This window comes from Haliotis rubra, unplaced genomic scaffold (genome assembly GCF_003918875.1).
Source record: "Haliotis rubra isolate DU_JTF1 unplaced genomic scaffold, ASM391887v1 Scf79, whole genome shotgun sequence".
NCBI classification, from domain to species: Eukaryota; Metazoa; Mollusca; class Gastropoda; order Lepetellida; family Haliotidae; genus Haliotis; species Haliotis rubra.
Window position 1 is genome coordinate 71,681 of NW_025767512.1, and position 63,320 is coordinate 135,000.

At 39.2% G+C, this 63,320-nt stretch overlaps 4 protein-coding genes across 4 annotated transcripts in view; 2 read left to right on the forward strand and 2 right to left on the reverse strand.

Moving 5' to 3' along the window:
* Positions 1 to 6,393, forward strand: part of LOC124261117 (charged multivesicular body protein 3-like) — a 10,055-nt gene extending 3,662 nt beyond the window's left edge. Inside the window, exons 3-6 of the mRNA XM_046695438.1 lie at positions 2,945 to 3,124; positions 4,869 to 4,990; positions 5,366 to 5,477; positions 5,882 to 6,393. Coding sequence (XP_046551394.1) covers positions 2,945 to 3,124; positions 4,869 to 4,990; positions 5,366 to 5,477; positions 5,882 to 6,039 — 572 coding nt within the window. The 3' untranslated portion in view covers positions 6,040 to 6,393. The remainder of the gene's footprint in view (positions 1 to 2,944; positions 3,125 to 4,868; positions 4,991 to 5,365; positions 5,478 to 5,881) is intronic.
* A 3,883-nt stretch (positions 6,394 to 10,276) lies between these two features.
* LOC124261130 lies at positions 10,277 to 11,186 on the reverse strand. The gene is made up of 4 exons (XM_046695457.1): positions 10,997 to 11,186; positions 10,780 to 10,829; positions 10,657 to 10,716; positions 10,277 to 10,616 (listed from the first exon to the last, which is right to left on the reverse strand). The coding sequence occupies exons 1-4, from the start codon at positions 11,183 to 11,185 to the stop codon at positions 10,277 to 10,279; spliced, it is 639 nt and encodes a 212-aa protein (XP_046551413.1). The 5' UTR covers position 11,186.
* Positions 11,187 to 25,811: 14,625 nt separating this feature from the next.
* Positions 25,812 to 33,635, reverse strand: LOC124261113 (serine/threonine-protein phosphatase 6 regulatory ankyrin repeat subunit B-like). Its single transcript, XM_046695430.1, has 5 exons — positions 33,377 to 33,635; positions 32,104 to 32,250; positions 29,204 to 29,431; positions 27,929 to 28,141; positions 25,812 to 26,923 (listed from the first exon to the last, which is right to left on the reverse strand). The coding sequence occupies exons 1-5, from the start codon at positions 33,627 to 33,629 to the stop codon at positions 26,454 to 26,456; spliced, it is 1,311 nt and encodes a 436-aa protein (XP_046551386.1). The 5' UTR covers positions 33,630 to 33,635; the 3' UTR covers positions 25,812 to 26,453.
* Positions 33,636 to 37,049: 3,414 nt separating this feature from the next.
* On the forward strand, positions 37,050 to 54,222 carry LOC124261131. Its single transcript, XM_046695458.1, is given in 13 exon segments — positions 37,050 to 37,079; positions 38,537 to 38,695; positions 42,578 to 42,726; positions 43,129 to 43,217; positions 44,666 to 44,794; positions 45,894 to 46,107; positions 46,246 to 46,345; positions 46,803 to 46,859; positions 47,792 to 47,924; positions 49,398 to 49,504; positions 49,507 to 49,608; positions 50,254 to 50,363; positions 52,363 to 54,222. Coding segments are annotated over 13 exon segments (3,060 nt in total). The 3' UTR covers positions 54,044 to 54,222.
* Positions 54,223 to 63,320: the final 9,098 nt, after the last annotated feature.

A 63,320-nucleotide genomic window follows, 5' to 3' on the forward strand; every position in this document is an offset into this window, starting at 1 on the left:
CGAGATATACAGACCGACAGACTGTAATGCAAATGAGTTAAGCAACACAGCAAAATGCTTCGCGCGCATGAGGGAAGACTGGTCATTTTGCTCTGTTGCGCAACTCAATTGCATTACAGTTTGTCTATTATACATTACAGAGTACAGACAAATACAGGGCCGTGAATAATTCATTAACTGTAATTAAAAGTTTATCCTTATAGAAGATTATTAAAAGTCGCATTAAAATACTTTTGTTTGAATGTAGCGACAAAGAAATGTATCTAAATGATATATTTTTTACGTTTAGATAAACCAAAACAGCACAAAACTATAGTTATTTAAATATTCTAAATTTGTATATCAGTAAACATTACGTGTGTGCATTGGAATAACTGTATGCTGATATTATATGTTAAATTATGAAAGGTATAGTAACTGAATGGTATTATGTGTGATCTAAGTGAGCTGTGCTTCTATATATTTCTGATTATCTTTCTTCTTATTGTCATGATAATCAGTCGAACATTGAATTTACAAATCAGAATGTGCCATTTCAATAAAAATTCGTTTTATTATGTTAATTCATTAGTTTTAACTGATATTCCCAACACCTACAATCATTTAATTACATTCTCTTTTATGGTGAATGTATTCAGCTTTGACGCAGAAGTAAAATATGTCTCATGAAATTGAAATGAAATACGAACCAAAGACAACATTCAATGTAGTCTTAACAGCTTTTTATGAACTAACTTAATAAGCAACTAGAGTTACACAATGAAATGAACGTTGTGTTTTAGAGCAAGATGTTTGTGGATTAAACTTGTACTGCTTCTGCAATAAATAGCATCGTACACACAGTCGCCATTTGGTTCTGCCATTTGCATCAAGTTCAAAATGAGCCCAAACTCTCAACTTAGCACTTTTGCTCTAGGTTAGAGTTACATGCCCTTGACATTACAGAGTTTTCTCCCTTTCCGGCATTACTTAGCCCTAATGCATAGCGTTCACTAACATGAGCGTTCATGTTAGTGAACGCTGTGTATCTTAGCTATAAATAATCGAGTCTGGACCAGACAATACAGTGATCAACAGCATGAGCATCGATCTGCGCATTTGGGAACCGATGACATGTGTCAACCAAGTCAGCGAGCCTGACCACCGGATCCCGTTAGTGGCCTCTTACGACAAGCATGGGTTATTGAAGTTCAGTATTCTAACCCGGTCCTTCATTGGTATTTTTCCAACCAAGTGTAAACATGGAGAAAAAAACTCGAGCAAAATATTAGGGTAGTGAGCACCTTGGTTTCAGGTGCAAGTGCGTGTGAATGCTGGGTATCAGGCATAATATAATAATAATAAATGCATATTTATAGTGCCTATTCCACATCCTGGGGCATGCTCAAAGCGCTATGTACAGATAATTTACACGAGAGTATTTACAGCCGAGATTATAAGTAATATACTGAGAACAGTTTTTAAGTCTGAACTTTAATAATGTCAGTTGTGTCAGAGCTTTTAATATGTGCCTGAACCTTGTCAATCAGAATAAACAAGCCGTGAGGAGGCTATAACGTATGTAGAATCTGTCAGTGGTCTTGAATAACACGCGGACTGCCTTTAGAATCCCCCATCAAATATGCGCAGTGAAATCAAACATATTTGTATCTTTTTGCTTCAGCACATTGTTCAGTTCACAGCTGTCCCTATTCTTAACCATGACGTTGCAATATTGTTGTACAAATGTGTTACACCGACTCGCTCGTTGTGTTCCCATGACGACAGTGGTCAGACTGGCCTGACATTTGTAAGGCTTCAGTGCAGTGTTTGTTTACATCACAGAAATGTACAAATTCATTTCATGGGGGATTTTAGGGGACGCTCACGGTGAAATGCTCGCTCTTATTTTTCACATAGAAAAGGAAAGCCACCATTTTGGTTTCTCTACGATTGATTTTAGCTATCCTAAGTTGGTCATGAGCAACTTAGACTTTTAATCTTAACTTTACGATTGACTTGGGTAAGATTGGTTAGTGGAACGGTATGCTGATCGTAACGTCAGATTGGGATTTTAGGGGTTTATGATTGGCATAGGGCTAAGATCGGTTAGTGGAACGGCACCCAGGTATAGTTAGTGACATTCTCTTGTGTATTGCTACATTAACCATTATGTACATGGCAAGTATGCAACAGACCATTTATTCCACTGAAGCATTTTAGTCCACAAAACAATCTGATTCAGAGATGCTGTAGATCTTTCACTTGTCATAATTTTACATTTCTTGGACAAGCAGCCATGTTGTTGATTCTAAACAATGCATATGGTCTGGACTAATACCCACACAGATTTGATCAGCTGTGTTCACCAACCAACCTTAGATCTTGCAGAAAGGCATTGTATTTGAGTAATTAGATTGGACACTTGTGTCTCGCCAGAGAACAGCTCATGACTTGGACCCAAAAACATTTTTAGTGAGAGTTCTTTAGGCGCAAAAATAGAGGGACATGTAAATCCATGCATAGTCAGAGTCACACCATTGTTGTTTTAGGCCTAACTGTGCATTAACTCTGTTGCTGCCTCCCTGGTTTCAGCCTCCGTGGTGTAGTGGTTAGAGCGTCCGCCCGGAGAGCGGAAGGTCGCGGGTTCGTTCCCCGACCGCGTCATACCAAAAGACATTAAAATATGGTACTTGTTGGTCCCTGCCTAGCACCGGCATTAATGGGTACAACAAGGACTGGTAGGCTCGGGAGTCAGTATAATGTGTCTGAGTGGGATATTCATGCTTCACCGCGGCATGGTATCTCAGTGGGATAGCACTATAAAACCATCTTAAGTCTGGGCTAGTACAAGCAGCCGCACATACACATACACACGCATGCACGTCGTCATATGAGCGAAATATTCTCAAGCATGACGTTAAACCCAATTTCACCTCACCTTACCTCACCTCCCTGGTTTCAGCTATACAGAGGGAAGAGGAGAAGACGAAGAAGCTGCTGAAGGCATCGGCTAAACGAGGGGAAACAGAATCCTGCAGGATCCTGGCCAAGGAGATCATGAAGGCACGGAAGGTTGTCAACAAACTATATACGTCCAAAGCTCACATCAACTCTGTCCAGATGAGCATGAAGAACCAGCTGGGTGAGGACAGAGAGCTAGAAGTGTTTAGGCATATGATTGAAACCTTTGTCTGGCTCATTATATAACATATTAACAAGTATACACCAGCAGGGCTCGATTTAAGAGACGTTAACATTCTTGCACCAGGTACAACCTAAGATAACATCAGCCAAAATCCAATTGCACTGCTTGTATTGCAATATGTAATGAAAGAAATATGCTATTGAATTATTCAAAGTTTAGAAGAAAAATGAGCTGACATAATTATGCTTGTAATGTTAGATTTATTGTTGATATATTTCTCAAAAAATGGACTTACACTTGGTGTAAGTTAGACAAATAACTAGGTTGCACTCTGTAATATTGGGTTGCACCAGTGCAAGTAACAAACCACTAAATCGAGCCCTGACCAGTATTTTGGGTACTCCGGCTTACAGGTATTGCCTTACTTAATTTATCCCAGTATTTAAATTATGTTTTGAATTCATGTTTTACAGAGTTATGGCCCTCGCACCATGCTTTATGAAAAAGTGTAGTCCATGTCTGTGTGAAATGACAATGCCTATCCACTCGTTTACAGGGCTCCAGATAATGTCCGTATCGGCATATGTACGGATATAACATAAGCACAATACGGTAGGAAACAATTTTAAAAACGTAGCAGATACGGACCACAGCAATGGTGTACGGTTTCAGAATCATTTACAGACGTATTTATCTGAAAAAGTATTGTTTTATTGTTTACTGACCTGTTTACACAAGAGTAGCAATGTTGTGGTGCATATATGAAACGAAACACAAGATTACTGATACGCCATTAAATTCCATGCACTACTCTAAATGTACTCTTATTGTTTTCCAGTACTCCTATATTTAAAAAATAAGGAGTACGTACTCCTGATCATGAAAAATTATCTGGAGCCCTGCGTTTATGATTTCAGTCCAAATAAAAAGTCTGCAATGTCTTAGTTTTCTCAAAAACTACTTCAGTTACACGAGTGAAACTTTCGAAGTTTATCAAAGAGATTCATTTCAAGATTTAGTTTGAACATTTGTGTCATAAGTTATATTTTCAACCGCTTTGTTCATGTATGTAGTGATTCTATCCTTAAAATAGGCAAGTCTAGGTAAGCCTTCATTATGAACACCAGTCTTTTTAAAAGACAACTTGATCTTAGTATTTACATAATGTAGTCATTATGATTTAAACTGATAATTATTGCCTTAGAGACTTGTGCAAGTCTCGGTAATGTTCGAATTTTATGTTTCTCTAATCTGAAAGCTATTGAGCATGGTGTACATGTAACAGATTTTAATAGTTGACAATATGGTCGATGGTAAAACTGATATTTGCCTTTCATTTTCAGAGGCCCTGAATAAGACCACAAATTTTGGTGTTTTAATTTTGGTGTTTAATGCCACATTCTGTAATATTCCAAACATATTGTGCGGTCTGTAAATAATCGAGTCTGGACCAGATAATCCAGTGATCAACAGCACGAACATCGATCTACACAACTGGGATATGATAACGTGTGTCAACCAAGTCAGCGAGAGTGTGCACCCAATCCCGTTAGTCGCCTTTTAATTGATGCATATGGTTGAGAGGATGTTTAATGGTAATGTTGGTATTAGCTTGTGTTACAAACCTCTCTGTGACTTTCAGGTACCCTGCCCATGCTGGATAAGAACATAATTGTTGATGTACCTAGATGGTTGACAATATGTTGACAACTTGGTTGATGGTAGATGCTTTTGTCTCCAGCCTCACTGCGACTGGCAGGAGCACTGGAGAAGAGCACCCAGGTGATGAACTCCATGCAGGCGCTGGTGAAGGTGCCAGAGATCCAGGCAACCATGAGAGACCTGTCCAAGGAAATGATGAAGGTAATGATGCTACAATCATACCACATGCTGGGGAGAAGACCAGCCCAGACCTAGAATAGAAACTAAAGGTTTTACATGAAGTGTAATTCCTGCATGTTTGACTGAGCAATCATATTTCATGCTGTGGGAGAAGACAAACCCAGAACTAGAATACATGGTTTTACATGAAGTGTAAGAAAGAAGCAATTTTGTAAACTACTCCCAAAGTATTTTCTTACGAGTCATAGCTGAGACAATATTTTATCAAATAAGTGTCCCTAGAATCCAAATAAATCCACTATACACATAACCATGGACTGCATCAGATCACTTTCAACAGAGGACAATATCACAAACTAGACTTCCATCTCACTGATGCCAGTGGTCCTGTTGTAGGCTGGCATCATGGAGGAAATGATGGAAGATGCAATGGAGATGGGCGATGATGAGGAGCTTGATGAGGAGGCTGATGAGGAGGTCGATAAGGTCCTGTTTGAGATCACCGCAGGTAAGCTGAGATCTGAGCAAACATAGATTCAGGAATTCATTTTATAGTTATGAGACAAGTTGTACAAAGATCTTTGTGATGCTGGAAAGAGCAGGGCCTAGATTTTCGAGGCTCTCTTAGCACTAAGACAGTTTTAAGTTAATGTTAATGTATGGCACTTACGACTATCTTAGCGATAAGAGAGCTTCGAAAACCTAGGCCCAGGTTTTCAGCTCACTAACCTTATTGATGGATACATGGAGATGAGGCCTCCACAATGGATACTGTGTATGGACTCTGAGACCAAGGGTTGTATCGGCATTGACTGATTTTTTCAGCTCACCTTCCTGCTTAAGGCATCTTCACCACATCTTCAACTGACCATGTGTAACTCACCATTAACTCACCACCCTATTCTTTCCTAGGTGTGATCGGGAAGGCACCAGCAGCAGTCAACGACTCGCTGCCAACAGGAGAGTTGGAGGGGGCAACAGGCGTGACACCATCTGCATCACATGATGATGAGGAGGACGAAGAGGAAATGGATGAAATGAAAGCAAGACTGGAGGCACTTCGGAGTTAGAACTTACAGAATCATGATCCATTGTGTATTAGGACTGCAATGACTCACTGAAGTGTCCATTAATTGTTACAGGATTTCGTACTATACCAAGTCCTCAGATAACCTGTTTATGTCATGACAACAAAAGGGAATGATTGATAGGAAAACTAAGACAATAGAGAGGAATGTTTTGAGGAGGAAAATCTGGAATTATTTTGAAAAATCAATATCAGTACAATATAAATACTAACTTATGCCTTTTAGAAACTGTAAAATAATATTTCAGTTCAGGTAAGTGAAAAAGAGGAATTTTGGAAATGTTCAGTCACACATCATCAGTTATTAACAATTTGCATTTTTTAAGAAAATGAGAAACAAGAATCACTTTAAAATCTTCCATGGAAATTGTTTGTATTTTCGAGGTTTCATGTGTTTGTACACACCATGTTCCTAAATGACCTGAAACATACAGGCTAATGGCAGTGTAATAGTGGTATGTATCAGGTCGGATGAAGTAATTCCAAGTGTAAAGTAAGTCTTCTGTGCATAAACTGAATGCAAATCCTACCATTCATGCCTGATATTGAAGTAGTGTGTAGAAAGAGGCTATAAGGCTCTGACACAAGCTCCTGGAGAAATATAGTCCAACACAATTGTCTCGAACTCTGATGTGTAGACGGTCGTCTCAAAGGAATATTCCTTTGTTAGTCATCATTTGTGGCTATATAGATCCTCAAATAACACAAAGTATTTACTTATGTCCCATCAACTTGAACACAACATGTTTAGGCTCTATTACGTATGTAATCTGAACGCTGACTAGTGTTGGGAATTGGTTGAAATCTCACAATTGATGATTGCTTCATTACCAACGAACAATCATCAAAAAATATTGGTTAGCGTCATTTTTCAGATTTTCCTATCCAGGTTGTTACTGCAGAAAAGTATAACATGTTGCTACATTAAAGTGATGACTAATATATCATGAACATAAACTTCCTGGAGTCTTAGAGAAATATTTAGTCATGACTTTTCAGTTAGTGGAGTGAGTTTTCTAAGAAATTAACATGTTTTCAAGCCCTGATAACTTCTAAGATATGTTCCATTGTCAAGTATTTCAAAGACTAAAACAGTTGTTCCAAAATCGTTTATGTTCCATTATGAGAAAATGTGATCGATTGCTTGGTCGTTTGGTCACTGCGACCAATCTTCGATTATTTCAATTAATCGGACCACCACTAACGCTGACTGGGCAATACATTCCTTGGTATCACGCTTGCAGGAACCAGGATGATTGGTTGGTTTTGCAAATACACTGCAAAAGAGGCTTATCTATCACAGACTGTTTACAAACCCATGAACAAGTGACAATAGCAGGACATTTTGTTATTAAACATCACTTAAGGATAAGTATTACACCATGATAGAGTGTGTCAGTCAGTGGACAACTGTATATGTCTATACTGTAGGGGCAGATAAGACCTTGTACAATTTCTGTGTCGTTGCATGAAGTTGAATTTTATGTTGTAAAATTTGACTCCATCTTTTTCACTGTACATACATTGTTGTGTGCACGACCTTGAAATATATTGTTACAACCCAATTTGTTAGCTTTTGTATCGCCAGGAACATGTTTGTTTAAGGAATCTCTGAACTTCTGATATTGAATTCAAATGAAATATTGTTTCATTTTGAAGCCAAGTGAACATATGCTATTGTTGATGAGTTTGTGGTATAGTTTTAAGGAGAGTCTCTGTTTTATATGGTCCTGTTACTAAATGATGTATTACAGCAGCATCACATGAGAAGAAAGATCAACAAACCTTAGAGTTTATTATTCTTGTAAAGTTATCATCCTGCACAAAATGAAGGAAACAGTCAACATTTTCAAATTTCTCTATCATACTGATTATTAAATTTAAACTCATATTATCTTGCTATCCATTTAATTGTTATCAAAATACAAGCAGTTGTTAACCAAACATTTCCTCCAAGTTATTATTACAGCCCAGTATTCATGTAAGGATTGGACATATGAAATGATCCCATAACATTGGGTGTGACTTTAAATTTAAACTCACTCACACGTAACATCAGGAAGCATATACTGAAGGAGAAATCACAAATATATACATGTCTGGGTCACAAGTCACACTAGTTGGTGATCAGAGCATCTTACATGTTTGAAAAAAAAAAATTAAACATAATTTGCAATTTTTATCCATCAACTGTTACTTGCGGCTGCCATCTTGGATGATCTAACATAAGGACTATACACGTTTGTCATGTGAAGAGTGGTAGTGTTTGCCTCCTGTATTAACAGCAAGCATAGATTGATTACCATAGGCTACCAATAACAGCTGGTGGTATACTAAATACCATAGGTTTTGTGGGTATCCATGACGTAAACTGGCCACTGACCAAGGGGAGGTAACTTCTTGGATATAATTATCTCCCCTTCAAATCTTGGTTAGCTGTCCTGAAAATCGTATTGAGGGTTTGTTGGTGAAATGAGGCGGATAAGGGATGGTCAAAACGTTAAGTTGTTAAAAAAAACTGGAATCAAGAATTCTAATGCTTGTATAGTATTCTCTAAATTGTGGATATCCAGTGAATTTGTATTTAATTTGTACAGTTTTCTACATGAGATATTTCACCATACTTAATTGTACAGATGTCTGTTGTCTTTCATCAGTCTCATTGTCTGTGATTCTGGTTAGAAATGTTTGTGCCATCATATGTTGGAATTAAGGGTTATATATAGAACTCGGTCCATACCAGCTGGGCTTTATTTCACATGGAATTGTGTTGTTTTGAAAGGTTCATTTTCATTCTGTTTTATACTAGGCACGCACACATTTCAGTTCATGTTATTCATTAACTATGATTATTTTTCACACTTTCCATATATCTAGATGCACCAATAAGTAATTGCCTGTACAAACGTGCATTATGTAAGGACTAAAGATGACAACATGATGGGATTGGCAATTAAATATTCACCAAATAAATACTACTTACAGAAAGAAACAAGAAACGTAGGTCCTCAGATTGTTCTGTTGCAGAAAAACAATACAGAAATTTATTTTGGGGGTTGACCATATGTGACATTCTATATATTCCAGTGTAAAATATTTCCATTCTGTTACCCTTGACTTGTACACTTACAGCTTCGTTTGAAAGTAATGTCACCATCTCCAGCTCTTAACAGCAACTTCCAGTATAATGTCTCCCTTTTGTGAGTTGAATTTGATTGAATACTAGTAACTGGTTTACAGCTTTGTAGTTTTTTTATTTAGACTTAAAGAAATTGTAAGAAATAGGGCCAGGGTATTTACTATCTAATTAGTTAGAATAATGATTGAAAACATTTGTCTTGTATTGTTTTTCTTCTTGCATTTGGAGTCGTTACAAATATGCAGTGGCACTATATAGCTGGTAAATACTTTTGTGTTATTTTCTTAAACTCTTCTACAGCAACTAATGGCCTCGTTTTAACATTCTAATTTGTATGTTTAATACAATTTTAAAAATAAACTTTGGAAAGGTATCCAAGTCTTAAAATGAAGATCCATCTCTGAACCAGCCAGAACAAAATATTGACATGATAGCTTTTTTAGGATGAAAGGCAGAGGATTGTTTATCCAAGTTTGACTAAAGTAATTTCAATGCCCAATTTGACAGCTACAAAATTTACGATGCTCATCAGTCATGTGGTTAATGATACCTTAATTACAAAGAGACTGTCAGTTTCACAAGGCACTAGCCATAAACTCTTGATTGGGGGATTTGCACCAGACATAGGGACACAGTCCCCCAATAAAAAATGGTATCAGCGATACAGTTTTCATTTCACCTAGAAAGGTGAGTGAGCACTGTATTCTTTTTGTTTCTATGTAAAGTTATCATTTTTCTTAAATTGAATCATTTGTTTATTTTGATGACAAAACACTTTTGTTTATTTACACTGTGAAATACTTGTATTGAAATATGGAAACAATTATCAAAAACATGTTTTTTAACTGATCTATGACAATAATTTTTTACTACTTTTCAATTGTGTATACTCAACACAACCTTCTTATACTTTCTGGAAGAACATGGTGTTCTTATACCATCTGGGGGAACATAGTGTTCTTGTACCATCTGGAGGAACATAGTGTTCTTGTACCATCTGCAGGAACAGCATGTACTTGCACCATTTGGAGGAACATCATGTTCTTGTTCCCTGTAGAGCTACATAGCGTTCTTGTACCATCTAGAGGAACATCATGTTCTTGTACCATTTGAAGGAACATGTTCTTTTACCATCTGGGCTAACATGTTCTTGTACCATCTGGAGGAACATGTTCTTGTACCATCTCAAGGAACATGTTCTTGTACAATCTGGGGGAACATGTTCTTGTACCATCTGAAGGAACATGTTCTTGTACAATCTGGGGGAACATGTTCTTGTACCATCTGGGGGAACATGTTCTTGTACCATCTGGAGGAACATGTTCTTGTACCATCTGGAGGAACATGTTCTTGTACCATCTGGAGGAACATGTTCTTGTACCATCTGGAGGAACATGTTCTTGTACCATCTGAAGGAACATGTTCTTGTACAATCTGGGGAACATGTTCTGGAAGGAACATGTTCTTGTAACATCTGGAGGAACATGTTCTTGTACCATCTGAAGGAACATGTTCTTGTACCTGGGGAACATTGGAGGAACATGTTCTTGTACCATCTGGGGTTCTTGTAACATGTTCTTGTACAATCTGGGGGAACATGTTCTTGTACAATCTGGGGGAACATGTTCTTGTACCATATCTGAAGGAACATGTTCTTGTACAATCTGGAGGAACATGTTCTTGTACAAGGAACATCTGTACAATCTGGAGGAACATGTTCTTGTACCATCTGAAGGAACATGTTCTTGCACCATCTGGAGGAACATGTTCTTGTACAATCTGGAGGAACATGTTCTTGTACCATCTGAAGGAACATGTTCTTGTACAATCTGGGGGAACATGTTCTTGTACCATCTGGAGGAACATGTTCTTGTACCATCTGGAGGAACATGTTCTTGTACCATCTGGGGAACATGTTCTTGTACCATCTGAAGGAACATGTTCTTGTACCATCTGAAGGAACATGTTCTTGTACCATGTGAAGGAACATGTTAATTTTACCATCTGGATGAACATGTTCTTGCACCATCTAGAGGAACATCATGTTCTTGTACCCCCTAAAGCTACATAGTGTTCTTGTACCATCTAGATGAACATGATGTTTAACCATCTGGACTAACACTGTGATCTTCCACCATCTGCAAAGAAGGAATTGGTCTTATGAAGGACAATTATAAGATGGTCAGTGTCATATGTTGATATTTGCAAAATGACATGAAAGTTTAGAATATGTAAAGGAGATGATGCGAAACTTTTCCAGGTGTAGTTTGATTCTACAAATCAATGATTCATTGCTACAGATATTTTAGGCCAGTCCATTTTTCCATTAGAATGCATTTGTTTCTCAATCCACCTGTGATAATATTACAAGGTGTGACAGGGTCCTGTCATGATTTTTAAGCATCAGTTATACTAGTGAAGTGTTGTTTCATGCATGCAAGGTAGGTATTTACAGGTGTTACATCAGTGTTTGTTTTTGATTTTCATTGTTGTCATTTTTCTTTTTGTTATTTTTTTAGAACAAGCATGTTAATCATGGCTCTTATGTTCATCAATATCCAGTTTTTGTCCTTTTCATACTTAAACCACAAGGTTAACGCTTTTTGGCCATTTAATTTCACATGCTGTGTATGAGCTGTAACATTCTTGAGCACATACATTACTAGTTGCACTTTGTTCACCTGTTTTGTGTATTTATTATGGCATCATTGTTTATATATAATGTTTCCTGAAAATAAAATAAACTTGTATGGCATCATTGCAAAGACTTTCTTTTCATTCCATCCTGTTCCTCTGGTACAGTCAGGCTGCGTTAGTCCGGACCCCGATAATCCGATTCCCGTGATATCAAAATGGTAGCTAGCTGTAATCAATTTTGTTTACTATGTAAGCTCATTAACTGTTGATTCATTAATCCAGTGCTTCACTCTCCGGATCTGGACATTAATTAGCGGTAACGGATTAGCTAATTTCCCTTGGTTTCGCTTCATTAATCCGGCGGTACATCAAAGAGGTTCAGATAATCCCCTTACCTCGTGAGCACCATTGATTAGCGCTGATCTTCATCGGTAAACTTCAATGGTAATTGATAAGTGAGGGACACTTCTGAGTTGAACATGTCATTAGTTTGTGATTTTAATCAATTAATAGGTCTCACTTGTGCAAACGCAACTGGCACCATCAAAATTAGCCGTTTGTCATCGCCAAATCCAGATGTCCTAGATGTTTTGGAAGAGACTTTAACCCAGAAATGTATGTTCGCTATCGCTTCAACAACCGTGGATGACATCAGACATGTTCTGAGATTGGCTGAGATCTTTTGACAGGCAGATGCGATCACCTGCAGAGATGCCAACCACTCCGATTTTCAAATACAAAATCCACACTCCAATTTGTCTATAAAAAACTCCGATTTTTTAGAAAATACAAATATGTTTATAAATTTAGAATGTTTGAAAGAATTTTAGTAAATATGTTCGTTTGAGTTAAGAATTATCTGGTTAAGTATGCCCAGAAGTTGCATAGGTCCAGGCTAAATCTAAAGATTTTCATAGGGAAGGCCCCACAGACCCCCACCGTCAAAAGGGGCCCGAGCCCCTTCTCATGCTCATCCCCAACTCGCACCTTCAGGGCTTGGGAATTGCTTTTAGCAAGACATGACTCCGCTTTCATTTGATTCAGGGTTGTCATCTCTGCACGTGGTCGACAAGTGATCTTACTGACTCAGTAGTCCGTATGTTTCACTATCCGAACGTTTTTGATGAAAAACAGAAGTGTTCGGATTAACGCGGCCTGACTGTACCTCCAAAATCTCTTCACAGGAGTTACATTTTAAACATGGCTGCTACAGCATCCATATTGGCATATTGATATCAATTACTGGTCAGTCTTATCCACTGACATTATCATATAGTTCAAAATACTCTTCACTGCATATGCTTTAAAGACCAACCCATGAAGATCTGGGTAAGAATTTATCTTCAGCAACCCATGCTTGTCCTAAGAGGCGACTAACGGGATCGGGTGGTCAGGCTCGCTCAACGTATCCAAATTGTGTATATCGATGCTCATGCTGTTGATCACTGGATTGTCTAGTTCAGACTCAAGTATTTACAGACCGCCGCCATATAGCTGGAATATTGTTCGTGCGGCATAAAAATAATCTCACTCACTTTAAAGACCAGCCCTTGTTTTGACTTCCTGAAATACCTTGAATGATTCTGTTGCTAGGTTGCAAGCATAACAAAACTGACATATTTCTTCAGCATTTAATGATTACATTATTACATCTGCTCTGTATGACAAAACAAATACAGAATATACCATGTAGATAACATTGTATGCTATGATAATGATCGTATGTTCAGTATGTACATTTTACTACAATGTTCTAATGTACACAGAAGGCATATTTACAAGACAATGGTGTCACAATTGAGCATATTCTTTGACAGAATGAATTTAGTATTGCCAGATAGGTCCAGGTATGAGTCAAGATTTCTTTCACATAACATGTACTCTAGTCCAGGGCATTTGCAAAAGTTGCAAAAGCTGTACTTGGCTTGATTCACAACGAACACCTAACCGGCTTAGTAGCAGTTAATCCAGTTACAGGGGAGTGAGTACAGTTAACAGAACAGCCAGGCGAGGGGCTAGAGGTACTAATTAGTGGCTTGTAACAACAGGGGACAGTGGTCTAGAGGAATGATGCCCTTTGTCCGAAATATATGACATTTTTTTCTGCAGAAATGAGTGTCCCTCGTGATAGTCTCCTGCATGATATAGCAAATCAATTATCAAAATCAGATTCTCCAGACAGGGTGCCACTGTAACATGTTGGAGACTAATATTATACAAGTCGGCACTGCAATTGAAAAATAAATAAAATTAAATATTAACACTATTATCTAACAATTGAACAAAATATGTCAGAATTGAGAGAAACCTACAATCTCAAGTTCAGACACCCTACGAGTCAAATGAACCCGTCAACATGTTGAGATAATTTAAGAACTGAACATACCAAATTTCATCCCTTTTTAGACGGAAGTGGCAGAAATACATGTCAGTATGGTTGTCAAAATTTACAATATTGTGTTCAGCCAATTATTAAGCACACATATACAAGTTATATTACATTTTGAAAAGAAATGGCTGTAGAAGTTTAAGCTTGCAGTGTGGTCTTGTGCAATTGTAAAATCAAGGTCACGTTTATAATATTGTAAGGGACTGTTCATAATTTATGGATGGGGGGTGAGGTGATGATGATGATTGGGGGTCATCGATTTTGAAAACATGTATGGGGGAGGTGTTCAGCAATTTTGTACACAGAAATATTTTTAAAAAGTTCTGCTTAAAACTAGGGGTGTGTCATTGATTTTGTACATGACCTGTTCAAGGGTCGCTTACTTTGTACATGCTTTTGGGGCTGGGTGGGTTTGGGGTCATTGACATTGTACGTCCTTCTCCATGAAAATCGTCATCACCCCCAAGCCATAAATTATGAATGGTCGCTAATTGAATGGTACATATTGTGCCCAACTGCCAACTACATATGTACCAAATAGTATTCCATTAATTTTGGGAAAGCTAATAATAATAAATTGGAAGCTTTTTCAGTAAAGCTGCCATGACAGTCATGTTTAAATATGATTTGAACCTATTGAGTGAGCGAGAGAAGGTGGTTTTACGCCGCTTTCAGCAATATTCCAGCAATATCATGGCTGGGGACACCAGAAATGGGCTTCACACAATGTACCCATGTTAGGAATCGAACAGGTCTTCGGCGTGACGAGCAAATTCTTTAACCACCAGGCTACCCCACCACCTGTTGAACCTATTGAAGTGGGAGTGTCATCACTGGGGCATACAAACGAGTAGTTTGAGCTTCAGAGTCCATATTTTTATGAGAACATGTTCTGACCAGATGCTGGAAAAACAGCCGACAACATAACATATGCTTACCCAATTTTCAGTCAGATGAGCTATTTTAAATGGCATCATCATCATCATCATCATCATCATCATCATCATCATCATCATCATCATCACACTTTGCCAGCAAAGATTTACAGTTATCTGTCACAGTGTGTAATGTAACAAGACTGATCTCAACCCTACCCTACATGATGCCTGTATATCACCACAGGCTTGTAGCAAGATTCAAAATTCTACAAAATAAATTAACTTGATCATTTACTGTCCATCGTTTAATCATTCATCATACAGATGACATAATTTTAGTAGCTCAACCTTTGACGATCCGTAGTAAAAAAAGTATACACAGTAAGAAGCTGATGATATGATAAAATCAACAGTATGGAACAAGTTATTTACACAGAAGTGTGATATTCCTCTCTGTTCGTTATAAAAGACCAGAGGAATGGACACAGGAACTGGCAGATTGTGAATTTATCGGTCCAAGACATATTTACTGGGGCCAGTTCCACAAAGCTATCATTACACTGTGCTTTTGGAAGTGTGTCAAAGTATGGAAAAACTTGTCATGTTAGTGAAGTCCCTAATGTCCCAAGTCCCATGGTGGGACTTGGAACCATGGGCCTTCTCATCCAAAGTCAATGCTGTTACCAACATTCCACCCCTACCATCCACAGTACAGCCAATGCTGTTACCAATATTCCACCCCTACCATCCACAGTACAGCCAATGTTGTTACCAACATTCCAACCCTTGCATCCATAGTACAGCCAATGCTGTTACCAATATTCCACCCCTTGCATCCATAGTACAGCCAATGCTGTTACCAATATTCCACCCCTACCATCCACAGTACAGCCAATGCTGTTACCAACATTCTAACCCTACCATCCACAGTACAGCAATGATATTATTCACCCCTACCATCCACAGTACAGCCAATGCTGTTACCGATATTCTACCCCTACCATCCACAGTACAGCAATGCTGATACCGATATTCTACCCCTACCATCCACAGTACAGCAATGCTGATACCAATATTCTACCCCTACCATCCACAGTACAGCAATGCTGATACCGATATTCTACCCAATAAATTACAGCTCCCAAAGCAATCATTACACACCATGAATACTAAATACCCAGATATGACAACTAATGGCAAGATATTGTGTCGTAATACTTCTGTCTAAATACTGAAATGTTTACATCCTGATGTTTGAAGAAGATGTGTGAAATGAACCCCATAACCATACCACTGGACCTGCCTCCGTCTGACTTCTACTTCCCAGGACACTAAAACTTGAGACATCAAGATAACTAGATGACAGGACAGAGTAAGAGAGTCTGAGACATTTCAGAGACTGAGACTTTAAAAACTGAGGGAGTCCGGGTGGAAGTTTCTGTTTATTTTGAGCTTTATCTGCCTATGTTGCAGGGGTGGAAATAACCCCTTGCCCGACGCCCGAGTCCAGTGTATTTTTCTGTCGGGCAAGCAAATTTGTATATCACGCTGTACCGGTGTCTAGTTGACTTTCCAATGTTAATTTTGTTGTTTATTTAAAAAATCAACAAGAAAATTGGTCGGTATAGTGGAAAAATTATCAGGGCAAGTGATTTACATGTGCCACTGTACCGGAGCACACTAGCAATTTTAAAGTTATTTCCACCACCATCGGAGTGCATGAAACCAAGGGCACTGGTCAGAGGGCACAGTGAACTTGTAAAGGTGTCAAAAAAAAGGCATGGGGCACATCCCCCGCACTCCCCCTCTGGATCTGCCAATGCAGAAGCATCATCCATGTTGTAAAATTCTGATTCTCATGACACTAGTTAAGCGACTCTCTTACTGTCCACAATATATGATTTGATGAGGTTTTACATTCAATGTAGACTATGGCATGTTCAGTCAGTAGCATGGTTATGCAAATCAATCTTCTATGAATAAATATGAGCATTTAAATTGTATGAATATACATGACCACTAAAGTGATAAGAGTCCCTGAGATTTAAATAGATGCTCAGCCAATCAGAAGACTCTTGTGGAGGTTACGTGTAAGCCAATCAAATGATGTGCATAAAATATTGCATGCATATTGAACATGCAATGATTGGATAGTTACCTCAGCAGCACACAAACAACAAGCTAATAACTGCTTCATGATGAATATTGCATTTCACATGAATATACTCATGGAAACAAATAAGGGAACACATATAGAGCCAAAGAGCAGCATGTTATAACAAGGGGAGGGACGAGTGCTGTCATTCACAATCAACAATTTTACTGTTGTTCCCTTACTTCTTTCCATGAGTATATAAGCAATCTGAGATTCAAATCACTATATGTACACACAATGTCATATAAAGTGATATATTATATGTACAGTGTAGTAATGTACAATATGAACATCCTCCAAATGACTATGGAAAATCTACACAAAGCTTCAACTTTTTGAAGCCAATGATTATTTTGGTACATTTTCATATAACAAATGTGTATATCCATTGCCTTTTTCCGATCTATTTCAACCAATTTACGGGGGCAGGGGTAGCCTAGTGGTTAAAGCGTTGGCTCATCACGTGGAATCCCCACATGGGTACAGTGTGTGAAGCCCATTTTTGGTGTCCCCTGCTGTGATGTTGCTGGAATATTGCTAAAAGCAGCGTAAAACCAAACTCAGTCAGTCAGGCAGTCAACCAATTTACAGCCAAATCAACCATACTATTCAACTCTAGCTAAGCACATTGCGAAATAATACATCTTTCTTTACCCACTGTCACTCACGGTCATCAACAAATTCAAATGTAAACATTGTCTGACTGTTTTCTGCCCTGGCAGGCAGGAATATTGCCATGATGTAAATACTTCACAAGCTTCACGTACACTATGATCCTCCATCATCTGTGAACACCTATGGCCTCTACAAGACAGTTTAACCAATGGATCAATGGCAGGCCTGGTTCCAGTAAGTGAGTGAGTTTTGGTTTTTCACCGCTTTTAGCACTATTCCAGCAATATCACGGCGGGGGACACCAGAAATGGGCTTCACACATGTGACATTGTACCCATGTGGGGAATCGAACCCAGGGCTTCAGCGAGACAAGCGAACACTTTGACCATCAGGCTACCCCACTGCCCCGGTTCCAGCGAGACGGCAGCCAAAAATGGCCCTGTTTCTTGGATGAAGAGCACAACACAGACCAAGGCAGGTCCTTCCATGTCAGGCAATGATGGTAGTGGTAGAGTACATTATAAACAACACCAGTTCATTAGATTACAACGGGTATACTAGTAACATTGACAAACATGGTGTAAACAAAATCAAGAAACACGAGGAAGTGTTATCTTATAGTTGTAACAACTCCATAACAAATGTTGTAGCCTGAACCGGGCATTGTATTACTGGATGAAATTGATCATCCTGTGTTGCTGACAAGCCCTGGTATTTTCACTTGGTAATACCATGCGATCCTTATCAAAGGCTGGATAGAATTAAAACTTAGATTTGTCATTTTCCATAAAACAAATAATTTTTTAAATATCAGCCTATAAAATGAAAGCACTGCGATACTGACAAAATCAACACAGAAATGTGTAACCACTACATGATCAAAGCAACAATATATAATAATAATAATAATAATAATGATAGCAATGTCAAAATATACATACCATGGACATCCAGCTGATAATCATTAGTATACATCTGTGTGTACACTATATGAACCAATATTGTGACATTGACAGATCAACAACCCTCTTGAAAACAAAAGAACTAGTTTATCTATATCAGTTATCAATGCACTGTCAATATCAAATATGTATCAGTTCATGAACTGAAAAGCTGTATCAATCCTGTATGTTTGAAACAATACTTACGCCAACCACTTTGAAATTTTTGAAATTTAAATATTCCAAAACCCCAAAAGCATATGACTAGTAACATGCATGTTTTATACTGACTGAGTTTTGGTTTTATACGCCGCTTTTAGCAATATTCGGGCCACATCATGGGGATGTTCATAATGTATGGCTAGCAGGGGGTGATTTTGTTATGGGCAGATGTGTGTGTGTGTGTGTGTGTGTGTGTGTGTGTGTGTGTGTGTGTGTGTGTGTTTCAAATATTTTGTAGAATTTTGAGATACAGAGAAAATCATCAGCATCCTCTCTGGCCATAAATTATGAACATACCCATAGCACTACACTTTGCCCATACCATAATCTTTGAAAATGAAAAGTGGGTCAGTTCACATCAGCACTGCTTTGAACAGCATCCCAGTTACATCCAAGTGTTCAGTGTGGGAGTAAAGCCAATCTGATACAGATGTAAGATGTATACAACAAACACAGGTTAGGTGCTGACAAACCAGGGGTCATTACATGGGTGAATGTTCCACATTACCATCTGGACTGGGCACTAATATCACAAGGACACTGGATACATAACACCCCGGGATGTCCTACAACAATTCTGATAAGGCCAGACCAATTTTATTTCTTGTTTTACGGATCCCCGGTCATATTTTTTCAAGAATAAGAAAAAAAATAAAAGTTAATTTTCTCTGCTCAAATAATAAAATCCTTATGTATGTTTTTATTGGCCAAAATGTAAACTTACAAGAAAAATTGTTTTTTTATTCTTTTTTTGTCCTATATACACTGCATAAATTGTTGTTTGATTTTTTTTCCTCCTGCCTTTAGGTTTTTTGAGGACCAAAATTCGTAAAACAAGAAATAAAATTGGTCTGGCCTAAACATACACTTTAACAACATATATGATGGAAAAACATCTCTTCATCCACCAGACAAGTGGAACTTTCTTGAGACTTTATTCAAGATGTTAACCTTTTCCATCAACAATTACAATAAATAAACAGCACTAATAACACAAAGAAGTAAGTCCAAGTCATGAAATGATAATTTAACCTAACAGACAATGTCTATGTCAAAAATAAAGCAATATTGTAGAGACAAAACTTATTGTCCATGTCAAGATAGAAAAATAAAAGGTTGACTTTTAACAAGTATGTAGAAACAAATTGATTTAATCTTTTTCATGACAAAATGCATGCCTCGCATAAACTGGTAAGAAAAGTACATGGCTCTGGTTGGCTACTGCTTTGAATACTATTTGAGTAATATCAAGGTTTTAGCTGAATGTCAGGGCAATGATGTAATCTGCAGATGTTTACTGCATGGGTGTCACCCATAACTATGCCTTAGATGCTTTTAGACAGTGTTATTATCAGGTTCAACCAGCAAATCCTGATGTGTAAGGGAGATAACTCTCATAGACTGTTCTGGGAACTGGGTGACCACTTCACACTTTTAGCATATTTCTTAGTCAACATGCACTTGAACTCTTATGACATGAATTGATCAACACTGATGTCACACCTTTGCAACAAAGAGCACTAACAATACGACGTTCTCATGATCAAAAAGCTTACCGAATTTCAGCATTATTTGAATATTTAAATTTGTGTCACTTTCTGGAATAGAAATCAGGTTTTGTATGAAGGCCAATCTTAGGAGTGTATGTTCACATTTACATAAGAATAGGTTCATTGTTTCTCATATAACAATAATATATAACATTTTTAAAGCTGTTAGTACTAAAATAGCAGTGGTCAAATTCTGAAAATGAAACCTCGAAAAATATTTAGTTTTGTCACATCACAACCTTCTTCCAGGCTCCCAAAATTATCACACAATGATATTTTCAAAAACCTACCAAAGTATGATTCCAGTCAATCCCAGAGGTCTTCACTCAAAGAGAGAACCTCTATCACAAAATCCTTATCAATAATTTATCAGAGCTTCCCCTTCAACAAAACAGGTCATGACAAACTTGGCAGAAAATATAGAATTATCCTACTGACCACAAATAAAAATTTTAATTCATATTATTGCCGAACGACAGACATGAGCAGCTGTAATAATCTGTATTACAATTAGCGCTGGTTGTCGCTAACAATTTGCAGATTGATAATCAAAGGTCAATAATCCATCAATAATGAACTGTAATCATAAACCACACCACAGAACTTATGTGGGCTTCAACAGGACACAATCACAACATTGTGAAACGAAACAGGCATGGATTAATACTACAATGAAGATGATCAAAGATACTTCCTCTTGATGGATGAGTGAGTTTAGTTTTACGCAGCACTCAGCAATATTTCAGGCATATGGCGGCAGTCTGTAAATAATCGAGCCTGGACCAGACAATCCAGTGATCAACATGAGCATTGATCTACGCAATTGGGATACGATCACATGTGTCAACTAAGTCAGCGAGCTTGACCATCCGATCCCGTTAGTCGCCTCTTACGACAAGCATGGGTTACTAAACATCAATCTAACGCGGATCTTCACGGGTACTTCCTGTTGTGAAAAGCATGTGAGTTGCAATGTTATGAGTCAGGACACTGCATTTGTTGTTTTTGTCTTGATATAACAAACATAACAATGAAAAACATACTTCCTAAAGTTTCATTTGATGATTAATTTTTTAGGAACACTGATTAGTCTCCAGAGCCCATTGATAATCACTGACACAAGCAAGATCGATCGATTGACAGATTATTCGATCAGTCGCTCCAACACTAATTACAACACATTTCAAAACTGTGGAACAGAGAGGTTTCATATATTTTCCAGAGTCTTCAATAACATTTGATTAGATGCACGCAACATAGATGGTTTGTTTTTCTGAAGTTGCCTTTGGTACAGTTAATGAAATTACAAGTGATCTTATGAACTTTGGGCAAAAATATGCCACTAAAAGCACCATATTTTCCAGGAACTGCCAGGAATAGGAAGCCCTGGTATTGCAAACCTGTAGAATTAGGGACTTACAGCCTACCTACTTGTACATGTTGTAGATCCCTATCAACCAGGGAAAGACATTTCAACTATGTAAACATGCATTATAATAGGCTAGTTTCTCACCACTCCCTGTAATGAAGAGAGTTACTTTCATACTTGCTATGACATAAATAAATACACAGAACAGACAAGAGTTTCTAGACATGATTGCTCCTGTTGGTAGAATGTCTGAATAAATGGACAAGAGAATAGTTTACAAGTATTTACCAAGGTTTACCAATTATTCTTCAAGGTGCTGTAATTTCAAAGGTATGAAAATTGTAAAAATACACTAGCTCAAAATGTTTTCAAAATCATTAATTTATTACATCTATAAACACTGTAAGAAAATCTCAGCATCACTAAAACGAGAATGATGCGGTATTGCACTCAACATCATTGAAAAGTTTTCCTAAACACCAAATACTTGAGTGATATTTCCATTGTCTATATTTTGCCACTGTTTTGGGAGGCATTTGGCTGTCTACACTTCAATCTCATTAAAATTAGATCTTTCACTTTCTGCATAAAGATCCAATTCCTGGATCTCTTAAACAAACATATTCGGGGAATCCAGAATGCCAAATTCTAAGGCACTCAATTACACTGATCTGGGTAGTTTGTACATTATTCTTCCTGAGGAAGCAGTACCTGAAAGGAAGTAGTAGCAACAAGGCCACATTGTGTTCTGAAGCTATTTCTTTTGCCAAGAACGGAACTTCCTTGTCGAGGTGGTAAATAAAGGAAGCTGAATAACTTTAGAAAGTGGAAATCTGAATTGCTCAAGAACCACACTTCCTTTATTTTGATAGGTCAAATTTCACTCAGAGTTCAGGGTTCAGGGTCAATTTGGTGGTTTCACATCAATTTTCAACTCGTGTGCATGCACAGACCGTGTAAACAAATCCACTGGTCTATTTTCCGATTTGGTAGTATGTTTACCGATAGTGGAAACACACCATAAAGAAAAGCTCTTATTAAGATTATTTACGTGTGACAACAGTTTATAGCTGAGTATATACTTCCATTTGCCTATGGTTTTCAATAAATGATGTCCTATTTTGGTTACAATTGCCTTATAGATGTGGGTTTTTTTAGTTGTGCGAAGGGATGTGTGCGGGAAGGATGGTGGACCACGGTGGTGGTGAGATGTGTTTATACACGAGCATGTTAACAGAAATTTAGCTATTTATTTAATTTATCCGGCCTTTGTTTCATAAATAATTGAGAAACTTGCATTCGACATAAAAACATATATTTTTTTATTTTGTTTTCTTTAGAGTGTGTTTACACTATTGATAAACATACGACAAAACCGGAAATAGACCAGTTGAGTTTTTTACATGCTCAGCAAGTTGAAAATTAATGTGAAACCACCTAATGGCGGAGTCTGATCTTCATGCACAGTTATCGTATGAGAGTTATATCTGATCTGCATGAAACCACACACTGTTACTCTGCATCACTCACATCAACCCATCATTATTAAATGTGTATTTGTCCTTCTGTGGTATTGCCACATCCCATACGATTGTTCAATCTCACTAAAATCAGATCTCTTGATGTCACCTTAACAAGTCTCCTTCCAACCTCCCCAGGCAATGGAGAGAAGTGACTACATAAATCGAGTTTTCACGCTTGGCCAACTAATTTCAAATAAAGGAGTTATATTTTGGCAGTTGAAATAGTTGACAGTCCATTCAAAATCGCATTAAAAAGTCGACATCCGGTTCATAAAAAAACTTGCCAACTGCCATAGAGATATTGGTCAATTACAGGATTGCAGGACACTTGGTGTGAGCAGATATTGACTTAATTTTTGTTTTTAATCTTAAAGGAGATAAGATGTGTGACATAAGGTAGAGATCATTACAATCAGATCTTCTTGACTGGGTGAGCAGAAGAGGACGTAACATATACGTGAGACGTTCCCCCGTTACGCGTAGAAGTGACTACCTAAGAGGGGGTCACTCGTTTGCGTCACTGCCTGATCACAGATAGGGAAACTCTGCATGTTGCACAAAAACGCGACTAAAAGTGATATTCACGAAAATAATTAAACAAACTTTGCTGCAGTCATTGATAGATGTTTAAGCTATTGAATGACATGAGTGAAAACATAAAAAGAGAAAATTAAATAGCCAAATATTGGCAAAAATGTGCAAAATATAAGCAAAATTTGACAATAGTTAACAGCAAATTTCACCTATGTGCATATTTTTCAGAAACTTACATGTAGTATTTTCTGAAATCTCATTCATCGCATATCCAAAATATATATGCAGCTTTCGAGGCACACCAACACACGCCTGTTTGTTATTGTGTTGAAACATGTTTACTTTCTTCTAAACTGCGCGAACCGTCTCGCGTAGAAGTGTCTGGGGAAGCAAGTCATTAATGGGAGTTAACTGATGCCTGACTAAATTATTCAGTCAAAACATCCGTCTTGCGACTTGGACTGTCTGAAAAGTACGTAATATATATGGGGATATTTTTCTTGCGTTACAACAACAATTGGTGAACAAATATATACAAGATGGAACCTGATTGGTAAATTGGAAGGACATCCAATGGACAGAACTCATAACAGCAAATGGTTCTGCTACTGTTAAGTCATGACATTCACCAAAGCTACTTCAGCAAGGGTTGAAACGGGAAACAGCCCTCAGGAAGATGGTCTGTGTCAAGATCTATTAAACAGCCACCATACTCTATGGTTAATTAAGAAATACACCTGACAGACCTCAGTCCAGATCTAATTCCACAAAGTTGTGATCACAATGAGATTGGTGTTTCCATCATGTACACTAAATGTTTAACACCACATATAGGGCTGGGACGATTCACCACGATACATTTTAGTTTGATACAGCTATCGTTTTCAAAACAGTATTTTATCTTAAACATGTTTTAGTACTTATGTAGAGAAAAATATGCAAGTATGATAGAGTTACTTGTTTGTTTATTACAATAGTGTTATTGTTATACACAAATACTTCAAATAAATCATTTTAAACCTTAATACTGGGTCATTTTTTCAAGGTGTATGTATCGTGATACGTATCGTATTGCAGGTAAAATATCACGATATGTATCGTATCGTGACATAGTGTATCGTCCCAGCCCTAATAACATATGCCTACTGCATTGGCAATCCTTGCTTTCTCAAAAGTCTTGATGCAAGTAGGAATCTTACTGGAACTTACTATCATGATTACATTGCAGATATATACTGATTCATTTGACTCTTTACTAGAGCTGTGATATATGTCTATACTGTTATCTGATAAATATATCGAACACATTAGATATTGATGGTTATGTCAAAATTTCTTGCTATTAAAATATGATTTTTAAGGAAAATAACTGAAAGCATATCGTGATATGCATCATATCGTGATATCGCGTACGTTATCTATCGTGATTCTGTATCGTCCACCTCTACAGTCTTGATGATTGTCAGTGTCATTGGAAACACTGAACTGTGTACTTAATGTCCTTTAATTTGATGATCTAGTGTATTAATGTCACAGTGTCACTGTCCACAAAGCAATGTTAGCTCTAAGATTACCATTAGCCCATGTTCAGGTATGGCAGCTACAACAGGTGACACGCTAAGATCACTTTGTGGGATAAATACCTTGGGTATTTGTAACTGTACAATATATACATCATGAAACCAGCGGAAGTACGACAATAGCCAATTTCCCTTGCTTGCATTATCAAAAACTGATGATTTTCCTTCTGAACATAATAGTCCTGGGGCTCCTTTCACGAAGCAACCTTAACACCCATTCTTTAACATAGCACTAAGGTTACCTTAGAGACTTACGATCACCTTAGTGCTTTGTGAAAGGAGGCCCTGTACTGTCAGGCTCACTGAACACACTGGAAAAAAATATTACCATTGCACCTTTTTCCTTGGTACAGTGCTACTGGTCTTTGTTTACACAAGTTGATCAAGCCTTTATGACAGCGTCTTTTTTCTTGGTATCCTGTCAAATACTCTGTGATAATTACAAGCAAAACTCGCATCACCCTCATTTTAAACATGAATATTCACTCAGCTGCTTATACCTGACAAACAATTCAGTGTTTCGAGTTTGGTATGTCATGGGGTAGAGCTACCCGCACTTCATCGTCAATCATCAGGCCAATCACCGAACGCCACATTAATTTGGGAATACCTTAATTTCATAATCTGCAGTAATCGGTAACCTTGGCAATGACCTGATTATATTTGAAGACTGCAGTTTGCAATGCACCATGGTCATCATTGCAATGCACCATGGTCCATCCTCAATCATAATTGGTCTAAGTTCATATCTGATCGTTGCAAAGGCTGAACTAAACTGTTTTTCAGTCACCAAATTGGAAATTATTCTTGAGTTCAAAGTCGTGCCAACATTTTCTCCATTAGCCTTCTGGCGATTCACACACCTTCATGAGAAGGTCTCGACGTCTAGCAAGAGGTACTCTTTCAGCGTGGTCGGTAAAGGCAGTGTTGGGACTTTCCGTAACCTCTGACCTCCAAGTGTTTGTCGTATTACATACCGACAACAGTGTTGAAGTGTTCTCGGATCACGACAAAATGAACGGTACCATTCGTATTTCGACACTCCTGATGGGGATGCATTTTCATTCCTGTTATACCCCTGCTGGGATGGGTTGCTGGCACACATTGTCGGACACAGGAGTTCAAGACTTGGCAGTTTCAAGGAACAGTTTACTATGGAATCCAGAATCGCTCGCTCTGCCTTCTGGTTTCGAAGTTCTTGCTGTAGGAGGCTGTCACCAGCTTTGTTCTTGATGTGGAAGTCTGCACCGTAGGCGATGAGGAATGCCGCAGCATCTGGTCGCCGTTCCTGATTGGAGTGATCGTTGAAGCACACATAATGGAGGGGACTGCTTCCTGCAACAAACATCACTATGTCAGCAGCTATCGGACAGATCAATGTATTTCAACATAAATCCCACTTCTTACGTTGTCTGAAACAAAAGACTGATGAAAACCAATTCTATACCCATTCTCAGCTTTCCCGTCTGAAACAACAGATTGATGGGGGACCAATTCTACCCCTCTTCTAACCCAGTTTTCATATGGTCTAAAAACAACTTAAAAGCAGAGGAGAATCTAAAATCCGGTCTCACATGGTCTGAAACAATAACATTTTGTTGAAAACTTTCAGATGTTTGACTTAGTAATTTAGTATGCATAAGTAGACAGTGCAGCAATCAAAATGAACTTACCCCCAGGTCTATTCAACCAACCCCCCAATTTTCCAAACTGCTGCTGCTGAGTCTCCATCAAAGCACCGTGCAAAGATCAAATTGTTACAAGACTATTCCTACATTTCCCAGGGCTACAGATAAGGGGCGTACAGGCGTAATGTACGCCTCAAAATCAATTAAGTACGACATAATATAAGATTTCAAGAGTATCGTGTACGCACATAAATACCTTTGTACGTCTAACATTTAATTTCCGTGCGTATCGTGCAAATGGAAATCTATTTTGATAAATACTTGTCAAGTTTCTTTTGCGAAACACGATTTGACACATGAGGAAACCCCGACAGTAGGAATCACTTGCGTTGCCATGCAACGATATGCGTCACTATTTTTCAATTGGCTAAAAACTACTGTTCCTATTTATATCCAGTCGGACCTGACATTTCGCGCATCACACGGTCGCTCAGTTATTTCTCACACGTCTTCAAATACAAATACATGGTTGGAAATAGTGATCGATGAATCGTTCAGACAAACCACATCACCAACTTGCTCACACAAAAACATGTCAGTACTCCTTCAAAATTCTCAGTACACCTCCACTTGCAATATGATGTGTAAGTACACTCGCACCCCCAAAAGTTATCTGGAGCCCTGTTTCCTACAGTTGATAACCTGTACTGACCTTGCTTGTCTGCCAGATTCACGTCTGTGTTATATCCCTTTGTCGTCAGATCTCGGAGAATTCTTTTGGAGTATTTTTCCCCTGAGACAACTGCAAGGTGGAGGGCACTCATTCCAGCGTCGTTGCGATGGTTGACGTCTGAGCCATGTTCCAGGAGGGAGGCAACGCACGAAGACAAACCATGGCGGACACACTCATGGAGGGGTGTTTCATCTGAGATGCAAGGAAACAGCTGTCAGTAGAATTACCAAGTACGAAAATCCTTCACAAAAGATATGTTCTATTAAGTGTCGAACTCAAATCCCTGACCATAAACGCAAACTTGGGTGTATCCTACAGAGCCACAGAACAGACATATAATCAATATTCCACTAGTTATCTGGTAAGTTTAGCAACGTCAGCAGGATAACATTACTGTAAGACCACTAGATGTAGTGGTTACCAGTGAATACACTGGAGTTTCCATCTCATTTGATGTAGCTCAAAAAGACAAACGACAAAAATATATAAAGAGGTGAGGTGAGGTGAAATTGGGTTTAACGTCGTGCTTGAGAATATTTCGCTCATATGACGACGTGCATGCGTGTGTATGTGTATGTGCGGCTGCTTGTACTAGCCCAGACTTAAGCTGGTTTTATAGTGCTAGCCCACTGAGATACCATGCCGCAGTGAAGCATGAATACCCCACTCAGACACAGTATACTGACTCCGAGCCGACCAGTCCTTGTTCTACCCATTAATGCCGAACGCCAAGCAGGGACCAACAAGTACCATATTTTAACGTCTTTTGGTATGACGCTGTCAGGGGATTGAACCTCGACCTTTCGCTCTCCGGGCGGACGCTCTAACCACTACACCATGGAGGCGGTCAAATAATATAAAAAGATGTATGTAGTAAGTTGACTTCTTGATTGTTATTAGGATTTTGTTTATTTGTTTGTTGTTTAGCACCACACTCAGCAATATTCCTGCAGCATGGCGGCAACTTGTAAATAATCAAGTCTGGACCAGACAATCCAGTGATCAACAGCATGAGCATCGATCTACGCATTGGGATACAATGACATGTGTCAACTAAGTCAGCGAGTCTGACTACCTGATCCCGTTAGTCGCCTCTTACAACAAGAATAAGTTGCTGTAGACCAATTCTATTCTGGATTTCATGGGTCACCTATCTTGTTACTTAGTCGCCTCTTATGACAAGCATGGGTTGGTGAAGACCAATCTAACCCAGGACTTCACTGCAACAGTGAGACTGCTGACACTTCCCCTTACTTGTGTCTTTGACTGGTATAGACAGGATGTCCATGCGTATTGCATTGTTCAGATGTTGATGCACACACTCTGTGAAGCCGTTCTGTGCAGCGATGTACAAACTGGTGCGGCCGTACTCGTCCACAGCATTGTAGTCTGCACCGTACCAGATGAGTTCCACTGTACACTTGACGTGGTTGTTAGTGGCGGCGAGGTGGAGAGCCGTCGTCCCACCAGGATGAGGTGTGGCTGAAACACCGGATGAACATGGTAAGATATACAGCGAAACTTTTCAACTTCAAAACTGGCAGTTTATGATGTTACCATGGATTCTTGGACACCATAAAAATTGCTGACCATTGTGCAACAAAGACACATAGGAGGTAAAACATATAAGTCAGGAACACTAAAAGCAGTGTGTAAAGCTCACAAACTTCCAAGCCAGACAGCTGGACTGGTAACTTTAAAAAATTACCAGTTCGGATACAAACTTGCCTGTCCAGTTTTCAACAATAAACTGAAATTACACAAGTTGTGATTGGTTATCGTAACATGAACTGTCCAATCGTAAGTAGTTTAACATAATGTTCATAACACCTCAAACTGACGACAAGAGATAAATAGAGAATACTACGCAAGGTCTCATTACATAAGAATTATACGAAACGAGTGTCCTTCCTATGGTATCTTGACCGAGCGAAAGCTAGGTCAGATATCATAGGAAGGTCACGAGTTTCGTATAATTCGTATGTAATGAGACCGAGTGTGGTATTTTATTTATTACCCACGTCTAACATGCATTAAATTGACAAAATAGCGTATTTTTGTTGTTTTTGGTTTCAAACCGAAACCGGTTTCATAAAGAGGTTGCGGAAGAGTTGTGTACTGTAGTACAATATTTGTATGACGTCACACTGTAATGACGTCACTGCCTTGGTAACCGACGTCACGATGCATGTCAGTTGTCATCGCCTCGTACAGCCTCCTACAGTAAACTACTCCGTAGCACCTCGTTTCTTGGTTTTCAGTTGCTTCATTCGGCTAACATCATTGGTGGAAACATTGCGTTTATGTTTTTCGACGGATATAATGTCTCAGTTCGACTCACAATTAAACAACGACACGGCAACGTTCGCAATGTTTACATTCCCACAATGCATTTAAGTTGTAGAATGAATGAATTCACGTCTTTGTTATGAATGAAAAAATAGTTACGTCAGAATGTGACCTAATTGAGAGGTCATCGGTTATCCAATCAAATCGTTATAATCTCAGGTCATGTCGTTACGACACAGGTCAACGCGATACGACACTCGTGTGACGTATGAGATTAGTATGCAACTACCCATACGTTGACCTCATGGGTAATAATGTCTGATATTATGAAATATTTAATGTTAGGGGTAAAAATATCTACCAGACCACCGGACAGGCTACTTTTGAAATTTGACCGTCCGAGATGAAAATAAACCGTTCCGGGCGGTCGGGCAGGCGGGAATTTTAAACGCTCCTAAAAGTCAAAGTAAAACTAAATCTGACACGATAGACGTAGGTTGTTGTTTTTTAGTTTTACGCCGCTTTTAGCAATATTCCAGCAACATCACGGCCGGGGACACCAGAAATGGGCTTCACACATTGTGCCCATGTGGGGAATCGAACCCGGGTCTTCGGCGTGACGAGCCAACGCTTTAACCACTAGGCTACCCCACCGCCGATAGACGTGAGTGCAATACAAAATTTTCATGATTACATTTCATTCTTGGTATTGCTGGTATTGACATATCGACTTCCACATTCAGTCTCAGATATAAATCCAGACCACCCAAGAATATTATATGGTAGTTCTGGCATCTTCCATAACATAATCATGTGGTGATGGGGAGAACCAAGTAAACATTCGTTCATTATGCCGAAGACCTGAGCTCACTTCCCCACATGGGGACAATGTGTGCAGTCCATTTCTGGTGTCCCCTGCCATGATAATATGGAATGCATGAGCATCGATCTGCACAATTGGGAACCGATGACACGTGTCAACACATGGGGACAATGTGTGCAGTCCATTTCTGGTGTCCCCTGCCATGATATGGAATGCATGAGCATCGATCTGCGCAATTGGGAACCGATGACATGTGTCAACCAAGCCAGCGAGCCTGACCACCCAATCCCGTTTACTACCTCTTACGACAAGCATGGGTTAGTGAAGGTACATTCTAACCCGGACCTTCACGGGTCAAATATAAAATGATCTTTGCCTCCTTCATAGTTAGAGGTCTATTATTGTACACTGATAATAAATAAGTGAAGGTTCTGGTGTTGTTAATGATCATGACCACTGTGAATCAGAGCTCCAGATAAGATTTAGCTCGTGTGGGTACTGTACCCACTGTATTTTTGGGAGTGGGTATTATGAATGTTGAGTGGGTATTTCATTTTCCGTTACCCACTGCTTTCAAATATGTGCGTATTTCAGTCCTTTTACTCACCTAAGTATTATGTCATTGAGTAAGTTTACTAAGCAGGTATGTTCTGCCTTATGTCATACCTAATCAAAACCAACTTAAATATAATGGAAATGATTTCATAAAAAATCACTCATCCTATACTGACAGTACAACACTTGTCCTATACTAACAGTACAACTTGATAGCAATCGATGTCTTTTTCATTACGCAAGCGATTTTTATAAATATATTTAATATACATTTGTCTTAAACTTTTTGCGTATCTAACATTTTAAATGCGTAATTGGTACGCAACAATTATTTAGCAATGTGTAATTGGAAATTTTCTATGTGTATTTTACCCGGATACACAGCTTATCTAGGCCTCTGGTGAATAGTGAAATGACATGAAGTAAACATGGCAACCAATCAGCATGACCAGCTATCTAAGCCTATATTTATATTTGTGACACTCACCAGTGTAGGATCCATATTTCGAGTATTTTGTGCTGACATTGCAATCTGCTCCACCCTCCAGTAAATGTTGAAGACATTCCAGGTGACCCTTCTCAGCAGCCATGTGCACAGCTGTCACATCAAAGCGATCTTTGGCATTGACATCCGCTGTAATAATCATGTTTTGTTAGGGAACGAGAAATGCAGTATTGTACTCATTTACATACTAATTTTAGTACGTTTCGACATTAGAATTTTAGGACGTTTCGACATAGGTTCTAATGTCGTTGTCACTTGCTTGACAACGGCATTAGAACCTATGTCGAAACATCGCCACCACAGAATAAAAGAAGTTGTATATCCATAATAATTGTCATTATTCTTCATCAACTCAACTTCTAAAATGCCCAGAAAAGAAGTAATTTTAGTAACTTTAAATTAAGGGGAAAATGTTGTTTTATGTCAGTAACATTTTGATGACTACTGTGCCTTGACTGAAAGACTATATATTGTTATAGTTGTAATATTTTCCACCCTTCCCATTTGTACTTTAAATTACATCTTGAATGTGAAGAATTTTACAAACACAGAACGTTGATAAACATTGGATATTGAACCTGTATACTTATCATTAGAATTTTAAATGTTATCGGCGAACATGGTGAAGATCCTGATCAAATACGTGTTGGTATGATCCTAATCCCAGGCATTCCAGATTGAGTACATTAAAATCTAAAGTACATCAAATAATGCAGAATGGTGGGAAAGCTCACATTTCTGTCAAGTTGATATTTACATCCAGCTATGGTCATGTAAGTTTCAAATCGAATCACAGAATTACATACTATGACCTTAGCAAACATTGTAAACCCAATGTCAACGCTAGTAGTAAAACATTCTGGGTAGTTACTAGTATTAGCATGATTATACTCCATGATCATGCCAGAAGAGGATGACTGGTCCTATATACCAGTCCGAAATACCAATGTCAAATCAAGGGCCATTATAAGTATGCTCAGTAACTGCAACGTTTCTGACATTTATACTCGTGCTGTCAAGTGCACCTAGCCTTATGTGTCTTCCTTTACTTTATGCTATGAGTCTCTGAGGACATGAGTAAATCAGGAGTAGATGAACCCGGTAGTTAGCCTAAACAGAAAACTTTACATGGTGTATGTTTCCATTCAGATGTTAGCCTATCTCTACTCTACATATACATACATATATAGTAACATAACATACATAATATAGTATAGTATAGTATACATAACGACAAATCGCAGCAAAACCATACCAGAGTGATCAATTAAAGTTGCCACAACTTTAGGGAAGTTCAACTTCACAGACAACTGAAGAGGGGTTAGATAATTCTTTGATGCATAGAACAAGCTCCTGTTGTATTCCGTGGCATCCGGCGATGCACCCTCATTCAGCAGATCCGTTACAGATTTTTCATCGCCGGCTTTAACCGAATCGATCAGCTTTTTGTCCTGTTCGATCTCTTTTTCCAGCGCTTCCGCACTCTTTTTCCATCTGAAATTCGCCATGTTGACTGTAGGTGCTTGTTAAAAATTGTGGAACGGATGTTGCGGAAACGGATTGCAAAATTTCAAAATAAAATAAAAATCAGAAATTCGAAATATGTTTTTGAACACAGAAACGAAAATAAAGCGATTTGGGGCTTGTTTGCTTTTTTGTTTCAAACGAAAAAAACAATATCCGGTAATCCACAATGTCGTAATTATGATATTTTAACAAGTAATATAAGGAATTATTTTTTAAGTAGAATTTTAGGCTGTCTATAAAAATACTTGTAAGAGATTATCAAAATTCATCTTTAGTGTAGAATACACACTAAAATCCTTTTCGTGTAATACTGCATTCCGACATTGTTCCAGCTGGACAATGTTGGTCTATAAACAATTTGATCTGGACCAGACAATCCAATGACTAACGATCTATATGCACCTGAGATACGTTGACTATATAATTGAGTACTGACGACCAGTTCTAAACCGTATTTACACGGGGGGTAATATGCATATGGTTCTATATGATCTGATAATTGAGAGGGGGTTATACTTTAAAATCACATTTCGGCTTCATGAATCGAGCTTAGGGACCGTTCATAATTTATGGCTAAGGGGAGTGGGTTTGATGATGACTTTAAGTGTGTGTGTGTGTGTCCACTCATTTTGTTCTGGGGAGCTAGGGGGCGTCAGCAATTTTGTACATAAAACTATGTTTAAAATTATGCTAAGAAATTATGGGAAGGGGAAGAGGGTAATTGATTTTGCACATGACATGCAGGGTACATAAATTTGGGGGCGGGGGAAGGGGGCATTAACATTGTACATGCTTCGCCATAAAATCGTCATCATACACACACCCCACCCCAAGCCATAAATTATGAACGGTCCTTTAAGAGGTGTGGGTGGGTGGGTGCGTGCATCAGTCTACACACTTAGAGTGATAGACTAACGCTTAGTATCTGAATATATATATAATTTTTTATAGTAACCAAGAAGCCCATTTGAATTGAAAAGGAGACCCAAGAAGACCAGAGATTCCTGAACCTGTGGAAATCATACTGACCTGCTTCATTTAGGGCTTTAGCATTCCAGAGAAGGCTTCGCAGTAGGGAATATAATGTGGTTCAGGGACTGTGGGACAGACTATTAGAGAAAGTGAGCATACATTTACCCCGCTGTTAGTCAAATTGCATCAATATGGTCTTAGGGGACACCAGTAACTGTTTAACACTCAGCAGTGTTCACGAATAGCGTCTGACCCTCTGACAAATCTGGCAGATTCGCCAAGGATCAGACAGAAGTCTACAACCCGCCGGCCCCAGTGTCTGACTGTATATTTCACCATGACTTTGACTGAAGTTGTTTTATGTGACATGTGACACTTGTTTGCTGTTTATAAATGTTATATTTGTTAATAATTTCAATGTCAATTATAAGAAATATTAAATCTGAAATGTGTGTTTAATTTTATTCCATGGGTCCTGTGCATTTTCAATGGGTCAGACAGACATCTGAAACTTACAGGACCCAATGTCCTGTGACTTTGAAACACCATTCGTGAACTCTGACTCAGCGAATATTTTACAGAGCGAATAGCCTACAATGAATTGGGAATTTGCCGTCACGGTGTCACCAAGGGAATTTAGTTGGAAGTCTCAAGTCATGGCAACAGTACTTCATGAGTGACAACCAATTCGTTCATTTATATTATTTCAAATGCGCAGTCTTTACTTCTAAGAAAAAGAAAACACAAGCTTGGTTTCCTAAGTACAATGGAATCAGTGGTTCATAATGCTGAACGTGACACCATGAACACCGGATAACACCATCGTGAATCATTTGCGACAATGCTTTGATATGTTATCATGGTGACCGCTATGTTCTGACTTGCAAAAAACTTGCAACAACATGTAATGAATTTCTTCCAATCTTACTATTTTCTAAAAGTTTGGCCCTTTTGACTTTAATCTATGGCCCTTTTGACTTTAATCTATGGCCCTTTTGACTTTAATCTATGGCCCTTTTGACTTTTCTTTGGCCCTTTTGACTTTTCCAGTTTTGGCCTTTGGCCCTTTTGACCTGTTCCCATTGAGTACTGGAAATATCTGCAGTGATGTCCTTACTGCACAATTTACATGAAGTTGGATGATGATATCGCCTTTCTAGCATTATAATACCCTATAACCTTCTGTCACAATCGCTTTGTTTTGGAAATGATGACAACACATTCTCTCTTAAATTTACCATGTTCGCCGAGAATCAAAATCTTGCTCAAAAAGTAGAAATAAGAAATCGACTTAATGAATTCTTTTGGATCAGAGTTCGTCAGGAGTCTTATGTGAAAGTAGTTGACACATCAGAGCAATCGATGCATTCGCAGGGGTGCCAGTCAAATCGCCCCAGGTTTGGTCAAATTGCCCCAGGGGCCAATAAACATATTATACAAACATTTCATTTTATTCTTGTAATTCTTTACAATAAACATTAATAACGTGCAAATAATAAATATTACAGTGTTGTCTATACAGGAATATTACTTTTGCTCTTATCAGTTTACTAATGGAACATTCATCAGAAATAGTACTACATAATATTATGTGAAGAATATAATATCGACATTTACACAAACTATGCATTTATGGCATATATTTAATCATTTTGAATAAATTGGGGCATTTTGATTACCCCCTTGGGGCAATTTGACCAAACCTGGGGCAATTTGACCAAAAGTGCTGGGGCATTTTCTAGCTGTGGCGATTTGACTGGTACCCCGAATTCGCAGTACACAAATCAGAAAGCTGTTATACATGACCAATACTGTTTCTAAGAGAAGCGAACCTGTGTCTTCTCCAAGGAAATTGTATGATTTAATTAAATCTTACATCTTATTGTATTTTTTTCATTGTTTAGATGTATTTTTTTCATTTGTTCAGCGGTAGCTTGAACCAAGATTTGATTTTATTGTGATTGAAATTACCCAATAGCATACGATGTTTTATGAAATTGATCAGCATTGGGGTTTATTTGTGTTTGGTATCTTATCTATTTTGGTTTCTCAATAGTCAAACGATTATTTTCAACCGAAACATTAAAATATATTTTGCGGTTTTGTTAAATGAACCAAAATACCATTCATAGGTCAAATGTGTTTACTAGCAAAATTATAGATTAAAACGTAAATCATGATCCGGCTTATTTTGATATGTTCTTTTATATTTTACTGACAGGGAGTACTCCATTTTATAGTGCATCAATTCACCACATTAACAAAAAGTCATTTCAAGAACCGCTTTATTATAATATAATATATTATATCATAACTTGTTGTAATAAAACGTATTGATTTTTATTTCCATTTGAAATATAAATGGGTATAAAATGACATGGAGTTTTACTGATATGTGATGAACGCTATGCTCCCGATTCCTTTTCAAAATGGCGGGCAAAAGAAAATATCGTGATTTGGTAAGTGTCAAAACAATGTTATTTACCTATAAAACTGATATGTCTTGCAAAAGCTATATATACGTTTGAGCACATGCATTATATAGGTACATGTTGTATCATTTTACGCTGCCAATTTCGTTATTACTCTTTAAAGTGTCGAAAATAACTTTCAGTGGTGTCGCGGCCCGGTCTTCTTGAGTTCTTCCTTCAAGTTGTTATTTACTTTCATAATGTTCAGCTCACACATATTTCAGGAGATCAACCCTAATTAGGAAAAAGATTAGCACGCAGGGGGCTAATTGAATCAGCACGACAAAACTAGTATGTAGTTTGTTTAGACACTAGTTATTAGGAAGGCGTTTCCTATTCTCGCGGTACTTACGGATATCGGCTGAAAAAATAACACAAACAATTCTTATCGTATGAATGCTTGTTGTTATTATTAAATGAAGGGCCTTCTCCTCTAACATCTGCATATATCAGCTGCCAGATCCATCAGGTGAATTACCACTCGTGAGCCCGGTGATAAACAATGCCATCCGCCATTGACGAAACGAGGCTTCTCCCATTCTCGCGGTATTACCAGGAAATAAGGTTATTGAGTGTATGTAAGAGCAATCCTGCCGGAAAGGGCGAGAAAAAGTAATGATATGTCCAAGTTGGTATAAACTCCCCAATATTCGTGACACTGCAAGATTTTGATCATTCACCGACTTGGTCCACTTCCTAGTTACCAGTCGATGATGTAAACAACCGCTAAGTGTCACACATCGGCGATTTCAGGAGAAAACGTATTTACAGCGAGAATAGGAAACCCGTGAGAATAGGCGACGGACCTATCCTTAAAGCCAAAATTTGCAAACTTCGTTGGAAAGAAACACGATCGCCTATTGTGACGAGCAGGAATAAATATTTGGGAGGTCTATAGATTTCAGAATATTTTTCTGCAATTTTGAGATCCTCCTATGTATCTGGGCACTTAGCCATTAATGATAAACGTCCATCCAAACAACTATCCATTATCGCCACAAATAACAATAAATACCACTTTTCTCATGCCTCCTGATATGGGGTGAGCTGAACTTGTTCACATTAGCCTTAAACCCCGTGTGTGTGTGTGTGTGTGTGTGTGTGTGTGTGTGTGTGTGTGTGTGTGTGTGTGTGTGTGTGTGTGTGTGTGTGCGTGTGTGTGTGTGTGCTTGTGCTGCGTCGTGCAAGCGTCGTGTGTGTGTGTGTGTGTGTGCTCGTGCGTGCAGTGTGTGTGTGTGTGTGTGTGGACATCAGTTGACCAGGCTCATAGTAGATGCCACACATTGTATTTTGGATCTATTTCTTTAGTAAGCCCAGTATGTCTTTTCTTCATGTCAAGGCTGGGTAAAACAACATGACCATCTAGGTCTTGGTCTCATTTAGTATATGTACCCCAGATATATGTGACCCAAGTCTATTCTAATTTTCTGTTAACATTGTTACAGAGATATCTCTTTATGAGAGGTTTGATACAACGCGAGAGATGGCAGAGAACAAGACAGTATTTGAAGTCAGCTGCTGAATGTACATCAAGAGCTATTGTCTCACTCGAACTAGCAGACAGTCCCATCAAGTCAGTGTCTCAAGCCAAGACCTTAGAAGGGGTAAGAAAACATGATTCTTGGGGTGTAATGATACACATTATCTTCTCTATGATGATGTACTATGATTAAAGATCACATATACTCTAGGGGGGTACACATACATATATCACTAATTGGCATCGTTATAAATGAAACCCCGTCATTAAAACTACTCATTTCGATCTTTAAATAACTTAAATCAACCTTTTTGACAACAGTGCTCAATTCTGACCCGCGTAGAAATTTCAACCAATCAGAGGGGCGTGTCTCTGTGACGTCATATGAGGAATGGATATGAGGGCAGATGTAGAATTCCTGTACATTTCAGGGGGTAAATTATCTTGTTTACAGGTTTGTATAAACCTGAAATCGTGACAAGTGTTGTGAAAAATGAAAGCTATATGTTCTCACAATCTACTGTCATTTAATTTTGTCTCCTGCTTTGCCTAGTTTCCAAGTTATAACTTGTTTTCATAGATGATTCTGTCAAAATCACTTGGTGTTGCTAGGCCTTATTTGTTCGAGCCAGACGCTAGTAATAGTGAAAACGATGATCAGCCTCGCTCATCACGGTTACGGTTAATTTCTTCAACTTAAACAGTGCGACATTAAGAAGGGTGGATGCCCATCAGATGCAGTTATTTGAAAATATCCCCGGTAGTTCTTGTCTGATTGTAATAAATCTAGGTACAAACTAGGTGCAAACTAGGCAAACTCCAAGCAAATCCTAGCAAACTTTTAGCAAACTCTAGCAAACTTCTTGCAAACTTCTAGCAAACTCCAAGCAAAACCTAGCAAACTTCTAGCAAACCCTAGCAAACTTCTTGCAAACTTCTAGTAAACTCTAGCAAACCCTAGCAAACTTCTTGCAAACTTCTAGCAAACTCTAGGATTTGCTTGGAGTTTGCCTAGTATGCACCTAGTTTGTACCTATGACAATGATGTAGATATAGAGTACAAACAAAATGCCTCCAAAAAGACAACTATCGCAAGACCACGACTGTGTTGGTCGACATCTTGTCTAGAGCAGACAAGGAAGACGACAACGATGAAGAACTCCAGGAGGAAATAGAAGAGGAACAAGAAGAGACCCATCTGGATATCCAGAAAGTGCGACAGATTCTAGAATTGATGCAAAAGTGGACTTACCTTTCGATAGCTGCCATGTTTCTCTGGAAGGCCGTCTACAAGACCTGGAAGTACAGGACCAGTCGACAAACATGCCGACGAGACGAAGACAGCCACACCCCAACCAGTTTCCAAGGTCGGGCACCCCCACTACATGTAGTCGAAAAAAATATATGTGTACGCATAGGAAATATAGTATATAGAACTACATATTTTTGCAGCAATGCATATTGTATACAAAAGACGGAATCCACCCCGCTTCCCATTCAAGGAATTCCGCAATGCCCTAGCAAAAACGAAACCCAGCATGGAATATAATTCCTTGGAAAATCTAGAATGTATTGCCAAGAAAATAGAAACTCCTACCGTACTTGGACATATTTCTCCAGAAACGGCCAAGAAGTGGAAGAACTGGTCTCTCGGTAGTTTGTATCCAGTAGCCCATTGTGGGAAGATTTTGTTCTGCATTTCTACTGGCCATGTTGTCTTGTAGACCTTGCAATTTCTAGCATGCAGAGTCTATCGTTCTTTTTCTGTGGTGTTCTTTTTGGTTTGCCAATGGAGCAGGGAATCGGAGATTGGCTGTTTCGAAGAGCGTCGTGTCCTCCAAGCCGCTTGATTTCTTTTTCTAGATAGAATCCACACACAGGTACATCTTCGTCTGTTGTCTCCAGCCCATCTGCAATTGGAACCAGCCACAGTATGGTTCTCTGGTTTCCACGATAGGTTGCAGAAGCAAATTTCCGACAAATGTTTTCCTCAGGAAGCATATCGAATATACGTGTTGTTTCGTTGGTTTTTGTTGGCTTCGTTTCTTCTATTGCCTTTTGTTGTAGTCTTTCGAGATCTTGCACTGCAGATTCCACAGCAATTGTTCGGCGAACAGATTCTTCCATAGCATCTGGCAGCGATACGACAGACACTGGATTCCAATAGATCGGAACACCTTTTTCTTTTTTGAAACTCCTGCTAGGCTCTACGCAGAAAGAAATTGTTCCATTGGGAGTCCAATACATAGATTGTCCCCAACTATCACATTTCTCTTCCGCAAACTTGTTGCATGCGGAGAGAATTCGTTCTAGACCTTTGTTTGCCCAAACTGCTATTGGTTCGCTGGAGTCGCTTTCGTTTTCCTCTCTCCTTCTTTGCACAACTACTCTATAGGAAATCTTGCTGGAGTCCCATTTGGATTTCTGTATACGCCATCCGAGAACAGAACAGGGTTTTGCCGAAAGGCAAGACAGGCGGATTGTGCTGGGAAGGGAGGGACCGTTTTTGGCCATTTCCTGTGCTTTTTTCAAAATCTCTGCATAGCGCTTTTTGGTGGCAACGATCTCTTCGAGGTGATGGACTTCCTCCGTTCGTTTTTCTTCGTTCTGTTTGTAGTCCTCTCGCATCGTCTCTAGACGATGCCATGCATCTCTACGCCATTCTTCTGCATTGGCAGCATGCAAAATCTCTTCCAGTCGTCTTTCGCGATCTCTCGTCGACCCGCATAGTATAGTACGACCTACTACGATTTCCGGTACTTCCTCTATCTAGTATTTCGATTTTTCTATGCCGATGGCATTTTTGGTCTTTCTTTCACGCCATTCAAAAGCGACTAGTTTGTTCGGGATAGTATCGTATCTAGATTTGGACCTTGGGGGTGTAGCTGTGTCGGCCTACAACTTCGAGATAGTATAGTTCTCGTATGGGGAGCTTTTGTATAGCATCGTAGTGGTCCTATTTCTACTCCTGTAGGTGTAGCAGCCAAATGTCTACTCGAAACAGAGGACATGCCCGGAATCCGAAATCGGCTGTAGCCCATTCTATGGCGCAGTTCCATCTAACATCGTCTTCTACATTGGCTTTGGTGGGTTGTACTTGGATTCCAGATACTCTTCCCGTGCCCATGTGCGCAGCCCATATTTTCGTATGTTGCTTCGACTGCCATTATTCTGGAAGTACAGATAGGTTGCTGTATACATGCCTGGGAACCAAATGTCTAAATGGAAATCTCGAAATGTTAGGCTTTTTGGTTCCATTGCATTGGGGTTGCCGAAACTCATGGTACCCTACAGATTTTAAAGGCTTCTATAAAGGAAACTCCAATCGGCATGTCGAGATCTAGTCAGTAGTTGATTTGTGGTTGCTGAAAAAATGGGTTGCCCTAGCGAAACCCATCTTATCATAGACACTTTAACGGGTCTAGGCTGGCGAGCTCAGCTGTACATCGAATGATGTCTCTGCTCGAAAATCACTATTTTATACTAGGCGCTGGGAGCGGAATTACGTAGAAATAAGCCTATAAGGTGCCCTGTAATAGAACCATCATTATATAACTACTCAACATTATAAACATCGATCAAAGGATTAACCGATAACACGCTGATTGATTAATTACTTTTATCTTGCACAGAGGATTTGTCAAAAGGTAGTGTTTATGTATGTAGATTTACTAATCTATACTGAATACACTCTGTCTAAACTAATTAGTATTATAAGACAAAATATAAAGACGTACGCAGATCGATGCTCATGCTGTTGATCACTGGATTGTCTGGTCCAAAGTCGATTATTTATAGACCTCCGCCATATAGCTGGAATATTGCTGAGTGCAGCGTAAAACTAAACTCACTCACTCACCCAGAGTAGAAAATGTTCCCAATACCTCATGCTGGTCAAGAGAGATGACAAAAAATAAGGATAGTTAGTCACAAGAGATTCCTATAATTAGAGGCCATATAAATAATTATATGGTCAATGCTGTAATACAGAGTTCATTGATTTCAGATTGGAGGTGAGACATTGCAACGTTTGAAGGAGATCCAGGAGAAGAAGGAGAAGTCCATGGACCGTCCTAATGATGGGAAGTTTGTCAGTTCCGCTGGGGCCATCCTTGTATCCCTGCTTGATCTCGTTGAGCAGGTGGAGAGATCAGGGTGAGTAGAATAGTGAAGCTACATTCTACAGCGATATTGTACAATTCTGATTGCTTTACTTCAAGTATCAAATCCACTTAATTATTACAAGAGGTATCAAGTGGTTTAGTACAGGTATTGACTCGTGAAGATCTGGGTTAGAATTGGTCTTCAGCAACCCATGCTTGTTGTAAGAGGCAACTAGGGGATTGGGTGGTCAGGCTCACTGATTTACTAGACACATGTCATCTGTTCCTAATTGTGCAGATCGATGCTCATGCTGTTGATCACTGGATTGTGTGGTCCAGACAATTATTTACAGACCGCTGCCATATAGCTGGAATATTGCTGAATGCGGCGTAAAACTAAACTCACTCACTTAACTGTTCAAAGCGAACTTACTAAATCATTTTGCATTTCCAGGAGCGATGATGTGGCACTGATTCCTGAAGAGGTTCTCAAGTGTGAGACCAAGTCCCTTTGTGAGGAGATCTTCCTTGGAGATGACACAGGTTTGACCCTCTTAGCACCACCCTGGACATGTATAACACGGGTTTGACCTTCTTAGCACCACCCTGGACATGTATAACACGGGTTTGACCCTCTTAGCACCACCATGGACATGTATAACACAGGTTTGACCCTCTTAGCACCACCATGGACATGTATAACACAGGTTTGACCCTCTTAGCACCATCCTGGACATGTATAACACAGGTTTGACCCTCTTAGCACCACCCTGGACATGTATAACACGGGTTTGACCCTCTTAGCACCACCCTGGACATGTATAACACGGGTTTGACCCTCTTAGCACCACCCTGGACATGTATAACATGGGTTTGACCCTCTTAGCACCGACCTAGACATGTATAACACGGGTTTGACCCTCTTAGCACCACCCTGGACATGTATAACACGGGTTTGACCCTCTTAGCACCACCCTGGACATGTATAACACGGGTTTGACCCTCTTAGCACCACCCTGGACATGTATAACACGGGTTTGACACTCTTAGCACCGTCCTGGACATGTATAACACGGGTTTGACCCTCTTAGCACCACCCTGGACATGTATAACACGAGTTTGACCCTCTTAGCACCACCCTGGACATGTATAACACGGGTTTGACCTCTTAGCACCACCCTGTACATGGGTTTGACCTCTTAGCACCACCCTGGACATGTATAACACGGGTTTGACCTCTTAGCACCACCCTGGACATGTATAACACAGGTTTGACCCTCTTAGCACCACCCTGGACATGTATAACACGGGTTGTTTATGTGTGCATTGTGAATGCATTGATTGGTCTGATGTGGCAACTACTTTTGAGGAACTCTGATCCAAAAGAAACAATTAAGTTGGCTTTTGATTTCCTCGTTTTGAGAGAGAGAAATTCAAGGCAGACATTTTAATAAGAGAAAAGATGTCATAATTTGCAAAACAAAGCAATGATGACAAAAGACTGTGGGCATTTATCATGCAAGAAAGGCGATATCCTCATCCAACAAAGCATTGTTGCAAGTGATTCACGATTTTGTTGCCAAGGCTTAAAACTTACCAACTTAATTCATACATAACAGATAATTCAGGTTTTTCGTATGTGTTAAAACTGTTTCTGGTTTCTCCACCATGATACCCGTGAAGGTCCGTGTTAGAATATTGATCTTCAGTAACCAATGCTTGTCGTATAAGGTGACTAACGGGATCGGGTGGTTAGGCTCGCTGACTTGGTCGACACATGTCATCGGTTCCGAATTGTGCAGATCGATGCTCATGCTGTTGATCACTGGATTGTCTGGTCAGACTCAGTTATTTACAGACCGCCGCCATATAGTTGGAATATTGCTGAGTGCGGCATAAAACTAAACTCACTCTTCGGTCACACTCTCCACCATGATATTGCTGGGTAAAACTATAGTCACTCACTCAATGTGTACACACCTGTATTTCAGGATTTTGTCAAGCTTGGTGGCGTGTGGAGGTTCTGATAAAAAGAGGCTTGATCAAGCGAAGACAGCAGCACAAAGAATCTGTGTATCAGCTGATGGAGCTGGGACGACACTCTGCCAACATGTTACGAAGTATGTTCATAAGGTTGTGAAAGAAAAGCAAATCAAATAAAAATACAGGGTTATGATTATTGTAAATGACAAGAAGAAGTTTTACATAGTAACATGTATCCTCTATATCTCCAGGACTGTAAACCTACACCATGGTACTCTCAATCTCTGATGACCTGCCCTTGATTTCTGTTTGCCTGTTGATTGGCTCTCGGTCAAACACACCAATCAGAATGTTTGTTACAAACCAGCTTGGGAGGCCATATGAACAACAAGGCCCACTGATTGTCATCAAGTTCAGAAATTCAGTTTTGAAAAGCTGACTGACACCCAAAAGAAAGCCCTAAAAACCTTGATGGAAAGGATGTCCTTATACCCTCAAAAACTGGCTTTGGATTTGGTTTCTAGGCAGTCTAAGTAAACACAGACTCAGTATTATTCGTTACACTGCTATACAGAGTCTAGCCTTCTACTAGGGTTTGTTAGATTCAGTATAAGCAGTGTAATGAATAAAAACTGAGCCTAAGATTACTAAGACTGGTTTCTAGGTAATACGAGTTACCTCCCTTGCTCAGGGATTTACCTTGATCCCTGGGACTCGTACTCTTAATTTTCACAGGGGTCCTGGACAACAAAATTATATTATTAGTAGTACAGTTATTGTCTTGTGTATCATGATCATCACATTATTTGTTACAGTAATTGAATTGCAAGTGATACCATAACCCAGCTAGTAGCAAACTCTTTGATAACTTATTGTTTCTTGATTGGAATTTTTACAAAAAGTATTTGGACTTTTTCTGCGTCCCTGTGGATGCACTAATAAATGTATCATGATCATCACATTATTTGTTACAGTAATTGAATTGCAAGTGATACCATAACCCAGCTAGTAGCAAACTCTTTGATAACTTATTGTTTCTTGATTGGAATTTTTACAAAAAGTATTTGGACTTTTTCTGCGTCCCTGTGGATGCGCTAATAAATTTTGTTGCGTCCATTGTCAATTTTAATGCGTATAGGATGCAGGAATTCGCGTCCTGTAAATCCCTGCTTGCTACACTAACAATTAATGATAAGATGATGTTCACTGAGATTTGTTGCTGTGATGTATTTACAGGGGACAGGGATGCAGTTTTCCCCAAATCGAAGCCGGTGAAGTCACCCCGTTCATTCCCACCCCAGCAGAAGTCAGCAGTAACCAAGCTACTATCACAGTCTCAGGAAAACTTCCTCTACACTAATGACATTGGTTCTGATGGGTATGATCTCTTACTTAAAGAGAACTCACCAGTACTCCCGAGTTGTCCATATTCTGTGTCCCTTTCCACAAAGCAATCACATCACTAAGATGATCATAACTCCATACTTAACCATTAGCTTACGACAGTCAGCTAAGATCACTTTGTGAAATAGATGCTAGGTCCACAAGATCTTCTGAAATTGTTACTGTTGCTAATATTATAATACAGGACACTTCAGTCTGCCCATTGCTTGCTCCGACTTCCGCTCTCTGTCACTCTGACTCTAACTCGCCGGGGCGTGGGTAGTGGTTATGAGCGCGAAGGTCACGTCAGGTTCGGGTTCCCGACCGCATCATACCAAAGAGCGTTAAAATATGGTACTGGTTGGTCTCTGCCTGATATTGGCATTAATGGTGCACAACAAGGACTGGTCGGCCAGAGTCAGTATAATGTGTCTGAGTGGGGTATTCATGCTTCACTCGCTCACTCATGGTATCTCAGTGGGCTAGCACTATAAAACCAGCTTACTCTGGGCTCAGTACAAGCAGTCACTCATACACCACTCACATACACTCACGCTTGCACGTCCACTCACTCATATGACTCAAATATTCACTCACTCACTCACGTAAAACCCAATTTCACCTCACCTCACTCTGACTCTGTGACTCTGAATCCTTGTAGTGTAGTAGTGTACCCATGCTGATGGGTTGGGCATTTTCTAAGATAGCTGAAGATGATTTACTGCTACGTGTTTGAGAGAGTTTTATTTGTTTCAACTTCAGTATAATCCTGAGGTTGACACACAAGAAATGGGTGGTGACAAAGTGGGTCTGGGTGAGGTAAGTGGTAAGCCCAAAGTACAATCTTACCGTGTTGCTGTCTGGTCAAGTATTGAGAGTATTTCACTGTTTCTGAAACAGCCATTTTTAAGATTTATATTACATACTTTAGCTGTCCAAATGAACAAGGAAGGAGGACGGTGTGATTTTCATTGTGCTGCATGTACTTATTAACAACATGGACAGATTCATGTATACAGGTTACAGAGTTGTGCCCCTTAGGTGTCAGGATCTGCTGAATTATTTGTATCGAATCAATGAGTTGCACAAGTTGTGATTGCTTGTTTTAATCATCATGAAAGCATATCCATATGTGAGCTTGAATTACTGAAAAATGTGAGTGTCTCTTGCTCACATTAATGAAGTGAAACATGTTTTCTCGGCATGTCTTTTTCTTTAGGGTCCGTTCATAATTTGGGGTTGTGATGATGATTTTAAGGGGATCACCCATTTTGTTCTGTGGAGTTGGGGGCAGCAGTTTTGTACACAAAGTACTATGAGGGTCAGCAATTTTGTACATAAAGATATTAAAAGTTATTCTTAAAACTATGGAAGGGGGAGGGGGACATTGATTTTTTTATACATGACAAGCAGGAGGGATCACTTACTTTGTACATAAATTTTAGGGGAGGTCATTCACATTGTACATGCTTCTCTATAGAAATCATCATCACCCCCGCCCACAGCCATAAATTATGAACGGTCACTTACTGTCATGACAAGTTGTCTGTGCATGGATGAAAACAATGACAATTGACATACACAAAAAATGTCACATTAAATGTAGTTGAGTGCTAGATTACGAGTGTTTGCCACTAAAATCAAATCTTGACAGTTTTGTTTGCGCCGGTTGCTGGAGAAGTAAGGGCAGTTTGTTAAATATCTGTTCCCGTCTGCATGTCTCTGTTTTATCATAGTGTTCTCACCAACAGCACTGTAAGCGCTTGGAGCGGGCAGGTGTGCGGTATCGAAGTTGTCGACTAAAGTGTGGTGACTACCGATGGGTGTGGCGATGTGATGGTGGGGAGATGACGATACCGCTTTTGATGGAGAGGAAACGAGCTGGTAGGACGACTCTTCAGAGTCCTGCTAGAATACCTGGAACTGTCAAAACAAATCAGTGTTTTGGCATAGTTCTATAGTGAATACATTCACCTTGCAAAAAGTTTATAATTGCTGCACAGTTCGTGTGTCACTATGTGACTTGATTGTGCATCATCAGATGATCATTGTAAATACAATGTGACCTGATTTGGCATCAGTGTGACCCTATTGTGTGTCATCATGTGACATTATTGTGTGTCAGTATGTGACCTGATTGTGTGTCACCATTTGACCTGATTGTGGCAGTATGTGACCTGATTGTGTCATGTGACCTGATTGTGTTACAATGTGACCTGATTGAGTATCATGTGACCTGATTGTGTGTCATCATGTGATGTGATTGTGAGCCATCATGTGACCTGATTGTGTCACTATGTGGCCTGATTGTGTGTCATGTGAGCTGATTGTGTCACTATGTCACCTAATTAAGTATCATCATGTGACCTCATTGTATGTCATCATGTGACCTCATTGTATGTCACCATGTGACCTGATTGTATGTCACCATGTGACCTGATTGTATGTCACCATGTGACCTGATTGTGTCACCATGTGACCTGATTGTGTCACCATGTGACCTGATTGTGTCACTATGTGATCCGATTTATGTCACCATGTGACCTGATTATGTCTCACTATGTGACCTGATTGTGTGTCACCATGTGACCTGATTATGTGTCACCATGTGATCCGATTGTATGTCACCATGTGACCTGATTGTGTGTCACCATGTGACATGATTGTGTCATCATGTGACCTGATTATGTGTCATCATGTGACCTGATTGTATGTCACCATGTGACATGATTGTGTGTCATGTGACCTGATTGTGTTTCACCATGTGACCTGATTATGTGTCACCATGTGATCCATTATTCATGTCACCATGTGACCTGATTGTGTCACCATCTGACATGATTGTGTGTCACCATGTGACCTGATTGTGTATCACCATGTGGCCTGACTGTGTGTCACTATCCCTGATTGTGTGTTACCATGTGGCCTGATTGTATGTCACCATGTGATCCAATTGTGTATCATCATGTGACCTGATTGTGTATCACCATCTGTCCTGATTGTGTGTCACCATGTGACCTGATTGTGTATCACCATCTGTCCTGATTGTGTGTCACCATGTGACCTGATTGTATGTCACCATGTGACCTGATTGTGTGTCACCATGTGACTTGATTGTGTCACCATATGGCCTGATTGTGTATCACCATGTGACCTGATTGTTTATCACCATGTGACCTGATTGTGTATCACCATGTGGCCTGACTGTGTGTCACCATCTGTCCTGATTGTGTGCTGATTTCTTTGTCTTTGCAACCAGACTGTCACATGTACCATATTATATCTTCACAGGTAATACCAATGTAGACAATAACAAATATGTTTGATAGTGCAACAGACAATCATATCCTTCCCCAGATGACATTGCCAACAGCCTGAAAGATGGTCGCTTCTGGCGCCAGGTGACCAAAATGGTGGAATGGAAGGAGGACTTCAGACAGAAGGACATATCAGCTCGCCTCTCTTGTACATCATAGAGGGGGACCCAGGGGACTACGTCGTCAAGTGTGGAGGAGATGTTTGTCAGGGGTCGGCAAGGTGTGGGGAACCCACTCTGGCTCAAGTACAGGTAAGTCTGTTGCTGGAATACACAGTGTTTTCTGGAATGGAATGCAGTGTTGAGGCCTTTGGGCATGCATGAAACCTGAAATTGTGGGTTCGATCCCATCTCACCAGGATTATGTTTCTCATGTCAGCATCAGACTCTTACTAGTGGTAAACGCTACAGAATATGCAATCCTGATTCAAAATAGTACTATTTCTGTCATATTTATGTCCAGCATAAAACAACAGCATACTGTGATGTTTTGTGTGCTGTGAGATGTTATATTCTTAACGACATCATTTATTGATATTTGTAAGTTCAGACCAAGTTTTTCACTTCACGCCCGAATACCCAGGTTTGATTCCCCACATGGGTACAATGTGTGAAGCCCATTTCTGGTGTCCCCCGCCGTGATATAGCTGGAATATGGTTAAAAGCGGCGTAAAACTGAACTCACACACTCACTCAGACCAAGTTCCACAAAATTCACGTTATGAAATGGCACCACAACCGTTTTAACTCTGAGATGGCTTCATAGAGCATTTTTGACATCTACTGTAACGGTTCCAGTTTCCTACTACATAAATAATGTGATCATTTATCATGTTGATGTTAGCCATGTCTTTACCCAATCCTTCATTAAGTTTGTGTATCACTCACTCACTCCAGCTGGCCATGAAAGACCTGGAGGAGCACCCGGAGTTGGAGGTCCGACACACAAGCTGTGTGGAGGCCACAGTACAGTACCTCGCCGTCACCTCCCAGGAAATACAGAAGAGGTCAGTTTACTAAACATTGGTCTTGTTCAACTCAACCATGCTGGAATTAACTGTCAGAGCTCCAGTACTCTGTCAGTATTATCATTCTTATCATAGGACATTTATATAGCGCACACAGGGCTACAGATAAGGGCCGTATCGGCGTATGTATACACAATACGGTAGGAAATAAGTTAGAAAACGCAGCAGATACGCACCACAGCAATTGTGTACGGTCTTAGAATCATTTACAGACATATTTATCTGAAAAAGTATTGTTTTCTTGTTTATTGACCTGTTTACACAAGAGTAGCAATGCTGTCATGCATATATGAAACGAAGCACAAGTTTAATGATACACCATTAAATTCCATTCAGTACTCTAAATGTACTCTTATTGTTTTCCAGTACTCATATATTGAAACAATAAGGAGTACGTACTCCTGATGTTGAAAAATTATCTGGAGCCCTGGCACAACTAGTACATGCCCGAGGCGCTGGAGTGTTACCTTGATCAACAGATGTCTTTTTTTCTTCTTCTTTTTTCTGGCATTGTGTTAACCAACTCAACTCCCTGGGGAGTACTCTGTCAGTACTATGACAAAGACTTACTGCGTTAGACTCAGACTGGACTCCAGATCCCAGGTCAGAATGAACCTCTGTGCTGGTTACTGGGACCTACACGCTTACCTCAGCTCGGTTGGTTGGTTTGTTGTTTAATGCTGCACTCATCAATATCCCGGCTATATGGCGGCGGTCTGTAAATAATCCAGTCTGGACCAGACAATCCAATGATTAAGAGTGAGTGAGTGGGTTTAGTTTTACGCCACACTCAGCAATATCCCAGCTATATGGCGGCAGTCTGTACATTATCGAGTGTGGACCAGACAATCCAGTGATCAAGAGTGAGTGAGTGGGTTTTAAGCCACACTCAGCAATATTCCAGCTTAATGGCGGCGGTCTGTAAATAATCAAGTCTGGACAAGACAATCCAATGATCAACAGCATGAACGTTGATCTACGCAATTTTGATACAATGACACGTGTCAACCAAGTCAGCGAGCCTGACCACCCAATCCTATTAATCGCCTCTTAAGGCATGCATAGGTGGCTGAAGACCAGTTTCAACCCGATCGTCACGGGTCGACTTAAGTATAGCAGAATACTAACTGATGTGTCACTATACATGGTTATGTAAAACTCCAAGCAATACAGGTGCAAGTGCTGAGTAATCCTTGTCCTGTTGCACTTTTTTGATGTCTGTAACATGTAGATGAAATAGGTAGGACTGCACAGTATTACTGGTATACCCCAATATGCTGTTCAAACAATACATAGTGTATACATATTGTATGGTCCTCAGGGAGTTGAGATTGAAAATATGATGCTCCGTTGAGATTGACATCCTGTGATTGAGGGAAGACAAAGTGCCTTTGAGCAGCTGAGCTGAGCTTGATATTGGCACTATACTAATATATATTATAATATCAATAATATGATGCTCCATTGCGATTGACATCCTGTGATTGAGGGAAGACAAAGTGCCTTTGAGCAGCTGAGCGGAGCTGGATATTGGCACTATACTAATATATATTGTAATATCAATAATATTGAAAAATGTATTCAGAGAACTGGTATATTGGGTTAACAAAGAAGTGACTTTTTGTGATTATCTCGATGCTTAAATTAAATCTGCTTATGCTTAAGTTAAATGTACACAGACTTTCATTTAAAACTAATGTTGTTGGTAACTGACAGAATCACATCCTTTACATACTGTAAATTGCCTAAAAAGAACATAGAACTATCCCACCTAATTATGAGATTGCTGCTTTCAGAACCATAACATTTAATTTTAGGGCTTTAGTATGTAGAAAATAGGCTCTGCATGTACAACACAATTTATTTGCCAATACACAGCCCTAGAAATAGGCCTATGTACAAAGAATTAGGTACTTAAATGTGGACCTAGATAGGTAGCCATGTGAACGTTGTTCCTAATGCTGTATTTGTATTTCAGAGCCAGCAAGGGGGAATATGATATGCTGATAGTGAACAGATTCAGGGAACGTAACGCTCCATCAACCAAACACAACTCGACTGAGGTTGAAGAAAGTGGGATCAAACAAGACAATAACTCTATCAATCATAAACCTCAAACAGAATGCACTGACTTAGTTTTGGAAATAGAAGACGATTCTCAGGAAATCCAGGCAAGAGATAGTCCTATAAATAATATTCCTTGTGACAATCAAGATAGCAAAGAGTTACCTCCCCTTGACCATAATCCCAAGACCCTGTGCTCCAAGAACCATATCAGTTCTTCAGCTTCCAACCCCAGGAATGGTGTATGTGTAAATATTCCCATTGACTCAAAGTCTGCAGTAAATATAAAAGAAAACGACAAGACAATTCACTCCAGGATTCCTGTGGAAGATGAAGTTAATGCTGTGTTTGATATCGATACAGAGTTAGCAATATTCTCATCCTCTTCTGAACATGGAAAGACAAAAAGGATGTTTACAGACAATGAACATGAGACAGATTGTAGCGCATCTAAGAAATTTCTTTCCCCACCATTGAAGAAGTTGAAGTTTAACTGTGGTGCTGATTGTATTGAGATTCCACAGCAAATAAGTCATGTATCGCCATGTCATGGAAAGGTGTACCTCATGAAGAGAAACCGAAAAACTCAAGTCAGTAGGAGATTGTCTGAATGTGACAGAAACAAGGTTGATCCAGTTGAGAGTGAGGCTGAAGCTGCTGCAAGAACCTGTGTTGAACTCTCACCTAGAAGAGCGGATGTATCCTCCAGTCCTGGATGTTCTGGGGTGGAAGCAAATTCTCATTCCTGTGACAGAGAGGAATCTGAAAGTAGGACAGATGATAATATTGGTGAAAAATTAACTGTAAAGATGACTTTTGATAGTAAACTCAGTAATCGTGATCAACAGGGGCCTTCTACAGAACTACCTAGCATAGCCAACTTACCGGGCACTTCGAACATTGCAGACAAAGAGGAATACTCAGGGAAGAGTATTCTGGAGAAAGACATTCTCGCACAACAGTCTGACTCTGATGACAGTCTTCCTGAGGTAGACATTGGTCAGATGAAGGAGTTGCCTGAACTCCCAGAACTGATGCCTCATCCAGTTCCATCAACTTCAGCTGCAGCTGCTGAGATAGCAAGACCTGATTCTAAACACTATGGTGCTCAAGAACTGGACATTGCGGTTCACTCTACCTCTAAAGTTTCAAGCAAACGAGGCAGAAAATCACCTCGTGGTCGCAGAAAACAGTTAATTGATGATGATGATGATGATGATGATGATGAAGCTGTTCAGTCTGTTTCTAGACCTTCGAATAAACGGCGAAGGAAATCTACTCAAAGTCGTAGAAAACAGTTAATGAATGAAGATGTTGATGATGTTGTTGATGATCAAGTTGTCATTGATTTGAATGCTGAGGATGACACAGAATTTTGTGGCCGACGTCAGAGAAAGCGGAGATCAGGTGGGCGGAGCAAAACAGAAAACAGAGTGGATGAGACCCTGGTGTTAAAGGTCGCTGATATCTTACCTCAATGCGGGAAACAACAAATCAAGGCAGCTCTCGTCAAGTGCCAGATGAACGTGGAACAGACAGTGATGGAACTACTTGATGCAGTGCCTCAAGATGGGGATGTGGTAGATCTCACGTGATTAGTCGGGGATGTGGTAGATCTCACGTGATTGGTCAGGGATGTGGTAGATCTCACGTGATTGGTCGGGGATGTGGTAGATTTTACGTGATTGATCGGGGATGTGGTAGATCTCAAGTGATTAGTCGGGGATGTGGTAGATCTCACATGATTGGTCAGGGATGTGGTAGATCTCACGTGATGGGGGGTCTAAACTTAAATGTGAAACCAAGCTTTTCAGTTGAAAAGGAATTATTAGTTTCTGTCAAAATTATATATATTCAGAGACAGCATTAGTCTATGACCATGCTGTGTACAGAAATCGCTATGGATACTGTGCTGTGATGGTATGTGACCAGTCTAGTCAATGATGACTGTGTTCTTTCATGAGTGACTCCAGCTCCCACAACAAACACATGTCTGTACATGCAGGTAGTTAAGTTCACCTGAACTTTCATTCCCAGTGAATTTATGACTTGGAAGGCTATCCATCTCTCTCTGTCTTCTCTGAAACCTCAAGGTTTATAAATCCGAAACTTTGTATGTTATGCAGAAGAGCATATATATTTGTTTTTGATGTTTGCAGTTTTATCCTGCTACAATCTTTGGCCATCACATAGTTTTCAGGTTGTAATAAATTTTCAGTTATAGCTTTGTATATCCTGACCACTTCTCTGCTTTTAACCCCCTGGATGCCACAGGGACATATATGTCCTTCCCCTTCAACACTCAATTTGAAGTCGAATAAAAATCAAAGTATCCCACGCACACAAATACACTTCACAGTTTCGAATTCTGCGGGAAATTTCCTGTTTCTTGATACCATCCACTATTATTTTAGACAAAGCTCAAGTGCTGAAAATGACCTTTCAAAATAGGCTTCATCGAAAATGGCGACATTTTTGACACAGTATGAAATCGCGATTCACAGCGTTATTTGCTGTATGTTTTGAAATGTGAAAATCGGATAATTACTGTGAGTATTGAATTTCAAAAATAACATATTTATGATCACTGATATCAGTTTTACATGATTTCGCTAATTATAATTCTGAAACGCCACCGATGAATCTAGAATCGGTTGGGATGTTTTCGAAACTGCACTTACACTAACACCGTGAGCTCCCGCCATATTGATAGTGTTTACAAAATCACGCTTCGCTAAGGCCGGTATTGAGACGCCTATTACATCATCGTAGATTTCATATTCAGCTTCAAAAATGCATCACTGAATTCCCCATACATTTTAGAATCAATATGAAACTAGTCTGTGTCACCAATAATAACTGTCTAGATAAAATGAGATCTAAACATATTGGGTGTGAAAACTAACGCTGTGCTTGAAAGACTGCGCTTGTGTGAAATGTAAACAAAGACAAATTCGATTTTACACTGCGTAGCATTTTCTGAAATTTTTCAACATTCATCCGTCGATTCATTGCTTGCAATGGCTCAATACCTTTAGAATATACATGGAAAGAGTATCGTAGCAAGAAATAGGAAATTATAAATAGATACAATGCAATGATTTGATAATTCATAAGAAATTGTCAAAGTTTCCGCAGCGTGGACGCCATGACTGACGCCAAATCACGAGAATCGACAACAGTAATTATCTGCATTTCTGTCCTTTTCTCTTACGATAGTGAAAACGATAAAACATATAACAATACACAGATAGTCAGAATCATTCTGATTACTTACATCTCATATTTATGTACAAACGATCCCTGAATCAGTGGAAGGGTCCTCGCGAAAATCCTGTGTACCCTTGTCAGCAAAGCCGCCATTTTGTAAGAAATCGGTCAGCGTAGTGATGTCATACGTCAACATTGTTCTACATATTAGGCAATTTCTTTGAGGTGAAGGTCGGTTGAACAAGAGTAAACACAATCGCCATATCCTTCCAATTACACTGTCAGTATTATGATGTATATTTTATGGATAGTTCGGATACTTTTCATGAAACTGACTTCAGTATCTACATTTAGCCTTGTTCAATATCATATCATACGTGCATATAGGGTTTACGGTGTTTTATTCTTTGAAAGTTTTTGATTGTTTGAATCATATTTACATAAGAAATTGACATATTTATTGCAATACATCATATTCTAAACCTTTACACAAGTGTTAGAAGATCAAACGTAGCCATAACTGCAACTACTTTAGTTCCTATGATGTACAATATTCAATTTATTAGGACTAATATTGCAATTTCATATGAACAGGTTAATGAACGGTGATATAATTCAACCTTATATGCAAAACTGATAATATTAATGACAATGATTTATATATGGTATGAAATGTATATGCACACATATTTAAAGGAATTGTCTTGTTCATTGCATAATTTTGTGTCGCTTTTATAGACAAAAGAATGATGCATATAGATCGGCAAGGTGCTTGGCGTTTGTTGGAAACGCTTTATGATTAAGCTATCATTGTTTTCGATAATATATTCAATTCATATTCGATTAAATAATATTTTGATGACAGGATATCAAACTCTAACTACTTATTATATAGGAAAATTGTTGAAAATATATATATACCATCTCATGTGTTAATTCGGACAAATCTTATATCCATATTCTAATATATAGTTCCATATATGAAAAGCTATCTTTTTGCATCTTTCATTGCATACGTATGAAGAGAAATAGCTTCATAATCATAAACAAACAAAATTCTTATCCCAAACAAAATATTCGGGTGTTGTGAAATATTATTTTTATTTACATTAAATTGATGCCAAACAGGTGCGCTGCGTGTTGTTCACAATAAGATACACTGTCAAACCGTCTAATTGTTGATATATTCAGGACACTATTTAAATGGTAAAATCAGTCATTTCATATTTTGTCTAAAGAGTGTTAAATTCTGACATAGAAGTCTAGACCTTTTATACAATTGATGGAAATTAAGTGAGATATATACTAATCAGCATACCAATGTCGCTCTTTTTCCGACGCCGCAAAATGCATAAAACAAGCGATGACGCCAACTAAAATGTTGTATTATTTTCAGCAATTTCGTTACATTTGAAGATATGGCTAGTACTCTGGTAATAACGATGCAAAATTAGTCAAATTACATCTACACAAACAGGAGAATGTTGGAATCTAAGAACTAACTTATATATCGGATAGGGCCATTCAAATAGCTATTAGGTGCTGTCACATGTAGTACGCTGTCATCTTTTCTTATAAATTGTGAAACTACCAAAGCATCCGCTCACATTGGGGAACTTTGAATTGGAATAGTGTTGTTCACCATGAATATAAAATAACGAAAATATAGCGTCCGTATCCACAACAAATTCTCTCAAGTGATCTGGGTTACATTGACCTAGTGTTACGCATAACGGAGTTATGCCCCTTATCATTATATCGTGTATGACCTCCCTGTCGCCGCTTTGGCCATAGAAGAAAATACATTTTGACATTTATTGGCGAGTCATTTTTAATGTTGAGCGTATAACGTTATGCACAAGCACATAAACACAATTCATATACACTTATGTCGCTCAGATATCAGGCTGTATTTTCTTCGCTCACACTTTCCGTAAAGATGCCCCATTAAAAATTTGTAGCACAGTGCTTTTTATCGGTGCTTGCCGATAAAAAGCGGAGAAATTTACTGTTTTTTAACGCATAACAAAAATTTGGACAACATTTAGCAAGGTCTATTTCTCAAACCGCCATGGTAGTTGCACTTATATTTATACCAACGGATTGGAAATTTAATATTCTTCATTTCTGTGTAAGTTTATAGCCGTACGTAGATCCAGATCCACGCGAGCGCAATTCTCGCACAACGTTCACTTTTCAAAGCGTATGAAAATGTGCGCCTGAAAAAAAACTCGGCAGCCAGGGGGTTAAAGCTTTTGTGTCTAGGACCCCATTTGTAATGGTGTCTCTGGAGAGACAGCATTCTTTTCCAGTCATTCACACGCTCACCACATCAGCTTCTGAACATGTCAGTTTACCATTTCTGCTTGTCATGGAATATTCATGTTGTTTTCTTGTTCACTCTGTCGTTATCTTCTGCACAATCAAATGCAAATATGCTCAAAAATTCAGGTTGACTAAAACATGTAAACACACTTTCTGCTCTAATCAAAATTTTTGAAAATTTTTCTGAACAAATGGTTATAGATTTTAATAAAGTTTGTCAGATACATTATAGAAATTGCATTAATTGCAAGCTGTTTTGAACGCTGAATCACTGTACCATAGCATGTTAACACTTGACACTATGTTGAATTTTGTAACAGTTGATGGTGACACACATGACCAGCAGAGCTTTGTGTTTGTTTGTTTCAAATGTTGTATTATATGGATGGGAATTAAGTATACCTTGTTCAAGAAGCTGTTTAAAAATTGTATTGATCATAAATGGATGCATAGTGCTTGGAAACTTATTTGAAGGCTGAATTTTTTCTTTTCCTGACAAGTTGAAATCATAACTTTATGCCTTTAATTACGCAATGCCATTTAGAAAGTGGCCAAATGTATATTTGGGATTACACTTTCTTAGTAAAGTACAAATTCTAGTACTTTTGTTGGGTTGTGTCCCATCTGGGATTCAAACCCACACCCTCAGAGTCAGGCACCTAATCGCCAGCACACAAAGTCGGCCACCTAACCTGCTCAGCCACCGTGAGCATCAGTTGTCTGACTTCCATTTTTGTGGAAGTCGCGGAGGCTGCCTCTGAGGGTGGATCCGGGGTAGAATAGGTCTTCAGCAACCCATGCTTAACACAAAAGGTGACTAACGGATCGGGTAGTCAGGCTCGCTGACTTGGTTGACACATGTCATCGTATCCCAATTGTGCAGATTGATGCTCATGCTGTTGATCACTGGATGGTCTGGTCCAGACTTGATTATTTGCAGACCGTCACCATATAGCTGGAATATTGCTGAGTGCGGCATAAAACTAAACTCACTCAGTCACTCTGAGGGTTTGGGTTCAAATCCCAGATGGGACACAACCCAACAAAAGTACTAGAATTTGTACTTTACTAAGAAAGTGTAATCCCAAATATAACAGATGTTAATGCCTTGAACAGTTATTGCAGTCTAAGAGAAATATGTCTATTGTTTTTGAGAAAGGGTCCTTGATGCTGGGAGGAATACACAGAATTGTACACTTATCTGTCAACTGTTTGCTGGAGGAGGGTTCACTGAAAGAGTTTTTGTTTGTGTGTTTTTATCAGGAGTCTTTATGCAGCCTTGAAGAATGTAATCACTCCTGATGAACATTGATTGTAGTATTGATGAGGTGCTGTGTTTCTGGCATACGGCTGACTGGAGACGTGTAACGCAGTGGCGTAGTAATGCTAGAATGAGCACATGGCTGTTAAGAGTAAAACTTCCAGTTCTTTTTGTCTATGGTGCTGAATGTTAGATTATCTTATCTAATCAAACGATGGGAATGTTGATGAATGATTGTTTGTTCGTTTTCATTTTAAATCTGGTATGATTCTTGAATGTATTTTTAGTGTTTTGCATCTATTCAGGCTTATCCATATTTGAATTTGTGAAAATTGGTTAATAATGATTCCCCTGTGGGTTCGATTCCCTCTCAACCCTAGTTATGTTTCTAGGTTTGTCAACATATGAATGAAGCTTACAGCTTTATGGCTGAGAACTTCTTGTTCATTGCTGAGAGTGATGTTTCGGTGTAGATTCTTACACAACTATCAGCTTTCAGCTGTATGCATTAAATGAGAAGTTGTCATCAATAAAGCTGTACGCTTCATTATTGACTCACCAACTTCTAGAATGCTGATTAAGCAAGCACCTGAGCTTGTGAGTTTACCAAAGTGATGGCATCACCGGACGGCTTCACTCAGAGCTTCCCTGACGCTCCACGGCATAACTTGAATACTCCTCAAAGTGTAGATCATTTGACCATGATTTTTATTGGTGTGGATAGTTTATCTGCCTCGATCCGAAAGGGAATACCAAAGAAGGCATATTTTTTCTTTGTGTATTTTTTTTTCTTTGTCTAAAGACACCAAATTTTAAAAAAAACACAGACATTGTAGACTGAGGGGACATAGTCTGCCAGTGGGATGGATGCATCTCCATATAGAGAGGTGTCGTATCAGTGAAAAGATGAGATTTGAAACAGTTTGATTTTACAAATATGGAGAAGCTTGATGCAAGTGAACAACTGATTTCATTAATATGCCATATTTCATCCGCCTGAGGGGCGGTCGGGTAGCCTAGTGATTAGAGCGTTCTCTCGTCACACTGAAGACTCGGGTTCGATTCCCCCCATCGGCACAGTGTGGAGCCCATTTTTTGGTGTCCCCCGTCTAAAAGTAGCGTAAAACTAAACTCACTCACTCAGTCATCCACCTGAACTGATGCTGAACCATACCCTATCCTCCTGAACATACAGGAAGTGTCATGTGACTTTGTCCCTGACACTGTGTACAGACATAGTGCCAGTGCTGGCAGTGGTGATGTGTTTTGTTGATACATTGTTTTTGTTGAAAATGTAATATATTCTTTGCTTGAGTTTGATTGTAATGTTCCCGGTAATGCTTTCATAGTTCTAGTCATATATGTTGTCAAAGCATTTAATGGTCAGTTTTATAGTGACTCTGTCAGTGCATCCTGAGCACCTGGCTAGCAATTCTCAAAATGTTCATAGCCCTACGAACTACTTAAGGCCATTTTTTAACACATTGGCTGCGATCAAAGTTAAGAATTCTTAGTGCTACGAATGTTTCGAGAATAAGGGCCCTGGTACTGACATATCAATACTGGTTCAGGAAACACCTGGACCTCCGATTATGTCAGCCTGACATGCAGACTGATGCGAGTGATGCTTATATTATCAACCACTGTTTTGTTCAAAAACCTTTCAGGAGCGGTGGGGTAGCCTAGTGGTTAAAGCGTTCGCTCATCATGCCGGAGACCCGGGTTTGATTCCCCACATTGGTATGATGTGTGAAGCCCATTTCTGGTGCCTCCCGGTGGTGATATTGCTGGAATATTGCTAAAAGTGGTGTAAAACAAAACTCGCTCACTCATTCAAAAACTTTTCATTATGTATTGTTATCCATGTAATCAGCTTTATGCGGTTTTAATTAAATCATCCGTCATTTGTTTTAAATTGTCAGTTTTGCTTAATGCTCTGTTATGCCAGTTTTGCAGTATCAAAAAATTGAAATACCATTTGTTGTTCATTTGAATTATAAATACATAATGATCATGGAACACTAAACCAGCTTGTGTCATTCTCCTCTTTTGGAGCAAGTGGTGTAGTGGACGAGGTGTCTGCCTGGAGAACTGAATCACTGTGGTTTGATGCCTGGTCTGGTTGTACCAAAGATGATACTTGTCAGTAGTACATGTCACCCTGCCTGGCACTTGGAATTTAGGTGATAAAACAAACACAACAACCTATCCATTAGGGATGTCACCATACATAAGTTTCATGAATCATACACGATACCCATGTAACGGTTCGATATTTTTCACGATACCTATTTTCGCAACATTATTACGTAAATTTAGTAACGTTTTGAACAATAACATTTTATATTTTAAAATTGTCCATGAAAAGATCAACATTTTTGATTTACAGAGATTAAAAAGTTCTAATTTCCCATATTTGTGCAGGAAAAATAATCATTTGTAACTCTCATGACATAAAAAAACATGATACAATTGTAAAATGTAAACGATACATAACATTTAAAGCGATACTTTCAAAACTAAATATAGATACAGTTTTGAATGTATCGATAATTGTATTGTCTTAGAAAAAGTATCAATGCATCGATGTATAGATGGCATCCCTACTATCCATAGCTAGTACAATCACCCACACTCAGCAATATTCCAGCTATATGGCGGCAGTCTGTTAATAATCGAGCCTGGACCAGACAATCCAGTGATCAACAGCATGAGCATCGATCTGCGCAATTGGGAACCGATGACATGTGTCAACCAAGTCAGCGAGCCTGACCACCCGATCCCGTTAGTCGCCTCTTACGTCAAGCATGGGTTACTGAAGATCAATATTCTAACCTGGACCTTCCTGGATGCATCGATAATTGTATGGTCTTAGAAAAAGTGTTGATGGCATCCCTACTATCCATAACTAGTACAATCACAGGCACGCACACACATGCACACACCACTTAATAAGTGCAATAATCCTTGGTGCAATGTTAAACAACATCTCTCCCATCTAATGGCAGATTATTCCATAGCATGCAGTTCAAATGTGTATTGTGTGGTCACAATGGTTGTATGGTTCTCATCTGCATTATCACTTGGTTGTCACCATTCCCAGGTTGCTGGGTCATACTATCACCCATTGGTTTGTCTGTGCCAGCTTCAACCAGTGTGTGCCAAACTATTATTGATGAAAACAGATGACATTAATTTGGTACCAAATGGTTCTAAGTGATTTATATATTTTCATACGATGATAACTGTTATGAGATTTATGACTGAATAAAAGTTTGCTAAAAGAATGTTATTTTTGTTATTTTAAACAAAAAGACACTTCAGTTGTTCATATCAAATACATACAGTTACATTCTTTCTTCAACTACAGCAGGGAGATTGTTGCCAGGCTATGTTACAGCCATTCTAGATAATCTGGAAACAGTGAGTGAGTTTAGTTTTACACCGCACTCAGCAATATTCCAGCTATATGGCGGCGGTCTGTAAATAATCGAACCTGGACCAGACAATCCAGTGATCAACAGCATGAACATCGATCTGCGCAATTGGGAACCGATGACATGTGTCAACCAAGTCAGCGAGCCTGACCACCCGATCCCGTTAGTTGCCTCTTACGACAAGCATGGGTTACTAAGATCAATATTCTAACCCGGACCTTCAAGGGTATTAGAAACAAAGAAACTGATTGGTGATATATATGTTACATGGCTTGTCTTCAACTCCAGAGTCCAGAAACAGGTTCAAATGTAACTGGACCCGTGAAGATCCGGGGTAGAATAGGTCTTCAGCAACCCATGCTTGCCGTAAAAGGCGACTATGCTTGTCGTAAGAGGCGACTAACGGGATCGGGTGGTCAGACTCGCTGACTTGGTTGACACATGTCATCGGTTCCCAATTACGCAGGTCGATGCTCATGCTGTTGATCACTGGATTGTCTGGTCCAGACTCGATTATTTACAGACCTCCGCCATATAGCTGGAATATTGCTGAGTGCGGGGTAAAACTAAACTCACTCACTCACTGATGTTTACAGCATCGAACGAGCACAATAGGTTGCTGCAATAACCACTGGGGTG

Bases quoted from the DNA above. Each gene is read 5' to 3' on its own strand.
- LOC124261130 (XM_046695457.1), bottom strand. From the start codon at position 11,185: ATGTTCCTTCACATGGTACAAGAACATGTTCCTTCAGATGGTACAAGA. The intron at 10,830-10,996 runs GTACAAGAACAT...CCTTCAGATATG, and splicing joins AGAACATGTTCCTTCAGATG to GTACAAGAACATGTTCCCCC. The intron at 10,617-10,656 runs ATGTTCCTTCCA...TTGTACAAGAAC, and splicing joins CCTCCAGATGTTACAAGAAC to ATGTTCCTTCAGATGGTACA.
- LOC124261113 (XM_046695430.1), bottom strand. From the start codon at position 33,629: ATGGCGAATTTCAGATGGAAAAAGAGTGCGGAAGCGCTGGAAAAAGAG. The intron at 32,251-33,376 runs GTATGGTTTTGC...TGATTATTACAG, and splicing joins AACTTTAATTGATCACTCTG to CGGATGTCAATGCCAAAGAT. The intron at 29,432-32,103 runs GTGAGTGTCACA...CCGGTGTTTCAG, and splicing joins GAAATATGGATCCTACACTG to CCACACCTCATCCTGGTGGG.